Source organism: Monodelphis domestica, chromosome 1 (genome assembly GCF_027887165.1).
Source record: "Monodelphis domestica isolate mMonDom1 chromosome 1, mMonDom1.pri, whole genome shotgun sequence".
NCBI classification, from domain to species: Eukaryota; Metazoa; Chordata; class Mammalia; order Didelphimorphia; family Didelphidae; genus Monodelphis; species Monodelphis domestica.
In genome coordinates, this window is record NC_077227.1 from 475,557,447 (window position 1) to 475,629,535 (window position 72,089).

The following is a 72,089-nucleotide window of genomic DNA, read 5'->3' on the forward strand; positions in this document are numbered from 1 at the left end:
ATAAGAAATGATGAACAATGATTTCAGAAAAAGCTGAAAAGATTGACATGAAATGATCCACAGTGAAATAAGCAGAACTGGGAAAATATTGTACGTAGTAACAGAAATATTGTATGATGATCAATTGTAAAAGACTTAGCTATTCTCAGCAATGTAATGATCCAGGACGATTCTGATAGATTTATGACAAAGAATGCTATCCATCTTCAGAGAAAGAACTGTTGCAGTTGGATACAGATCAAAGCATTCTATTCTTCACACTAGTTTATTTATAGTTTTATTTTGGGGTTTGGATTTTAAATGGATATTCTCTTATAACAATGATGAGTATGAAAGCATGTTTTATATGATAGCACTAGCATAACTCATCAAATTGCTCATCATGTTCAAGGGGGGAGGGAAGGGAGGGAGAGAGACAGTTTGCATCTTATTATTTCTTAAAATATATGTTCAAAATTTTCATTATATTTAATAGGGAAAATGAAAAATCTTTGAAGAAAAAGGCAATAGAACACAGGGGAAAAAAGAATAGGTCATGCCAGACTAATCACATTTTCTTTTTCAACAGGATACCAAATATTACCAAAGCTTTAGATAAAATATTTTAGAGTATTAAACTCATGCTTTCTGTTCTAGTGACATTTCTAAGAAAGAGTAGCAAGGACAAGGCAAATGACCTGCTTAGGGTTACACAGCTAAAAATTGTCTGAGACCAGATTTGCAACTAGGTCCTCTCAACTCCAGATCTGGATTTCTATTCACTGAGCCACCCAACTGCCTTTTAATTTTAAAATTATTACCTCAACAATTATTAACAGACAAAAACATTTTTATATTCAAAAGATAGAAAAAGAAGACTGGATGCAAAACTATGAATCTACCATGTACAACTGGATTTGTTTTTGAGCACATATCAACTTTAACTTTGTAGCATCATTTCTTTCTTATATGTGTTTTCTCCTGATCTTTCTTATCTCTGTGTACATTTTTTTCATTGCTGATATTTTTTTCTTCTTCTTTTCCATCATTATCACTATCCTCCTTATGCTATTCTTGTAGGCTCCTTGATAATACAACTGGTGAGATGACAAGAGTCAGAAAGTAGTTATCAAGAACTTACTGGTATCAGGACAGGATGTCTCCTTTGGATTTTTCAGGGACCAGTACTTGGTTCTATGCTATTTACCATTTTTGACTACTTGAATAAAGGTATAATAACATAATGTGCATCTAATTTGTATGTGATGAAAAGGTGGAAGGACTACTTAGCACAGTCAATTGAGAGTCAACATCCAAGTTGCAAAGAAGCTAGAACACTGGGTTGAATCTAATAAGATGGATTTTTTAAAAGGTTATGTGTAAAAGTCATAAAGATTCAAAAGTCAAATTCACAAGTATATGAAAGAAGAAGCATATTTAGGCAGTAATTGGTCTAAGAAAAAAAAGATATGGTGCCTTTATTGGACCAGTATGTCAACAGTATTATATAACAGCTAAAAAGGCTAAAGTAATCATGAGTCACATTAAGAGAGATGAAAGTTTTAAGTTTATGAAGGTGAAAATCCCTCTTTACTTTTCCTTAGTCAGACCTCAGGAGTCTGTATCATGAGAATTGGTTGAAGGAACTGAGAACATTTAACCTAATAGACAATTCAGGTACAAATGATATTTGTCTTCAAGTATTTGAAGGAGTGTCATATGGAAAAGGAATTAGACTTGTTTCTGCTTGATCTTAGGGAAAAACCAGAGTCATCAATAGAAATTGCAAAGAGAAAATTCAGGCTTAATGTCAAGAGGGAAAAAAAAGCTTCCTATTAATTTTAATAGTTCAAATATGCAATCAATTGCTCCAAGAGATGACAGACCTCTTTAGAAACACTCAGAGACTAAGAAACCACTTATCATGTATGTTTTAATGAATATCCCTTTCAGATGTGGGTTGGATTAGATTGGTATTAAAGGCTCATTTAACTCTCAGATTCTATGATTCTGTGACTAAGGGAAGAAAACCAAGACACAGAGAGATGGTTTGTAGGGCATGGCTAAGAATAGAAAAATCTAATACAAAACTCTTCATGAAGTAATAGCTAACTCAAACTATTTTATAATCAGGCTTTCAGAACTTTGGTGATGAAGCAAGATATCTTTGGTGATTAAGGCAGAGCATACTTGTGGAATACTAAAGTAAAACACAAGTGTTGTGGGCAAGGTGTGAGGAATGTAAAACATTGTACAGAATATTTACCCAACAACTTCCACACTTCAGTGATCTTCCCCAATTGATTAGTAGAGTGTGTAAACAATTAAGTAGTCTTGGAAGCCCCAGCTTCCCATAATAAAATGTTTTTCTTCAAGATCTATGAAAGGAAACAGGGGAGACCAGGAAGGGGGGATATCAGACTTCCCTTTTCCATTCAAGACATGGGATTTCTCATCTATTTCTGCAATATTCTGTACACAAAAATCATTTAATAAATGTGTTGAATGAATAAATGAATATGAATGTACTCCACATTAATTTAAACATGGATCCCCTTGTTTTAATAATAATATTAAAAGGATTCCTACTCCTGTTTCCACTGTCTCCTGACCAAAGTGTAAAATCAATGAATGACATGAATTTCCTGCTCTGAACATCTTCTTGATTGTATAGTTAATATCATATTTTTGCCTTCTTGATGGTTGGCGAAGAGAGGAGAGAAGAATTCAGAACTCATTTCACTTGGTCATGATCCTAGTTCAAGCCTTCATCACCTCTTGCTAATACTATGTGAATAACTTTCTAATTGAACTCATCATCTCCAGGTTCTTCCTCTGTAAATCACACCATGCACCTACTAAGGTGATATTTCAAAATGCTGGCTTTAGCTTGGGTCCTCTTTTCTCTATATGCTCTTTCATTTGATGATCTTCTCACCTCACATGGGTTTAATTTGCTTGCCTATGAAAATGTCTCCCATATCTATATAGTCATCCCAAATCTTTATTCCAAGTCCTACTTGCTTCTTACCAACTACTTATTCAACATTTTCACTGGATGTCCGAGATATATATATATGTATCACATATAAAAGATATGTATCTTAAATTCAACATGTCCAAAAACAAACTAGTCATCTTCCTCACCAAAAAAAAATCTGATCATTTTTCTACATTCCTGATTTCTATTGAGAGAACTGTTGCAGGTGCCCACATTTATATTAAAGTTCTTCAAAAATCTAAACATCAAATTGAAGATCTTGAAAATGAAAGATAAGATTAATAAAATTGAAACTAAAAAGATCATTGAAGTAATGAATAATACAAGGAGCTAGTTTTATGAAACAAATGAAGAAAAAAAAGCTTTGATTAATTTGATTTAAAAAGAAGGAAGAAATTAATATTACAGTATAAAAATGCAAAGGGTGAATTCACCTCCAATAAAGAGGAAATAAAAGCAATTATGTTTAGTTATTTTATGCTATTACATACCAATATATTTGATAATGTAAGTGAAATCAATGAATATTTACAAAAAATTAATCCCCCAGATTAACAGAAGAATAAAATAAATAACCCAATCCTAGAAAATGAAATTGAAAAAGACATCAATGAATTTCCCAAAGAAAAAAGTCCCTAGGGCCAAATGAATTCACAAGTCAATTCTAACAAATATTTAAAGAAAAAAATAACCTCAATGCCATATAAAGTATTTGGGAAAAAAGACAAAGAAGGAAATCTATCAAATTCCTTTTCTGACATGAATATAATGTTGATACTTAAATCAGGAAGAGTAAAAACAAAGAAAGAAAACTAAAGACCAACTCATCTAATAAATATTGATGAGTAAATCTTTATTTTCTATCATGGAATTGATATGAAGTTCCAAGGGAAAAGAGCAAAGGCTAGGTAAATGGAGTTAAATGATTTGCATGAAATTACAAAAGTAAGAAGTGTCCAAGGCCAGATTTGAACTTTGGACCTCCCATCTCTGGGCCTTATTTTCTATACACTGAGCTACCTACTTGCCCCCGATATAAAAAAAAAATTAATACCAGCAAGGAAATTACAGTAATACATTACATGAATCATTCACTATGATCAGGTGGGATTTAGGAATATAGGGATCATTCAGTATTAGGAAAACTATCATCATAATTGACCATATCAAATATGAAACTGACAAATCATATACTTTTCCCAATAAATATTTTTAAATTTTTTGGTAAGACGTAACAAGTATTCCTATTTTATTTTTTTTAAACCCTTACCTTCTGTCTTGGAACCAATACTTGTATTGGTTCCAAGCCAGAAGAGTGGTAAGGACTAGGCAATGGGGGTCAAGTGATTTGCCAAGGGTCACACAGCTGAGAAGTGTCTGATACCAGATTTGAACCCAGGACTTCGTGTCTCTAGGCCTAGCTCTCAATTAACTGAGCTACCCAGCTGTCCCCAAGTATTCCTATTTTAAAATACCGGAGAGCATAGTAATAAATGAAGCCTTCCTTAAAATGATAAGAAGTATCTATTTAAACCATCAACAACCATTATCTATAATGGGAACAAGCTAGAAGTCTTGTCAGTTAAGATCAGGAGTGAGAAAGTATGCCCATCATCATCATTATTATTCAATAGTGTATTAGAAATACTAGCTATAGTAATAAGAGGAGAAAAAGAAATGGACAGAATTAGAATAGAGAGTGAAGAAGCAAAGTCATTCTTTTTTTTGCAGATGATATGAGATAATAACATAATACAGAGAATACTAGATAATCAACTAAAAAGATAAAAAAAACTAACAACTGTAGAAAAGTTGCAGAAAATAAAATGAACAAACATTAAGTGAACAGCATCTTTACATATTACCAACAAAGCCTAGTTACAAGAGATAGAAAAAGGAGATCCCATTTAAGTTAAATGTAGGTCATAGAGAACCTGGGAGCCAACCTACCAAGAAAACCCAGGAACTATATGAACACAATTATAAAACACTTGTCACACAAATAAAATCAGATCTAAACAAACGGAAAAAAAAAAAACATGCTCATGGATGAATTGATCCATTATAATAAAAATCATAATTCTACATAAATTGATCTATTTATTCAGTGTCATACCAAACTGCCCCAAAGTACTTTTTAGAGCTAGAAAAAAATAATAACAAAATTCATCTGAAAGAATGAAAGATCTAGAATATCAAAGGAATAAATGGGGGGGGGGAGTAAAAGAAGGTGGCCTACTAGTTCCAGCTCTCAAACAGTATTACAAAGTATAATCATCCAAATAATCTGGTACTGACTAAGCAATAGAATGATGAATCAGTGAAGCATATAAGGTACAAAATACCTAGTGATAAATGACCATAGTAATTTTATTTTTGATATATCAAAAGATTCAAGCTTTTGGGACAAGAACTCATTATTTGAACAAAACTATTGGGAAAAATTGGAAAATGGTATGGCAGAGATTGGAGAAAGAATAACATCTCACAACATGTACCAAGATAAGTTCAACATGGGTACATGGTTTAGACATAAAGGGTGATACAATAAGCTAACTTGAGGAGCATGGAATAGTTTACCTATTAGATCTATAGATGAGGAAAGAATTTATGACCTAACAAGAGACAGAGAGCATTTTAAGATATAAATGATAATTTTGATTATATTAAATTTAAATGGGATTATATAAGCAAAACCAATGCACTCAAGATTAGAAGAAATGCAAAAAGTTAGGGGAAAAGTTTTACAAGTATTTCTGAAAAAGGTCTTTTTTAGAAAACTGAATAAAATTTATAAAAATATGTCTTTCTACAATTGATAAATGGTAAAAAGATATGAACAGGCAGTTTTCAGATAAAGAAATAAAAGCTTTCAATAGTTATATAAAAATGTTTTAAATCACTCTTGATTATAAAAATGCAAATTAAAACAACCAGAATGACAGAAAAGGAAAATGATAAATGTTGGAAGACAAAATTGGGATACTCAGGCACTATTAGTGGAGGTGTGATCTGATCCAACCATTCTGAAGAACAATTTGGAACTATGCCCACATGGCTCTAAAACTATGTATTCTCTTTGATCCAGCAAAACCTACTATGTCTATATTCCATAGAGTTTTAAAAAAAAGAAGAAGGGAAGGACCTATTTACACAGAATTATTTATCATAGCTCTTTTTTGTGGTAGCAGAGAATTGGAAATAGAGGGATTGTCCATTAACTGGGGAGTAGTTGAATAAGTTGGGGTAAATGTTTTAATTGTACACCATTGTGTTATTAGTAATGAAGAGCAGGATGATGTTGGAAAAACCTGGGAAAGCATGCCTGAATCAATGCAAAGGGAACCAGAATGCTGTACTCAATTACAGCACTTTTTATGCTAGACAGCTGTGAATGACTTAGTTATTCTTAACAATTCAATGACCAAATACAATTCTGTGACCAAGAAGGATCAAGAATGAATTTTCTATAATAACATCTATGGATTGGGTCATAGATTGAGATCCATAATGTTAAAGTTGTTCATTGGTGAGGCCTGATGTTGAGAAGAGATAAAATGTGCCATCTGCTCACCAAATACAGTAATAGAGACAGAGACAGAGAGACAGAGACTGAGGCAGATACAGAGAGTCAAAGCAAGAGAAGAAAGAGTGAGAGAGAAACAGAGGCAGAGAGAGAGAAACAAAAAGAACAGAATGAATTTGAGGGAACAACAAAAGACAAAGGAAGAAGGAAATAATAGTTGTAGTCTCTCGGTAACCGAGGATGACGATTGTCTTTGTGTGCTTTCATCTATGATGTAGATAAGTGTGCACAAAGACACTTGTGCGTGAAGGAGATTTAAGTGGAAAAGTCGATGCACAGAGACAGTCCCACTCTCTCGGCATTGGAAGCCTGGATCCAGTGGCACAAAAAGTCGTTACACCTGGAGACTTCCTCAGCTGAATTGGATGGCCGTGTTGTCTTTTGTGCTCCAACATGCCCTAAGCACTCCACAGTACTTTGCTGCGTTGCCCTCTCAGCCATTGAACCTTCTTATTGGTTTCTTCTGTCTGTTCAGAAACAGAATATGACATTGTAAAGAAAAGATAAAGACACAATTATAGTCTTTTATTCCATAAAAGTTATTTCTTTAGTGGGGAATTGAAACTGATCTTCATGAAGTTGCATAGATTCATCAGACAGACAGAAGTCAAAAGCCAGGAGGAGGATTTTCATTCTTATAAAGGTTGTCTATGCCTTCTGAGAAAGGGTGTCTGGTAGGAATAAAAGCATTGATCAGCTCAAGGTCTTTTACATTATATCCTTAGAGAATGGGCTCATTTTGAGAATGTGACAATATATCGACCATTTCCACCCCAAAATATACACTGATGCAGAATTACACAGCTATTACTAAATTCTTCCAAGAAACATAACATTCCCCTTGGCACCGTGCACTTAAATAAAAAAATAATTTACTGATCATTACTGTTATTGTTGCCACAGAGGAAAGTGCATTCTCCTTAGCACATAGTGAAAACAGAATGAATTAAAAAAAAAAAAAAACTTTTACCTTCCATCTTAGGATAAATACTGAGTAATAGTTCTAAAGTACAGGAGTGATAAGGGCTTGGCAATCAGGGTTAAATGACCTGTCAGGCTAATATAGTTGGAATGTGCCTGAGGTGATATTTGAAACCAGGACCTCTCATCTCCAGGTCTGACTCTCTATACACTGAACCACTTAAATAGTCCCAGAAATATATATTTTAATAGTAGCTGGTCTTACCTCCTGACTGTATTTATAGAACAGACTCAATACTTTGCAGATGGTCTGAAAACAAGATTTTTATTTCAAAGTGATAGTATATGAAAAAAGAGAGGAGAAAACTAATTTATACATTTTCTTTTCCCATAGAGTGGCAATTAATGTGGATAGCAAAATATATGTTTCTTTAGAGAAAGCTCTGTCTAGGATGGCTGTACAATATTAAGAGAATTTAACTAAGAAATGTCTCATTAGCTATAACTGATGCTGCAGATGAGAAAAGTCAAGAGAGTACAATAACCTACAAAGGCAAGTGGGTAAAGCTAGAAGGCATTAAGATGAAAATATAGCCCACTAAAGTGTCACATATTTGCTCTCCCCATTTATAGAGGCTAAGTCAGAAGATTTTATGACTTTAGTTCTTTTATAAAATCAGTAAATAACCTTTTGTAAAAGCTAATTGGTATTAAAAAGTATATGTTTTTTGTTATTATTTACATTCTAACAAGAGAAATGTGTGTGTGGCAAGATGGAACAATGTATACTTTTATCCATAAAGTATCATCCTATTAGGAACAGAAATCATGATTGTTAAAATCTTTGGGGACATATTGCAGTTGTATTTTAATTTCGTCTTTATTTTCACTAGTAATGTCTACTAATGACTTTTTCGTTGATCCTTCTTTGCCTTAGGTATTAGAAATTATATATATTTTATATATATACATATATATTCATGAAGTTTTCTAAAGTTTCATTTCTCAGCTTTTGAGAATACTTTGCATGTCAAAGGTATATATTTCTGATAACTATTTGATAAAATTCACCTATAACTTCATATTGATCAGTGTCTCCTTCATGCTTCAATAACTAATGTTTTTTTCAATTTAATTTTCTGAGATTAAGTTGTTTAAAGAATCAATTTATATTCTCTCAATTTAGATGAAACATATTTTAGACAATCATTTAAATTCTCAGTAGTTCTAGCATGTAATATAAGTTCTGACATTTGATTTCTTCTATATATGTTGGGATTTTACCTTCTTTTTTTATACTTACAAACTGATTTTCCTTCCTCTGTGATCAATTTAGCAAAGGGTTTACCAGTTTTTAGTCATTTTGAAAAACTAGTTTTTAGTATGTTGATCAACTCTAGAGTATTTTTCTTTTATTTTTATTTCTCTAATTTGAATATTTCCTTTGTGCTTATTTGAGGTTTCTTTGTTTGTTATAGTATTGATAATTTAATTGAATATTCAATTCATTTATTTTTTCTTATTCTATTTTCTTATATATATTTTTGAAGATTCAATTTTTCTAAAACTGGTTTTAGCTATACCCCCAAAATATTGGTATACTGTCTCGTTATTTTATTTATTTCTCAGTTATTGTTTCTATGGTTTGTTATTTTGCCCACTTATTATTCAAGGTATAATTAGTAAATCGCCATTCATATCAATACCCAAATGTTAACTGTCATTTCTTGAGAAGGCTCCCATATCACCTCCTGTTTTTCTAAGATGGAATTTCAAGCTCCCTGCATGTTACTCCCAGCCACAAAATCAGACTTTGAGAAAGAATTTTGGATGCTAATCACATACCTGCCTTAATGGACTTCTCTCCAACTGTTAATATTCTCCATGGACTCATTCCTCCTTGATTTGCTTGTGGACACCCCCTTTTACTCTTAGCAACCCAAACTGGCTACTCTCTGATTCCTATTTTCCTCAATTCAACTACTTCAACATGTTCCTTTCAACATGCTCCTTCTCTACTTTTCCCTCTTTCATTCCTTCTCCATAATTTATATACCTTCTTTCTTTTCTCTACCCTTCCCTTACTCATTCCATCTTCTATCATTCACTGAACCCTGGTTTCCTCCTGATGGCCCTGATTCTCTGGTCACCTTTTCTAGTTCTGGATGAATTTTTATTAATACTTCCAAGGCACTTGTTATTGTGAAGAGTTCCAAATACCCTCCTAATTCCCCATTGCTCCTTCTCCATTCTCATTATAACACCATCACTCAGAAACTACTCTTTCTTTTTGGCTCATGGTAATCAAGTTCATCACTCAATCCAGATACTAGGGGACATGCTCTATGGATCCTCAATACAATATTTATTCCTGGTTTACAGCCTTTATCTCTACCTCAACCCCTGTCCTCATACTAGGGGACTTCATATTACATATTATAATATTATATATATTATATATATATTATATATAATATTATATATATTATAATATTACATACTATGATGTATGATCCTTCAAACATTAACTTTCTAATTTCTCAGTCCACCCAATTATACCAATCTACTCCTCTACTCCCCCTCAGCCACACAATGAGATAGTCATATCCCTGATCTTAATATCACCTATAAGCATTGTATTTCTGTGATTATTAATGTAATAGAATTTATTATATTATTGTAATTTTTTAATATTGGAGAACTAGGAAAAGTTTCTTGCAAGATAGTACCTTCTCAGATTATTTTCTAACTACTCTGTATGTATCATATATGTATCTAGTTATTTAGGAAATGTCTCCCTGTTATTGTCTCCACCATGAGAATTTATGTTCCTTTTGGTCAGACTGTTTTTTTCTTTCTGAAAATACTTGTAGCAGAGTGCCTGACACATAATTACTTAAGACTGATTTCTGACTGACTTTCTTCAATTAACTGAAGGGTAATATGAGAGAGAGACAGAGAAAGAGGAAGAAAGACAGAGGGAGAGGGAGAGGAAGAGAAGAGAGGGTATTATTCTTAAGGTAAAGTTAATATAGCTATTTCTTTTTTTTTTTTTTTTGAATGTGGTTTTCTTTCACAAAGTAAAGTTCAATTTGAATACTTCAAATGTATGTGCAGAAAGAACTGTTGGTGTTTGCCTTTGGGCATCTTCCATACTTTCTGGTTCTTCTCCTTTCTATCCCTTCTCGGACTCCCTGAGGCTAAGCAGCTGGATGACCTCATCCCTTTGGCATTCAAGGAAATGAGAACCTGGAAGGCCCTGGCCTGGTAAATTCTGGGACTACTGAACTGATTCTACTTGAGTCTCAAATACTTTCCTGCCAGGCCTTTCTGGCCTATAGGCATTCTTTCTGCCTTATCATTCCCCACTCCCAGGCATTCTTCTTCCGGCAACTGGACAATATCTTAACTTGTGAAAATGAAGAGGAAGAGGAGGATTCTGATAGCCACTGTTATGAGGGATTCCTATTGCCAGACCCTGAGTCACAAGCCTATGAGCTTATTTGTGCTTACTTGGGTGTTGAGTACCTGGTGCCAAGGTGAGGTTATAATCACTGAATGGAAGATGTAAGTTTGCCTTTTTACTTCCTAGATAATTCTACCTGTAGTACATAATTTCTTTTATTTTTTTTAAATAATTTGAGGTTTCAGACGGTGAGTCTACAGAAAAGAGTTAACCTATGTTAACTTGGAAAAAACACAGAACTATTAAATAGTCAGAAAAGCCACTCTTTAATTAAGGAAAGGGGTTTAGTGCTAAATTGGGCCTCCAGGCAGAATCCTGAGGCTTGAGACTGGTTGCTCTGGCCACTGACCCCTGGGAGAGCCAACCACATTAGACTGACAACTCAGAAGAGGGACAGAACTTGGGGGGTCTTTTATACCCTCTGGAAAACTTGGTAAGGCAAGCATACATAGCCAGACTGCAAGCCAGCTGCAAAGAGGTCTGCAGCCAGCCTCAGGGGTATCAGCAAGCTGGTCAACTATAATAATTACAAAGGAAAGGGTCAAACCAAGAGTTGGACTTCCTGAGAGGGATCTTTAATACAATGCAAGAAGTTCTAAAACAAATAAAGGCACTCAACATGTTGACTATGTCCACAGATCCCACCCACACTAGGGTCCCCAAACAGTTTAAGGTCTATAGTTCAGCCCAAAACAGGTGTGCCTGGCACTGGGTTTCTCAAAGGGCAGGGGGAGAATTGAGGTGTTCAGACTTCACATCGACACCAACCATTGTTCTGGTTCCCTCACTGGAAAGGATGTCCTCTGATAAACATGGATTCTATAGAAGTCTTGTCAGGGATTTGCTCACAGTGCATAGCTAGTCTCAGTTATATATGAACAACAATGGCTCAGAAGATGATAATTTTTAAAATGGCACATTTTTGTGTTAGTACTTAGCCAGTTGGACAGCTATGTGACACAGTGGATAAAGTGCCAGGTCTGGAATCCTGAGCCCAAATCTTACCTCAGACACTTACTGGCTGTGTGACCTGGGCAAGTCATTTATTTCTGTTTGCCTCAATTTCCTCATTCATAAAATGAGTTAGAGGAGGTGAAACCACACCACTATCTCTGGCACAAAAACTCAAAATGGAGTCACAAATATTCAGAAAGGACTGAAACAACTGAAAAATAACAACTTAACCAGACAGGTAGCACTTTTGTATATAAGCCACAAGGAAAACTCTATGCACAGAATAGGAAAGGCTTGAACCCAGAGGAAATTCTTATTCAATTATTTGTTACAGTTATAAAGGCTCTTAGAGAATAAGGGGTACCCATAAGAAAGGGACTATCAATTATGTACTAAGCACTATGCTAAGTGCTTTACAAATATTATCTCATTTGAACTGTAGAACAACCCACTTTGAATACCCTTAGCACAGCAACTGACACATGAAGTCAATACCACTATTATTTCCATTTTTATAATGGAGAAAATTAAGGCAAGTACAAGTTAAATGACTGGACTAAGGTGACACTGCTGATAAATGTCTAAGGCTCAATTTTAATTCAGTCTTTCTAACTCCTGCTTGGCTTTATGCTGTTTAACATTTTTATTAATGGCTTAGCTAAAGGAATAGATGGCAGTTCATTAAATTTGCAGGTGTCATAAAGGTGGGAATGGAGTATAACTAATACTCTAAAGGATTGAATTATAATACCTTCCTCAACTAACTCCTGATTTTCTGCACTTGAAAACCATATCTCTGCTATTGTCTTATTCTCAAATTTTTCTCAGCATCAAGGGACTCCTCACCCTCAAACACTCAAATATTTCTGAAGCCTTTTTGCCCCAGGATATCCTTCCACAAGACTGACTTTCTTCCCCCACTGGTGAGCTTCTCCTGGACCCTTCATTTGGTAAAAGAAACTAAGCTAGTTCCTCTTCATTCATCATCCTGTCACTGACTCTCCAGAATGCAAAACTCTTCTTCCTTAATATTCTCCACACATTTCAGCTCTGTTTAATGTATTATTTTTCCTTATTATAATAGACCTCCTTTGAAGATAGAAACTATCTTTCCTTTTGAATGTATTTGGAAGCCTAGAGTTTCAAACAGTGCCTAGCACATAGAATACATTTAATAAACTATTTTTTCTTTCCTTCCAAAGGAATTTTGTCATAATAAAACATTGAGCTGTACCTAATTTATTTAAATAGAAATGAAAATGTCTTACATTTGTGTTTGAAAGAAAATCAACTACACCAGTACAAGATGGGGAAGGCATTGTTAGCAGTTTGTTTGATAAAGATCTAAGGTTTGCTGAGAATTATGCCACATACCTGTAATCCCAGCTACACTGAGGCTATTGACCTCTTGCATTGGGAGTTTCAAGCTGCAGGGGGCTAAGCTGATTAGGTATCTTCACCAAGGAGCCAGGGATCATCAAACTGCCTAAGAAGAGGAAATCCAGCCCAGGACAGAGACAGAGTAGGTCACAACTTCCCTGCTGATGTGTAGGAGAATCAGGTCCAGAGGCTTCCATGAGAGAAGGAGACTGGATTTCTCTCAAAATTAAAAAATAATATATTTTAAAATCTAGGAGCTTTAACTGTGCCACATTCTCAATATGAGGTAGCAGTGTGCTGTGCTAACCACAAAAATTAATATGACCTTAGGCAATAGTTTACAGTGATAGGGTGAAGATAGTTCCCATGGAATTCTGCCCAGATCAGAGCACAACAGGAGCATCACATTTGAGGTTGGACAGCAAATTAAATAAGGTTCTGTCCAGGGAAGGAGTATTCAAAGAAGGGCAGCCAGTATGGTGAATGATGTTCAGTCCATGTTATATCAATGCCATTTGAAAGTACTGAGAATATTTAACTAGGAAAGAGAAGACTTGGGGAGAAATAAAAACTATGCTGAAGTAATTGAAAGATTGTCATGTGGACATACTTTGTTTGATTCCATAGGGCAGAATCAAGAGCAATGGGTACATGTTGCAAATTTAGGCTACATGACAGAAGTAAATTTCCTAATGACTTCCCAAAAGTGGAAAGGGCTTCCTGAGAAGTAAGTGGATTGCCCCTTCAGAGTTCATAAAGAAGATACTGAATGGTGGATTGTGAAGTAAATCATACTGGGAGTTTCATTTGGGGCATGGTATGGATTCCTTCATTTTTCCTTTTCTCAAATTCCATAGCTTTTCAAGCGAGGTCCATTGTTGTGGTGGTTGTTGTTCAGTCATTATAGTTGTGTCCAATTCTTTGTGGCCCTATTTGAGGTTTCTTTGGCAGAGATAATGGAATGGCTTACCATTTCCTTCTGTAGCTCATTTTACAGAAAAGGAGCAGAGGGTAAAGGGAACCCCTTCGTCCCAGTGTGGTGGACTTTCTGCTCCTCTGAGCCAGCCCATTAGCATGGCTGGAAGCTCCAAACAAAGGTCACAGATTAAAAACCCTAGGATCAAGACCAGAACCAAGGGTTGAGTGCTTTGATTGGTTCCTGAGATGTAATAGTCCAACGGCCAGGAAAAGGAAGAGACATGGAGAAAGAAATGAGACCATAGTAGAGATTGGGGGCTTCTCTGGGGGTCTTTCTACGATTCAGCATTGGTGGCTCAGGCAGAAGAAAGTTCAAGACCCTGGGAGGAAGGGGTTCCCTTTACACAAGCTGGAAACAGAGTTAAGTCACACATCTAATAAGGGTCTGAAGCTAGATTTAAACTCAAGGAAAAGAACTATCATGACCCCAGGCCAAACATTGTATCTATTAGAGCCCATCAGGCTTCTCCAGTCCTGCCATTATCACACAGTAAATTATGCCTCCACATTAAAAGAAACACAGTAATATTCATGTATCCTCTGTTGGTGTGACCTGAAGTTTCTCTTTTCCTAAAACCCTTCATGTCTTGCAATCAAGTCTCTTATGTTTCTAGGGTCTTAAACAAACCTGTGTCTCTCCTATGTGAGGGAAAAGAAGTCTATCATTTAGGATCTCTATTTAGTCTCCTTTTATAAGAGCCTTAATATCCTAAATTATGGCAAATTATGGAACAAATACAATTTTAATAAGTACTAAATAGATTATTTATCAGATCCAAAAGAATCGCAAAAGAAAACTTTTTGAAAATCACTGGAGAAATAGGTAAAATGGAAAATTAAAAGAGTATTCTACAGATGAAGAAAGCATAAATGGCTCTGCAAAAGGCCCCTAAAAATCAAGAACCATTATTCAATTTGAAGGAAAAGCAGAAAAGAAAGTAAAATTGATCAGCTTAAAAATAAGTCTGCAACAGAAAGTGAGAAAACAAAAAAATTAGAAACTATTAAAATCAATTATATACCAGCAAGACAAAAATATTAAGGAAATGGATAAATGCCTACAAAAATATGAAATGCACACATGAACAAAACAGAAATTTGAAGCTGTAAAGTGTAATTAATTCATTCTCAGAATGATTATTCAAGGAAGTCACAAATTTTCTTCTAATATGAAAAATTATCTGAACGGTGAATTCTAAGAAATATTTTAAAATAATCTATGCTTCATAACAGCTCAAAAATACAATTAAGCAACTGTAGTCTACCAAATTCCTTTTATGAGTTGAATTATCAAGGTATTTAAATACCAGACTAAGGTATTTGTGTTTTATTATATAAGAGATTATCATGTATGTTCTTTTCTGTATAAATGTTATATTCTTCCAGGGAAGGGGACCTGAAGGTTCCTCAGGGCACAGACCAGATGCCCAGGTGTTTCATAATGGGTGCTTAATAAAAATTTGATCATGAATGGGAACCCCCTGAATGTTTTACAGCAGGGGATTAATGTGCTCAGGCTTATACATCTGGAAAATGAATTTGACAGTGGTATGAAGGTATGATTAGAAAGAAATCATTTAAGAGACTGCTCACAGACCAGAATCCCAATAAAATCACACACCTAGATTGAAGAGAGCCCAAACCAGGCTGGTGGTCATAGGAGTAAAAAAGAAGAAAATGGATATGAGAGATGAATGGTTAAAGTTGATAGTATTTGGCAACTGACTGGACATTGGAGAATGAAAAAGACAAAAAATTTAAAAAGATAATTTTTACATTTCAAGCATCTGTCACCAGTAGGAAGTGGCACAAAGAGAAATATAAGGGCAGGTTTTTAAAAAGGATGATAATTTCTAAATTTTTTTAAATTTAAAAAACAATTGATTCACAAAAAGTTACCATTTTAATGTAAATAGATTTTTGTTAATAAAAGGCAAGTTAATTTACAAATAAAAGAGAAACATGATAAGTATATTTGGGGATATATAGAATGTGAAAGGCACTGGAGAAATTATTAAAATAGTAAATGAAGTAGGAAAATTACAGTTATAAAAGTCTTAAAAACAAAATAAAGATATCAGATTATATGGTATCAAAATTTCATTCCAGTTTTTGCAAACAATGATTCTATGAGTCTATATGCAGTTGAAATCACATATATTATCACCACAATTTGAAAGTTGAGGAACCTAAGTTCAAGAAAGTTTAGATGACTTGCTGACAATCACATGGCTATTTATTAAAGAATCAAGAGTAACCTGTTTAACCTAACTCCTAATCAATGTTCATACTGTGATTTAAAAATATTTAACTTAAAAAGTTATTATGTTTTTCTTTTTCCAGATTACTTACAGATATAATTTTTAATCATTGTTTTCTAACATTTGGCAATCTAGGTTCTCTCCATCCCTCTCTCTCTTCCCCTCTCCCTATGAAGGCAGTTATGATATAGGTTTTACATATGCTATCATGATCTTTTCAAGACAAAGAGGTGCAAGTTATAAAAGGCATATTGTCTATATCCATTGTGTTGCAAAAGATATATGTCATTTAAATAGGAAAAAACTCGATTCAAGTAAAGTGAAAAATGAAATGTTTCAATCAGCACTCAGACTCTATCATTTTCTTCTAGGGCAGTGGATAACTTTTTTCATTATGAATTTGGTGAAGTTATCTTTGATCCTTCTATTGCTGACAATAGTTAAATCAATCACAATTCAACATAGTGCATTATTGCTGTTGCCATGTACAATATTCTCACTATACTTTTTGTCATTGTCTTTCTAGTTGTATTTTTTATTATGATTCTTCATAAATTCCTCAGAAAGTATTTTCTGGCCAAGAAAATAATAAATGAGCCTCAATACCTATATTATATATGGTTGATATATGTAATATACATATATAATATATATGTATTTTTTTTTGTAATATCAAAAAAGGAGCTGTAATAAGGTTAAAACAAGATGTTTATAATTACAGAAATAATAGAAAACATTACACTAGTTCAGTAAGAAAATTCCTCTGTTACCTCTATTTGACATTTCTACTAGTCTACAATTTTTTTAACACTGACATTTAAATTTTTTTTTAATTTTAATTGTCATGAAAAACACATTTGCATATAGGCCATTGTTGTAAAAGCACTTTCATACACAACCAAAATGCCAAAAAAAACAAAGATACACTGGTGTGAAAAATGATTACAGCAGTTCTTTCTCTGGAGGTTGATAGCATTCCGAGTCATAAATTCTTCAGGATTATCCCAGATCAGTGCATTGCTGATAATAACAAAGTTTTCACAGATAATCATCTTCCAATATTGCTATTATTGTATTCAATGTTCTCCAAGTTCTGCTTATTTTGCTCTGCTTCAGTTCCTACAGATCTTTCCAGCTTTTTTTTTTCTGAAATCATCTTACTTATCATTTCTTATAGCACAGTAGTATTCCATTACCAACGTGTACCATAATTTGTTCAGCTATCCCCTCAATTTCCAATACTTTACCATCACAAAAAGAGCAGCTATAAATATTTTTGTACAAGTAGGCCCTTTCCCCACTTTTATTATCTCTTCGAGATACAGACCCAGTAGTTGTATTACCAGATCAAAGGGTATGCACAGTTTTATAGCCCTTTGAGTATAGTTCCAAATTGCCCTTCAAAATGATTGGATCAATTCACAATTCCACCCACAAAGTATTAGTCCCAATTTTGCCATATCCCCTCCAACATTTACCACTTTTCTTTAATGCCATATTGACCAGTCTGATAGGTATAAGGTAGTATCTTGGTGTTGTATTAATTGCATTTTTCTAATCAAGAGTTATTTAGAATATGTTTTCACCTGAAAGTTGCTTGTTCATATCCTGTGACCATTTGTCATTTGGGGAATGGTGTGTATACTTATAAATTTGAGTTAGTTCTTTATAAATTTGAGAAATTAGACTTTTATCAGAAATGTTTGCTAAGAATGTTTTCTCAATTTCTTATTTCTATTCTAATCTGGCTTATTTCAGTTTTGTTTGTACAAAAGCTTTTAAATTTAACATAATCAAAATTATTCATTTAAAATTGTATAATATTCTCTGTCTCTTGCTTGGTCATACATTCTTCATTTCTCCAAACATTTGCCAGGAAAACTGTTCTGTTCTCCCCTAATTTTGTTATGGCATCATTCTTTATATCTAAATCATATATCAATTTATACCTTATTTCAGTATAGGGTATGAGATATTGGTCTATACCTAGCTTCTGCCATATTGTTTTCTAATTTTTTCCAGCAGTTTTTGTTAGAGTAAGTTCTTATTCCAAAATCTGGTGCCTTTGGATTTATCAAACATTAAGTTGATAGGGTCATTTGTGTTTGGACTTTAGTTTTTCTGTTTAGGTCTGACATTTTCCTCAGGAAAGCTAGGAAATCTGTCTTATTGAGTGGCCATTTTTTTCCTCTGAAAGGATGTGTTCATTTGGTAGGATTCCTTTTCTGCCTATTTTCTCAAATAGTATATATAGTATTGGGATTAATTGTTCTTTAAATGTCTGATAGAATTCACTTGTGAATCCATCTGGCCCTGGGGATTTTTCCATAGGGAGTTCATTGATGGCATGTTCAATTTTTTTTCTGATATGGTATTATTTTAGGATTGAGGTTTACTACCCTGGATAATTTCAATTTAAATATTCATCCATTTTCACTTAGGCATTGGGCTAAGTACTTTAGATACAAAGAACAGCAAAAAATAGTCTGTTCCCTCAAAAAGTTCATATTTCTATGGGTAAAAGTGTTTCCGTAACTAGGTGGGGGGGGGGGGAGAGGAGAGAGAAAGAGAGACAATGACATAGAGAGAGACATAGAGAGAGGCAGAGACAGGAAGAGACAGAGAGAGAGGCAGAGAGAGACAGAGAGACACAGAGTCAGAGATTGGTGATAATAGATACAGAATAAATAGAAAGCAAACTCAGAAGGAAAGGCATTCTCTAGAAAGAAAGGGGATAGGAAGCAAGGCCTCTGACATAAGACAGAATTTGATCTGAATCAGGAAGGAAGTCAAATAAACAAAGAGGAAGAAGTGAGGAAATAAATATCTTCCAGGAATGGGAAAAGAGTCAGGGCAAAGAAAAAACTAAAAGAGTCTTCCAGCAAAGACAGTAATATGGACAGTCAAGTTCTGAGAGCTATCTCTGGAACAACAAAGAAGGCCATTAGATGAAACAGAAATTAAAAAAATAAAAAGTGAAGCAAGCACTAGTGAACTCCTCCATCTTTCAACCAGGACTGCACTAGAAGATGAGTACTAAGCCTAAAAATGATATTATTTCTCTGGGAGTACTCCACAATATATCAGATATATCACAGCCAATGTAGCCTCTTCTGGGGGGCTAAATTCAGGGTCTATGGAAATGGATAGGACCCACCCACAACTTTGGGTCCCAAATCAGGATTTCCAAAAGAATTATGGCTTAGGTCCTGGTAGCTTTTTAACTATGGACTACAACAGGGAAGAAGAGACAAAGACTTAGCCATCCCATGCAGATCTACATAACATGAACTGCAGTGGAGACAAGAATTAGCTCTGATGTTATAAAATTCCACTCTAGGAGTCTAGTGGGATTTAGGATATGGGTCCAGCCAACCATCCCATTCTATACTGTGGAAGGATGCAAAGCCCGACCTTGGCACTAAGTCCCCAAAAGAAGTCTAAAGTTCAATGATATACCAAGAAAAACGTTATTTTAAAAGACAGCAAAGCAAATCATAAAGATATCTGGATTTAAATCCTACCTCAAACTCTGTACAAAGGCAAGAGGATATCCTTGACATATAACTTGGCACCATCATATCCTCTGATAGGTACAGGGGCAAAATGGCATCTTTGTTACCCACTCCTCTGTCCTAGGTCACAAATCTAGGGTAGATTGAGAAGGGGACATGCACAAGGGAGTAGAGTTTCCCAATTGGTTTGCCCTTAGTGGCACACTGAAAAAGGAAACTAGCAGCAGCAATATACTAACAGTTTGTAAGGGAGATTATGAGAAGGCAGATCTTGGCTGATTAAAACAAATAAAATATTTTAAATAAAATAAATAAAATAATCTTGGCTAAGTCACTTTATGAACTACATAGCATAGATCATTGAATTTCTCTGTTATGTAGTTTCTACATTTTTATGTTGATATTTTGGCTGCTAAAAGAGGAGGAAAAAGAACATTTGTATAAGAAAATTGCTTTTTAAACTCATCATACAAAGCAGCTAAACAGATCCAGTGTTGAGAAGCTATACAGACTATTTTGAAGATTTTAGAAAAAAATATCATCTAGATAAATACAAAGAGAGTGCCTGTTTAAAGGCAGAAATCTGCCTTTGCTAAGTATAGTTGCAGGGCACTGTGGACCCTAAGCTCATTTGCATGCATCTGTTTTTAGAATGTATAAAGGTTATAAAAGAAAAAGCATAAAACATGTCTATCACTTCTAGAGATAGTTGACTATAGGAGCAGAATGAAAACTTACCAATATTTTGATGTACTTCTCTTAACTTTTAGCATAAAGGGTTTCTTTTTTGTTTGTAAAGAGTTTATTTGAAGTGATAGAATGGGGGTGGGAAGGAATGAGATGGGGAACAATCATCAATAAACCATAGCAAAATGTACAGAAGTAAAAACATTCAAAATGAGGAATAAATGGTAATGATGTTATGACTTGGTTAAAAATAAATATATATTTACTAAAAGTGCTATTTAAGGGCAATGGTTTCACATGTGGTCTTTTTTGTTCCTCTTTGTGTATTCACATGTTTTTGTTAGATAAAATATTATAACCAAAATAAATTTTAATTTATATTTATATATTTATATATATATATTTCTCTATATTAATTTATCTAATTAATAGTGACATGACATTTTTGACATAACAACAGATAGCCTTGATTACTTCTGAAAATTGTCTGTTCATATCCTTTAGCCATGTGTCAATTGGTAAATGAATTACATTCTTATAAATTGGACTCATTCCTCTATATATTTGAAAAAACATTATGTCTTTATTAGAGAAATCTGTAATTTTTACTGTTATGTTTACTGCATATTATTCTCCATCCTATTTTCCCCTTGTTTATTTTATTCTCAAAAGTGTTTTGCTTCTGATCACCACTTGCCCCAATTTGTCCTCCCTTCTATTACCCTTAACCCTTGTATTATCCTCTTTCCAACCTATTTTCCTGTAGGATAAAATAAATTTCTATACCCAACTGAATATGCATGTTCTTCTCTTTTTGAGCCATTTTCAATGAGAGTAATGTTTAAACAATCTCCTTCCCACTTCCTCCATCTCTCCCCTCCACTATAAAACTTCTTTTGCACTTCTTTTATATCAGGTAATTTACTCAAGTCTACCTCTCCCCTCTCCTTTCTTCCAGTGCATTCCTTTTTCTCACCCCTTAATTTTACTTTTTAGACATGATATCATCATATTCAACTCAGATCTTTGCTCGCTATGTATACTCCTTATGATTGCCTGAATTATGATAAATTTCTTAGGAGTAACCAATATATTCTTTCCATGTAAGATTAGAAACATGTATCCCATGTAGAGATAAAATTGACCTTATTGAACCCCTTGTGATTTCTCTTTCCAATTTACCTTTTTATACTTCTCTTGAATCTTATATCTGAGAGTTGGATTTTCTATTCAGCTCTAGTTTTTTCTTCAGGAATGCTTGAAAGTCCTCTTTTTCATTGAATGCCCATTTTATCCTGTATATGGATATCCTTTCCAGGATTCGAGGCATGGAAGCCCCATAATCTAGAAAATCCACATAAGTATTTTTAGTCCTCTATACTAAAGAAGTATAAATTCTTTCTTTTTTTATAGAGTGTTTACAGTACCTCATTGTAAAATCTGGGTTAAGTATTTGGTTATAGGCTATATAGTTTTTCAGTTTTTTACTGTGTCATCCACTGGCTTCCATGTGTCATCTCTGAGTTCTTCAACCCCCCCCCCCCCAATTCCCATTTAATTTCTTCTGATGGCCCACAATATATCAAAATCATGAAAAGAAAAATGTAGATATGGAAAGGATACCCCTATTTGGGTTTTCTCGGTAAATGATTCTTGGTTGTATTCCTAACTTCTTTGCCCTCTAGAATATCCTGTTCTAGGCCCTTTGATCCTTTAATGTAGAATCTGCTAGATCTTGTAGCCTGACTGTAGCTCCATGATATTTGAATTTTTTTTGGCTACTTGTGATATTTTCTCTTTGCCCTAGGAGTTCTCTCCTGGGAGTTTTCCTTTTGGATCTCTTTCAGAAGATGATCAATAGATTCTTTCCATTTCTATTTTTCCTTCTGGTTCTAGGATATCAGGGCAGTTTCCCTTGAAAGTTCATTGAATAATGGTGTCTAAGCTCTTTTTTTTATGACAACTTTGAGGTAGTCCAATAATTCTTAAATTATCTCTCTTGGATCTATTTTTCAGGTCATTTGTTTTTCCAATAAGATATTTCACATTTTCTTTTATTCTTATAATTTTTCAATTTGATTTGATTTCTTTTTGACATCTCATGAAAATCATAGATTCCACTTTCCCAATTCTAATTTTTAAGGAATTATTTTGTTCAGTGAGCTTTTGTATCTTCTTTTCATTTGGCCAACTCGAATTCTTAAGGAATGCTTATCTTTTGTCATGTGACCAATTCTGCTTTTTAAGAAGTTCATCTCTTCAGTGTATTTTGGTGCATCTTTTAACAATTGACCTATTCTGCTTTTTGGAGTATTATATTCTATTATTTTTGTGCTTCCTATACCAAACAGTTGTAGTAGATATTGCTACTAGGGGAATTATGGTAATAGGGAAATGTTAGAGCAGTAACACCAGGAAGTAAACTAGGGGAAAGACTGGATCTTGGGCCCCTCCCCCTACACTACTTCCTGTTCTCTTTCAACTGTCTTGAAATTGTTCTTCTCAGAAATGGTAAGCTTGAAGATTTCCCCTAACAACTAAATCCCACAATCAAATCTTTTAACTAAGAGGTCTTTTATTCTTTTGGGTAGAGGAGGTAAGGAGAGGGGAGGGTTTGAGAGGAAAAATAGATCTCCCTAAGTTTCTAAGTTATCTCTGTTGATTGAAGATTTCAAGATGTATTCAAATTCAGTAAACAAAGTTATCTTTCCCTAAAGGAAGATGTTGACAACAAGTGCTGACAGATTTCTTCTAGGGCTAAAACCCAAAAGCCTTCTCAGCACACAGTCTTATGGATAAGCAATGACTAGAGAGAGAGCTTGTCTTCTACCTCCTCATCCAACAGCTAGAGAAGGAAAATGAATTCAAACAGCTGAACTTTCCTAACTGCTCCCTTCAAGATTCCATTGGAACACAGTCTATCTCCTTGCCCCTCCTCTGATGATTGGCATTTCAAGAGTTCTGAGCTTCTTGCTTTTTATGCAAATCCAATTTGTATTGCCATATCTTCATTTACACAGTCAAATATTTTTGGTTTGTTTATTTTTAAGCTTATTTATTTAATTAAACAATTTAGAATATTTTCCAAAAGTTATATGATTCATGTTCTTTCCCTCCCCTGCTCTCACCCTCCTCCCATAACCAAGGAACAGTTCCATGGGGTTTTACATGTATTATTTGTCAACATGGAAATATAGAAACCCCAGCTTATTTAGTGTGACAGTAGAAACCCCAGGTTCTGACCTTGTCACAGGAGACGTTTCTCCCCAAGGGAAGGTCCCACTTCACCAGACAATAGACATTCACTTCAGGTGGGGAAGTAGACCCCATCAGAAGTCACTTAGCTCTTTTGTCTACAGAAGCCTTTCCCAGTATATCACACCCTCCTTCAGAGGATCAAACTTGGTACATTCAGCTTGCAAGACTGACACACTACCTACTGCATCAAAGCTGAAGTGGATGTCTATTTTCTGGTGAAGTGGGACCTTCCCTCAGGGAGAAACTTCTCCTGTGACAAGGTCAAAACCTGGGGTTTCTACCCTCAAACTAAATAAACTTGGGATTTCTATATTTCCATGTTGACATTGATTAAAACCTATTTCCATATTATTGATGTCTACAATACAGTGATCATTTAAAATCTACATCCCCATTCATATCCCCATTGAACCATGTGATCAAGTACTTGTTTTTCTTCTGTGTTTCTATTCCTATAGTTCTTCCTCTGTATATAGATAGTATTCTTCCTCCTAAGTCCCTCAAAATTATCCTGGATCATTGAATTGCTGCTACTAGAGAAGTCTATTATGTTTGATTGTGCCACAGTATATCTGTCTCTATGTACAATGCTCTCCTGATTCTGTTCCTTTTGCTCTGCATCAATTACTGGAGGTCTTTCTAGTTCATGTGGAATTCTTCCAGTTTGTTATTCCTTTTAGCACAATAGTATTCCATCACCAATAAATAGCACAACTTGGTCAGCTATTACCCAAAGGGCATCCCGTAATTTTCCAATTTTTGCTACCATAAAAAGCATGGCTATAAATATTTTTGTACACATATTTTTCCCTATAATCTCTTTGGGGGTACAAACCCAACAGTGGTATGGCTGGATGAAATGGCAGGAGTCTTTTAAATCCTTTGGGCATAATTCCAAATTACCTTCCAGAATAGTTGGATTAATTCATAACTCCACCAGCAATGCTTCAGTGTCCCAATTTTGCCACATCCCCTCCAACATTTATTACTTACCTTTGCTGTCATATTAGCCAATCTGCTAGGTGTGAGGTGGTACCTCAGAGTTGTTTTGATTTACATTTCTCTAATTATAAATGATATAGAACACTTTTTCATGTGTTTATTGACAGTTTTGATTTCTTTATCTGAAAACTGCCTATTCATGTCCCTTGCCCATGTCTCAATTGGGGGATGACTTGATTTTTTGTTAAAATTGATTTAGATCCTTTTAAATTTGAGTAATTAGACCTTCTGCCAGTGGTTTTTGTTATAAAGGTTTTTTTCCCAATTTGTTTCTTCCCTTCTAATTGTGATTGCATTGGGTTTGTTTGTATAAAATCTTTTAAATTTAATGTAATCAAATTTATTCATTTTATATTTAGTAATATTCTCTATCTCTTATTTGGTCTTAAAATCTTTCCTTTCCCATAGATCTCACAGGTATACTGTTCTATGTTCACCTAATTTACTCATAGTTTACTTCTTTATATTTAAGTCATTCAGTCATTTTGAATTTATCTTGCTGTAGGGTGTGAGATGTTGATCTAAACCTTGTCTCTCCCCTACTGTTTTCCAATTTTCACAGCAGTTTTTGTCAAACAGTGGATTTTTATCCCGAAAGCTGGGATCTTTCAGTTTATCATACACTATCTTGCTGAGGTCATTTACCTCAATTCTAGTCCATTGAGTCTCCCTTCTATATCTTAGCCAGTACCATATTGTTTTGATGACTACTGATTTATAGTCTAGTTTAAGAACCGGTACTGCTAGGCCCCCATCTTTCACATTTTTTTCCATTGGTTTCCTTGATATTCTTGATCTTTTATTCTTCCACATGAACTTTGTTATAATTTTTTTTCTAATTCAGTAGAAAAAAATTTTTGGTAGTTTGATAGGTATGGAACAGAATAAATAATTAATTTGGGTAGGATTGTCATTTTTATTATATTATCTCATCCTACCCATGAGCAATTAATGTTTTTCCAATTATTTAGATTTAGTTTTAATTGTGTGAAAGGTTTTTTGTAGTTGTGCCCATATAATTCCTATGTTTGTCTTGGTAGATAAATTCCTAAACATTTTATATTGTCTAGGGTAATTTTAAATGAAAATTTTCTAACTCTTGCTGCTAACTTGTGTTGGAAATATATAGAAATATCGATGATTTACATATGTGGATTTATTTTTGTATCCTTCAACTTTGCTAAAGTTGTTAATTCCACTAGATTTTTAGTTGATTCTCTAAGATTCTTTAAGTAGACGATCATATCATCTACAAAGAGTAGAGTTCATTCTTCTCATTGCCTACTTTAATCCCTTCAATTCCTTTTTCTTATCTAATTGCTACTGGTAGCATTTCTAGTACAATGTTAAATTTAATAAAGTTGATAATGGGCTTCCTTGCTTCACTCCTGATCTTATTGGGAAGGCTTCTAATTTATCTTCCTTGCAGATGATGCTTGCTGATGATTTTAAATATACAGCTTATTATTTTTAGGAAAGGCCTTATCTATTCCTATATTTTCTAGTGTTTTCAATAGGAATATGTTATATTTTGTCAAAGGTTTTTCTGTATCTATTGAGATAATCATGTGATTTCTGTTGGTTTGCTTCTTGATATGGTCAATTATCTGCATGGTTTTCCTAATATTAAATGATCCTTTAATTCCTGCTATAAATCCCACCTGATCATAGTGAATAACCCTCATGATCACTTGCTGGAGTCTTTTGACTAATAGTCTATTTAAGATTTTTGCATCTACGTTCATTAAGGAGATTGATCTGTAGTTTTCTTTCTCTGTTTTTAGTCTGCCTGACTTTGGGATCAGTACCATCTTTTGTGTCATAAAAAGAATTTGGTAAAACTCCTTCTTTGTTTATTAGGTCAAATAGTTTTTATTGTACTGGGATTAGTTGTTCTTTAAATGTTTGATAGAATTCACTTGTGAATCCATCTGGCCCTGGGATTTTTTCTTAGGGAGTTCTTTAATGGCTTGTTCAATTTCTTTTTCTGATATAGGATTGTTTAAGTATTCTATTTCCTCTTCTGTTAATCTAGGCAATTTATATTTTTGTAAATATTCATCCATTTCACCTAGATTGTCATATTAATTACACTAGGAATATTATTGATTAGTAATTGATTCTGATAAGTTGAATGGCAGGAGAAAGAAGGAACTCAAGCTAGTTCAGAATGCAAAGCAAGAGTTCTGTTGAAATTCCCAGGTGCGGGGTTTTTAACTGCCACTGAGAGGTCTGAGATTCTAGTCATTTTCTGACTAGCTTTCACTCTTTTGGATCTGAGCTTGGTCCAAGGAGCAGTGTCCTCCTGAGCTGCCTGGCTTTTCCCTATGGAAACCTTTTGGAAAAGAGAGAAGTTACTGTTTGACAGTAGCTGAAGAGTAAAATCCCGACAAAGAGATCTTATTCCTCTGATGTTTGTGAGAAAAGAGAGAGAGAGGTAAGTATTAGGCCTATTCAGATCATTCCTCCTTCAACCAAAGTCAACCTTGGCTGGAACTGGCAGTACAATCTTTACTGCAACACCTTGAGATAGTATTCTTAAATTATATATTATTTAATTAAAGATTTTGGACATAGGCTTAGTTTAGATACAAATTGAGAATTAGTTAGAATAAGTACAGAGCATAGGTTTGGGGAAACCCAAACAGAAGAAGTATTCATGAGGACCTAAAAAGTGGTAATTGGGATCTCCTTAGAACCACCCCTTAGTTTTTAGGCTCTCCTAATATATCCTTCAACTATAAACCTTATAAATGTAATAAATTGAGATTAAGTTTTTCATCTGTCCCCTAAGTTATTCATTGTTCTGCCCTACAACCTATTTCCAACACTGTCACATTGGTCCTTTTTCCTAGAGTATCTAACAACAACAAGAAAATACTGAGTGTAGAAACTATCTGAACAATTGCCATATAATTGGACAAAATAATTCTTAATAATTACCTTAATTTCATCTTCATTAGAGGTGATGTCCCCCCTTTAATCCTCAATAATGTTAATTTGGTTTTCTTCTTTTTTTAATTAGATTAATCAGTACTTTATCTATTTTGCTTTTTCAAAGTACCAGCTCCTAGTCTTATTTATTACTTCAATAGTTCTTTTGCTTTCAATTTTATTAATTTCTCCTCTGATTTTTATGGTTTCCAATTTAGTGTTTATTTGGGGATTTTTCACTATAATGATTAAAATTTTTTGGATACCGTCTACAAACTTTCACCTATCCATCATATTTTTCTTCTCCCCACCTCCCCCATGAGGTTCTTTATGAAATATGAAATTACCCCATTTTATTCCTTTTTTCATTTCTCGTAGCATTATCCTTTTTATATCCCTAGTTTATATATATATATATTTGGCATTTCATCCTATACAATTTGTCATTATTTCCTCTAAGTATGCTTCTTCTAGCTATCCTGTTAATAATAACAATTTTAAGAGTTACCAAATAACATCTTTTCTTATAGGAATACAAATCATTTGAATTTATTGGGTTCCTTTAAAAAATTTCCCCCCTTTCTTAATTACCTTTTGATGATTCTCTTGAGCTCTGTGTTTGGGCATCAAATTTTCTATTTATGCCCAGTCTTCTCTTTATGAATGTTTGGAAGTCCTCTATATTATTAAATGACCATAACATCTCTTGCAACAATATAGTCAGTTTTGCAGGGTAGTTGATTCTTGCTTGTAGACTCAGTTCCCTTATTTTCCAGAATATCATATTCCATGCCTTCAATTCCTTCAATGTGAATGCAGTCAGGTCCTTTGTTATCCTAACTGTGGTTCCATGATATCTGAATGACTTCTTAGCAGCTTGCAATATTTTTTCCTTGGTCTGGTAGTTCTTGAATTTGGCTATAATATTCCTGGGCATTGTGAATTGGGAATTAAATGCAGGAGGTGATCTGTGGATTCTTTCAATCTCCACTTTTCCCTCTTGTTTAATAAGGTATAGGTAGTTTTCTTGGATAATTTCCTGTGGAATGATATCCAGGCTTTTTCTTTTGTCATGATCTTTTGGTAGTCCAATAATTCTTAAATTGTCTCTCCTGGATCTATTTTCTAAGTCTGTAGTTTTGTCAATCAGGTATTTCATATTTTCCTCAATATTTTTCATTTTGTTTTGTTTTTATGAGATTCTTACTACTGTGGAAAGGAAACTAGAACAAGTTCTGGACTTTCTGCCACTGTGTTGGAACAGGCAACAATGGGAATATTAGAGAGAGAAGAAATTGTCAAAACTGACATTTGGTGGGGGAAGGGGAAACTGGGAGTGGCAGTGGGTCTTGTGACTAGGACTTCCTTCCTGGCATGGGAAGTGGGAGGAGCTTTGGCTTCCCAGACTGGATAGAGTGCCTTGATTTCTTCAGCTTCAAGAGATAGGCCCAATCAGCTCTGAAGTTCAGAACTTTTCTTGTTGCTTGCTATCTACTGCTAAGATTTTGAAATTAAGAAAACTAACACAGATATAGTGTAGACAGGAATAAGAGAAATCCTCCACCAGCCTGTGAGTCCTGGCCTCAGCTCCAAAGCTGAGAAAGGCTCCGACCTTAGTAAGGGGCATTCTCTTTTCCCTGATACCTCTCCAAACTGGACTCGTTATTAAAATTTCTCTTATTTGAATATCAGTCAGGTAAGTGGACTATCTTCCCTGGGGCATAGAGGGAGCTGAACCTCAGTTCAGTCATCTAATTACAAATGTTCCTTATTGGACCCCTGCTGGGTGACCAAATTCTGGGGAAAGGCTTGTCCCTCAGGAGGGTCTGTGTTTACCTGCTCTGGGGCAACTTCGGCAGCAATTCAGAGAGAAAAACATCCCTGAAGGCTGTAATATTTAAAATAGTTATGGTCATAAATTGTGGCAGTTAAAAGAGTTAATGCATTAAACTGTAAGAATTAAAATAGTGGAAGACTTAAATTGTAGTAGATATAAGAGTGGGTAAGTAAATTGTGACCCCAGAAAATATGTTTCACTACAGTGTCTTGGTTTTAAATCAAATATAAGGTGGTCACCAGGGAAATATTCCCAATTATGAATATACCCAAGTCAACTGGGTTTTATAGAGAATTTAATTAATAATACAATAAGGAATTAAAGAAAAGAGAGAAAGAGAGAAAAAGGAAATAAGTATTAAGGGCCTTAAGCCAACATGGCCTAGACGTGAGTCTTAAGAGAGAGGGATCAGTCAGTCAGTCTTTTATCACTCACCACAAGGCCTGTCTAAGCAAGGATTCTAGTGACAGAGTCTCTTCAGAGAGAGTTCCAGCCAGAGTCCTCCTCAAAGAGCTTTCCAGCCAGAGACTGTTTCAAAGGGCCTCTCTCAAGAGCCTCCAGGGGGACAGAGTCCCCTCAGAGGAGCTCCAGGGAGACCTCCTTAGAGATTGTCCTCCAAGAGCTTCCCTTCTCTAGAGCCTCTCTCAAGAGAGATTCTCCAAAAGGATTTTTTTCTCCTCAAGAGATTCTGCTTTTTCTTATATTGGGGTTTTTCTCCTATGTCACCTCCCCTAAGTCCTTACATCTACCAATCACTGTAGACATTTTCCAAAGGACAACCCATTCTAAAAACACTGCTAGATTGACTTAATCCCTTTAGTTAGTTTGAATCAGAAAAAACACTGCTGGGTCGACTAATCCCCTCAAGAGAAAACATCTAAGTAAGTTTTCACCTCTTTGCTCCTGGCAAGTTTACAAGTTGCCCAACCTTTATAGGTACCTAGCATCCCTTGGTATCAATTCTAAAAACAGGCATGGCTCAAAGAACTCCTTGCCTCATCATAAGCATGGGTCCAAGTACTTTCATTGTTTAGCAAGGAGTTTTCTCCCCTAAAGCAGTCTTAAGTATGGGTGGAGTAGAGGTCCTTCCATTTCTGATCCTGGCGAGTTCTCACAGTCAAAATGGGGAATGTTCCTAGTAGGGAATTGTTCCAATTGAGAATTCCCCGATGGGGAAATTTTTAACATTCACAAGTCTGAGAAAGTTCAAGATTTACAAGGCTATCATAAGTGACTCATTTCTTGGACACCCGATTTGGTTCAAAAATAGCCTCTTGGAAGGGGGCCTCTCTCTCCTTTTCCTCACTGGCAGCCATATTCCCTCTCTCCCTTCAACTCCACCATACCTCTGCTACAAACATTCCATATCCCTTGTTCTCATATCCACCCATTCTTTCCCAATAAATATTATACTACCTTGTGAAGTCATTTGCTTCTAGGTGTTGGATTCTAATTTTTAAAGACTGAATTTCATCCCTGGCTTTTTTGGTCATCCTTCTGGTTTAATTTTCTCTGTAGGTCATCTTTCGCCTTCTTTGCCTTGTTTTCAAGCTGGTCAATTCTGGCTTTCATGACACTTTTTTTTCTTGTTTTTGTTCATGTGCCTCTGTTTCCAGATGACTTATTTTGCTTTTTAAGTTCTTTTTCCAATTGTCTTTAGCCACTCTTAATTGTTTGTTTTAAATTGTGTTTTGAGTTCTTCCAAAGCCTGTATCCAATTCACTGGAATTTATGTGTTTTTGCCTGGTGTTCCTTGATCTTCCTCTGTTCCATTTGCTCTTTGTTCATTACCTGGTTAGAAGTTTCGATTATAATTTTTTTTTCTTTTTCCATTGTTTTATTCATATTTTCCCTTCATTTCCCCCTGTCATTGGCTGTAATCTTGCTCCTCTGTTTATTTGCTGGATTTGTGAGTTTGGGCTATTCAGTCCTAAATGGCCTTCTTCTCTGCTCTGCTGATTGACTAGATTAGGCTGATGGAGTATTAATGAGCACTCAGGTCAGATTTTCCCCAGTTAGCAGCAGAAGCTGAAATGTAAGTGAAGGTGTGGAGGCTAAATAGAGCTGTGCTTCTGTAATAAATAATAAATTTAATAAAACCTGTTATCAGGTTGTAGCCTTCTTTCTGGGAGCTTAGTCAGCAAGGCTCTCATCACAGTTAATGGGGGAGGGATGTTGGAGATTGAGCTTCCCTGCCCTCTGAAGGCTTCTTATCTGTCCTATTGATGAGATTAAGCTAGGGTGAAGTTTATCTGAGGAGCTGGATGTGCCCTGAGGCCAAACCCTTGAGTGGGGGGGGGGAAGATGAACCGTTTTGATTGCACTAGGTTGCTCTCTCTGTGCTTCTCCTCCAGTTGCCTCTCTGCCATCTGTGGTCAGCACTCTGAACCTGGCACAACTGTGACAGCAAGGCACGCCCTTCAGGCTAGAGTTCTCACCCCAAGATTCCAGTGATCATTGGAGACTTAGCAAAGTAGGTGGAGGAGGGTTTCTAGGAGCTTCCTTCTTCCTTTCCCTTAAACCTGAGAGTTCAAGAATTCAGGCTTTTTCTTTTTTTTGGCTTACCTTTTTAAGTTGAATTCAGCAGGAGAGTCCCCCAGCTCTGTCCTGTTGTTAGATTTTGTTTTCTGTCCCCATTAAGCACTTTGTTTTTGATTGGTGTGGAAGGGTTTTCAGAGATGTCTGGACTTTTGTTGTGTCTAAGCAGTCATCTTGACTCTGCCTCTCTCAAATCTTTTTTTCATGATTTTCCTCCAACACTTACTTCTTTTCCCAATTTTTCTTCTTTCTCTCTGATTTGAATTAACAATCCCTTTTGAGCTTCTCTGTGAATTCTTTTGGGCTTGAGACCAATTTAATTTTTTCTTTGAGGCTTTGAATACAATAATATTGATTTTTTGTCTTCTTCTGAGTTGTGTTTTGTTCTTCCTTATCACCAAAATTACTTTTTCTTTGTTGTTGTTTTCTCATTTTTTCCAACCCTTTTTCTTGACTTTTAATGAAGTATCTGTTAAAGTTGTCTCTGGTTCTGTGGTGAAAGAGGAGGTATCCCAGGCTTCATTCTTGAACAGCTGCTTTCACAGCCAGCTCTAGGGATTTCTAAGTTTTTATTTATAAAGTGGTATGATCTAAGAAATATTGTGTTTTCTACTCTTATGGCCTGTGCTCTGACCTGTGAATGACCACGAGCATTCTTTTCCACCCTGGAACTGAGACCAGGCTCTCCTGCTCCTGCATGATCCCTAGCACTAGTGTATTAGTGCTCCTCCTCATCCTGGTACTACAACTCAGGACTTTGACCTGAATTTGTGGACAAGTAACGCAATACAATATCACACCCAGACCTAGCAAAGGAGTGCCTATAGTTTCCTTTTGACAAGCTTTCAGATTGCCTTACCTTTTGTGAGCTAAGAGCTCCAGAAACCCTTTCTGCAGATTCAGCAGCCTGATCTGGCTTGCCAAAGTGGGGTCAACCTTGGCACATTTGGTCTGAGTTCTACTTCTACCCCGGTGTTCTGCCAACCTTCTAAGTTGTCTTGGGCTAAAAGGTTGTTTCGCCTTGATCCTTTATGGTTCCTACTGCTCCAGAATTCATGTTAAGCATTATGTCAAAATTGTTTAGAAGCTAATTTGTTGAGGTTCAGAGGTGAGAGAAACCTGTTCCTTCTCTGTTGTCTTCACTATTCCTCTTATTTCTTTATTTTTAAATAACTATTTTGTGCTTATTTAAGATTTCTTTATTTGTTTTTTTCTAGAAGTTAGAATTACATAATCAGTTTATTAATATCCCCTCTTTCCATTTCATTAATATGTTTTAAGAGAGTGAATTTTTCCAAAGACTGCTTTAGCCACATCCAAAAATATTGGTATACTATATCACTGTTATGCTATGATTAAAGTTCTTTGAAGACTGTATATTACTTTTTATAGTTATTTATTAGTACAGGTGAGAGAGTAAAGGTGAGTGAGAGAGAAAGAGAAAGAGAGATTGCATGATCATGTAACCATTCTAATTTCTAGATTCTATATTCTGCCTCAGACTTGTCCTAAGCAGCTTGTCAGAAAGCAAGTGTGAAATAAGCCAGTATGTACCAAGAGTTAAATGATGAAGAAAAGAGAGAGAGAGAGAGCAACAAGTGTCCAGCATAGTAACTTTTATTAAATGTCCATAGCAGAGTGCCTATCACATGAAGTTGGTGTTACTATTATCCCTATTTTTATAGTTGAAGAAATTAAGGTAAATGCATGTGGAGTGACCAGCAAAGGGTCACACTGATATTCAGTGTCTGAAGCTAGATTTGAGCTAAAAATCTTCCTAACTTCAGCTTAACTTTAAGCTATCTAACATTTTTATTAATGACTTAAAAGACAGGGAGTATCATTCCCTTTGCTTATATTTATAAGCCTAGGGCTCAATGTATTTCTCAGCACACAGACCACCCTTAATAAGTGCTTTCTTCAAGGGGCAGCTAGGTGGCTCAGTGAACTGAGAACCAGGCCCAGAGACAGGAGGTCCTGGTTTCAAATCTGACCTCAGACACTTCCTAGCTGTGTGACCCTGGGCAAGTCACTTAATTTCCATTGCCTAACCCTTGCCACTCTACTGCCTTGAAAGTAATACACAGTGTTGATTCCAAGATGTAAGGTAAGGGTTGGTTTTAAAGTAAAAATTTAAAAATAAAAAGTGCTTGTTTCTTTCCTTCCAAAAAGATTTTTTGACATGCTAGAGCTTTGAGATATAACTAATTGAATTAAATAAATGGGAATTTCTGTGTTTGAAAGAAAATCAATTTCACAAGTACCAGTTGGAAGAGGCTTTGTTAGCAGTTTGATAGAGATCTAGGGTTTGCCGAGAATGATACTGCATACCTATAATCCCAGCTACCCAGCTACCAGGGAGCCTAAGGCTATTGGACCTCTTGATTTTGGAGTTTCAAGCTGCAGGGGACTAAACTGATTAGATATCTGTGGCTAAGGAGCCAGAGATCACCAGGGTGCCTAAGAAGAAGAAAATCAGCTCACGTCAGAAATGGAGGTCACAACTCCCCTGCTGATGAATCTGATCCATGACTAATCTTTGTACTTCAAGCTTCAGTGAAAGGGAGAGAACCAGTTTTTCTAAAAATAAAGGGTTTTTTTTCCCCTTAATCTAGCAATTTTAATTGTATTGCATGCTCAATATGAGGTAGCAGTGTACTGTACCAATCCAAAAAGCTATTATGACCTTGGACAAATGCTTATAGGAATAGAGGGAAAATAGTTCTCATGGAATTCTGCCCAGGTCAGACTAAAACGTAGATATCACATTCGAGGTGGGAAGGCAATTAAATAAGGGTAGACAGTGTGGTATATGATTGAGGAGTCCACATTATATTTGTGTCATTTAAAGGTCTGGTAAAGATTCAAGGGAGACATGAAAGCTATACTTAAGTATTGAAAAGACTGTGATATGGAAAGTAGATCTGTTTGATTCCACAGGACAGACATAAGGGCAATGGCTATATGATGTAAATTTAGTTTAGATTTCAGGGAGAAAAAAAGAAAACACTTCCTAATGGGTTTTCAAAAAGTGGGAAGGACTTTTCCTAAGGTTGAAGAGGATTCTCTATTATTATAGGTCATATAGGAGAGGCTAGATGACCCCTTGTCAAGTACATCAAAGCAGGGGTTTCATTTTGGTATAGTATGAGTTGCCTCATTTTTCAAAATCACAAATTCTGATTTTGTGAACTTCAAGCTATGATACTAACATTGTTGTTGTTGTTCTTTCATTTAGTCAAGTGTGACACTTTTTTTGACCCTAAAGGAGTTTTCTTGGGAAAGATTCCGAACTTTCCTTCTCCAGATTAGTTTATGAATGAGGAACTGAGGTAGACAGGATTAAATGAACTGCCCAGGATCACACAGCTAGTATCTGGAACCAGATTTAGACTCAGGAAGATAAGACTTTCAGACTTCAGGCCCAGCACTCTACTCACTGAGCCACCTAACATCATCACACAATAAAAGGATACCTATTCACTGCAATATCCAGGTATCACCTGTTAATAATTGCTGAAGTTACTCGTTTACAACAACCCTTCAGTCCTGAAGCTTTGTCTCTATATTGTGAAGTCTTAAGCAGACTCTCTTATATGAATGTAAATAGATTCATGATTAAGCTTACTGATTTCAGCATTTCTAGTGAGTCTTCTGAGAAAGACTGTAAGTCCCATTTGAAGTAAGTGTAGCAAAATATGACACAAATGAAATTTTATTGATTACTAAATGGATAATTTATCAACTTCAAAAGAAGCACAAGAAAAGAATTTTTGAAAATCATTAGAGAAATAGATTACGTTGAAAATCAAAATACTATTGAACTGATAAAGAAAGCACATCAGGGATTTTAAAAGGCCCACAAAATGAATAAACAATTTTTAATTTGAAGAGAAAGCAGAAAGGAAAGTATAATTGACTAATTTTTAAAAACGTGGAAAATTCAAAAGAGATTGCAAAACAAAAAACCCAAAATTATTAGAAGTAACCACATCTAATTATATATCAGGAAGCCAAGAATTTAAAGAAAATGGATAAATGCCTACAAAAATATGAAATACACAAATGAACAAAATTGAACACTGAAATGATAAAATGGAAATAATCCACTTACAGAAAGAGAACTTAAGGAAGACACAAATGAACTTGTAAAGGGAAAAAGCTCCTGAAAGGGGAATTCTATCAAATATTTAAAGAGTAATCACTAAGCTACATAAACAGAACTTGAAAACACAGGTAAACAGCAATCTCCTTTTATGAAATGAATTGTCAAAGTACTAAATGCCAGACTAAGGTATTTGTTTTTTATTTAAAAAGCAATTACTAGGTATATACTTCTGTGTATAAATTTTATATTCCTCAAGAGAAATGCAAGCCCAAAGGGCTTACATTTCCCTACATTTAGCACAGAGCCTTGTTCAATAACTGATGCTTCACAGGTGTTTGCTCAACAGATTAAACAAGGAACCACTGAAAGTTTTTTAATAGATTAACTTGCTCAGAACCCAGGCATCAGGAAAATGAATTTGAATGGGATATCAAGGTAAGAGATAAAACCAGAAATGGAACCTTAAACCATTGATATTTACACTATTCTGTACCACACTTCCTTATCAAGCAAATAACTTTCCATAACATGAAACTGGAGTTCATAGGGAACTTATGGATCATCCAGTTCAACCCTCTTGTTTTACAGATAAGAAATTGAAGTCCAGAATAGTAAAACAACCTGCCCAAATTACAAAGTCAATTGATACCAGCTAGAATTAGAGTTTATGTCTTTAGGCCCCAAATTCTGTATTCATTCTACATTACCATATTTACTTTAGAAAGGTTTAAATTATTAATTTGTAGGCTTGGGTTATTTTTGCCTACAGGGCATACAGATGTTTCAAATCCATCACTTACAATGCTTACCAGTTGCCAGAAGAATTTTTCATTTATCCTGTTTGGTGAAACCCTGAGAACAAGTTACCTAGATCTCCCAGACCTTAAATAGAACTTTAGGTTTTCACTTCTGTGAATTTTAGATTTACTCCACCCTGCTTAGTTTTAGAATTCTAGCAACCAGGAATGTATACACCCCCACTTAAGGATTTAGTGTGGGGGAGAAAGGTCTATGATGGTCCTGTGCTAGCAAGTGACAAATCAGAAACAACTGACTAACCCCCTGGGCTGTCCAAAGCCAAGTTTAAGCCACCATTGGTACATGTGAGATGCAGGAAGTGATGTAAAGAACTGCCTTTACATTTCACATCACTTCCTGTGAGAGACTGTCTTGGTAGTGGTAGTTGATTTGGAGGGGCTCCAGTGTGGGACCTCAGACTGCTTCCCTTAGATAACCACATGGTGAGTGTTAAGACTGACTCCCTTTTTCCTTAGCTCTTTCTGGAGGCACTAGCCTCCAAGGAGGCCCCTCATCTTGGAGTAGGCCTCATGGCTGGAAGCTGAGCTGGATTTAATCTTCTGGGGAGGCCCTTTGGCTGAGACCTCTGAACTCTTCCTGGCTCAGACCAGGCCAGAGCAGCTCTTCTTCCCTTTCTCTTTCACTCCCTTAATTTCTTCCTTCTGTTGTAAATAAACCACCATAAAATTCCATTCTGACTTGAGTATTTCATTGGGATTTAGAATTTAAATCCCTGGTGACCAATTAAAAATATATTCAGTCTCAACCCTAAAATTTACCCTTAACACTTCTCCCTCTAGTAAACCTGGGAGAAGGAAAGCTACTTGAAGATAAAAATGGAAAAAAGCTTCCATATCAGGGCTATGTAAACTTCAGGGTTTGAATGAGTAGTGGAACATTTTCAAAATGTAAAAAAGAATATTTCTCCTCCAAGAGTACAGAAAAGATTCCAGAATCTTAACATTTTAGAATTAGAAAGGATTTCAGTGGCATTCTATTTCAACCTAAATCACAAAGTGATACCTATTAGAAAATATCCAGCAGGAAGCCAACAAATCTTTGCTTAAAACTTTCAGATGAAAGAGACTCCAATGATGGATGGTCATCAAGTAATTTCTGATGCCATAAACACCTTTGATTACTGGAATTTTTCATTGAAAAACATTTTCCTCCAACTTTTTGTAAGAGTTTCACCTCCCCTAGTCTCATGTTAGAGACAAAGTTAAATACTACAATGTATTTACTCACATAATATATTAGGGACATCTCTAGGAAGAGGAATATTAAATGTAAGTTAATCTAGGAGGTTTGGAAGAAGAGATGGAGACGTGGAGGGTTTCTTTATTTTCTTTAAAAAAATACCTTATCTTCCATCTCTAGAATCAATACTGTGTATTGGTTCCAAGGAAGAAGAGCAGTAAGGGCTAGGCAATGGGGCTTAAGTGACTTTCACAGGTTCACACAGCTAGGAAGTATCCTAGGTCAAATTTGAACCCAGGACTTCCCATCTCTGAGCCTAGCTCTTAGTCCATTGAGCCACCTTGCTGCCTTTTCTTTGTTTTATTTATTCTTTATTCATCCAAGAAAAATGATTCCCAATTAGGAGTAGAGGGTAGGAAAGGGAGAACTAAAAAGGACAAAATAGAAGATAGAAGATTAAATTAATTAAATTGTATTCATTATGACTAGAGTATCAGCTTTCATTTGTATTGAAAAAAAGAACTTTGAACTGAAGGCAAAATTAGGGGAGTTATTTTATGAAGGAAGAGACTTTTGATGATATTCAATGGACAAAAACTGTGGTCTCAAATATTATTATATAATAATAAGATACCTATGAATATCTTTCTTTGACCCAGAAAATGACAAATTAATGAACTGTTTGAAATTCTGTAATACTCTATCAATGCCCCATGGATGGTTTGTTATCTTGAAAGGAAGATGATGCTAGAACATCTAGTTATAGATTTATAAGAATTAGAGCTACAAGAGAGATTAGAAATTATCTAGTTTAAGGCCCAACTTTCTCTTTCTCCATCATTTTATAGATCAGTGAAGTTATTTTACTTTAGAGAGAAAATATTTGTCCAAGGTTGACCAAGTAATAATAGATTAAATATTTAAACTTTGCCCAAGGTTGGCCAAGTAATTACAGATCAAATGTGTAAACTTTTCTGTTCTACCTCTAAATACAAGCATTAATGGAGTGTAGGACTAGAGTGTCCTTTGCTATGAATAGAAAAATTTTTTTCTCTTCCCAATCAAGTGAGCAAATAAAGAGGGAGGGAGAGAACTCAGAATTCAATTTTTAAAGTTAAATATAGTTTTTAAAATTAATATGAAAATAAATAATAATTTGTCAAAAGGTTAAAAAGAAAGAAATAATTTCTCAGCCAAATGTTTGGGCAATGACTAAACAAATTGTGGCATAAAGGGGAACCCACACTATTTAAAGATGAAATGAACACGAGAAATCAGCTACTTCAACTCTCTCATTTGCAGACAAAGATACTAAAACCCAAAGAGATACTGTTAAAAAATGTCAAGAAAACTTTGACTGCTTTATATCTGCTTTATATCTGTAACAAGACTGATAATGCTTTTATGGCCTCAATTTCCTTATCTGTCTTATTTATATAATATTTAAGAATACTTCTAGATGCAAATCCTATGAAACTTAGATAATAGTGGCTTCAGAGGTAAAAGTGTAACAATATCTCCCTAATTAATATTAATACAAAGAGCTATATATGCTGTACTTGATGTATGTAACTAAAGAAATATCTTCATTCTCTTGGACAGTTAAAAAATGTATTTCATTTGTTCCCTCTGGATTTATCTCCTCTGGTTTGTCAGATGCTATTGCAATTCAATGCCATGTTCCTTTTGATCTAGAGAGAATCATGAAGTCCATTGTTGAGATATTAAAAAGTTTCTCAGGTCTTTGAATACCTGAAACCTATTCTCATATGGTATATATAGGGTCTGAATTTTGCTTATGATAATCAGGACAACTTTTTTTTTAAAGAAAATGAACAAAAGGACTGTAGCAATGCATATGGTAAAAAATGTTAGGATTTCATGGAAGAAAAACATTCTGTTTGGCTGGGCAGGAATTCAAGGAGCCAAGTCTGTGGTCAATAATGACCAAGATTCAGTTTTCTATAATAACAACTATAGATTAGGGTACAAGATTTATGGCCACATTGTCAGAATTGTCCTTTGATGAAGCCTGATGTCATTGAGAAACCAAATATGTCATCTGACCCCCCAACTTTGGTGATAAGGGAGAGAGAAACAGACAAAAACAAAGGGAGACAGAGACAGGTTCAGAGTGAAAGAGAAGAAAATGAATTTGAGGAAATAGAAGAGAGGAACACAAAGGAAATAGAAATTAAAGAAAGAATAAAGCTACAACTATTAGTCTTTTATATAATATAAGTACATTTTTAGCTTTGAAGCCAAGCTTTGGATCATCAATATATTTGTCTGAGGCCACTGGCCAACAGTAAGAGTTCCATTCTTATAAGAATAATCTGTTTCTTCTTTGACAGGGAATAGAAATCTAAGTTGATAAGAATGGAGGCATTGAACAGGTCAAGGTCTTTTATATTACATACTCAGAGAGTTAGCTCATTTAAAGAATACAGCAATATGTCTACCACTATCACCCCCAATATACACACTGATTCAGCATTACACAGCTATTATTAATATATTTGGACAAGAGACACAGCATTTCCATTTGCACTTTGGGCTCAAATAAATATTTATAAAATTATCATCATTACTGTTGTAACAGAAGTCACCACATTCTCATTGGTACAAATATAGCAAAAGTATTTAAAAGAAAGAAACACTGGTCTTGTCTGCTGTCTATATTTGTAGAACATAGAAAAATTATATCTTTTTGCTCTCCACATTAATTGCCACTTTAAGGAAAATGAAAATGAAGACATTATTTTTTTCTTTTTTTCATATTCTATCACTTTGAACTTAAAATTTTTCTCTCAGACCATATACACAGCGTGGATAATCTATTCTACAAATACAAATAATGTGGGGAACAAAATGTGTTTCTTTAGGAAAGTCTCTGTCTAGGATGGCTATTCAATATTAAGGGAATTTAGCCAAGTTTCTCCTTAGCTACTTTTGATGCCAAAGATGAAAGAGAGTAAACTCAAGAGACTGGAAGTACTAGAGGGCATTAGGATGAAACTATGGTCCTCTAAAATGCCACACATTTGCTAACCCGATTTACAAAATGTAAATCAAAAGATTTTCAATTCTACTTCTTTCTATATCTTCTTGGTACCTTTGTAAAAGCTAATTGATACTAATTACTTTTCATTGATTACACAGAGATGACAAATTGCCAAAATGATATTCGGAGAGACAACTAGCGATGGATATTGTGAGAAAACAGAGAGAACCTCAAAAGAAGGCCTTAGATCAATAACCAAGCTTTGGAGTTCCAACTCACCAGTTTTAATGGGAATTGGGATAATGAGCATAGAAACTACATGAGCTATGATATCTTAAATTGTGAAGGGAAATCCTAAATGTTGAAATCATGCATATTGATTTTACTAACTAATTTTTTTCTTTAATCATCCTTTAAATTTTTTATAAGTAATTTTAAAAATTTTGAGTTCTAAATTCTCTCCCTCTGACCCATCGGTTACTCTTCCCTAAGATAGAAAGTAATATTATAAAGGTTATATATGTGCAGTCATGCAAAATATATCTCCACATTAGTTATGTTGTAAAATAAAAGACAAAAAAAGAATCAAATATAGTATGCTTTAATTGGCACTGAGACTCAGACAGTTCTTTCTTTGGAGGTGGATATTATTTTTCATCATGTCCTTCATAATTTTGTCTTGTATTTTTGTATTGCTAAGAATAGCTAAGTTATTCACAGTTGATCATTCTACAAAATTATTATTACTGTACATTGTGTCCTCCTGGCTTGGCTCGCTTCACTCTACTGCATCAATTCTTGTAACTCTTTCCAAGTTTTTATGTAAGCATCCTGTTTGTCATTTTTTATAGCACACTAGTATCATGATTTATATACCACAACTTACTCAGCCATTCCTCAATTGATGGGCATCCCCTCAATTTCTTGAGGGAAATGAAGTGTTACTAAATAAAACAGAAGCCAAGTTTTTCACATGGAGAGAGGAGGGATGAGGCACTGACATGGAGGAAAGTAAGCCTAACACTCATCTATTTCTTGGAAAATGTAAAATATTGCCCAAAGTAGAAAGGGAAAGGAAGATTAGCTATGGATTCAGATAATACAAAACATAGTTGAGGCTTTGCTTAAAAAAGGAGATAGATGCTATGAGAAGAGAGTATCTGCATGTTTTCTAGCATTAAACTTCAGATGCTATTAGCTATGGAATCATCCAATGAAATTCAGTGGTATAATTGAAGAGTAGTAGTAGTTGATGAATCCCCAGCCATGTGGACTGAAGCAATTGTGCTCCTGATTCTTTAGATTAACCAAATGAGATAAGGTATTAATGGACATATTTAAATGAGATATAAATAATTTCTAGGAATAATTACTAATAATTATAATGTCTACAATCATCCATGTATCTTATTTGCAGAAAGAAAGAGGGAAGTGTCTATAGTAGCTAATGCCTGCTTGCTTGTTAATAACAAAGAATGTCCTCAGATTGATGACAATTGTCTCTTCTTTCTGAACTCTTCCAAGGGACATATGGAATAACTTGATAGTATTTGTACAATTGAAGGACACATCTTTTCCTTTCTTCTAATGATTGATAAACTAATCATCTTTAGGAAATACCTTTTGTCTAAGAAAAGGCAGTGTGAGATGTTCCAAAACAAAACAAGAAGATTATATTATTCTGGTTCCAAAGAAAAGAAGAGAATGAAGCTAATGGTCCAGAGAGTGCACTATATATAGTGCACTATATATGCTAGGGTCCCCTTATTTTAAACTATTGAGTGGCCCAGTGTGATGTGATTATCTCTACTAACAAGAAAAGTTGTATTGTCCAGGAACCTCAATTTTGTAAATAATGTCTATTTCTACACAGTCTCCATTTTTCTTGAAAAACCAAACTCATTAGTGTCTGAAAGCTAGAAATCCTAAGTGATTCTGAATAGGACAGTTTTGGTGATTTAACTAGGTTTTAGGACAGGAAGTACCTTTTCTGAGAAAGTGTTGTGTCATTTCTTAAGATTACCAAGTCCTTCCTCCTTAGTCAGTTGTTCCAGATAAGCACATATTGTCCAAACTACTCAAGCATATAATGATAGGGTAAAATCTATTGTTGTTTTAGGGTCCAGTTCTATTGATAAATGTGCTAGGTGACCTTAGACAATGAAATTCCTTGGTGCTATGAGGTAAAATGAAAGAGGTGATAGATAAATTGAAAAAGTCACAAGTACATTGTGGGGATAATGATTCTCATTATTAATTTTCTCAGTGACTTAACTGGGCAAACAGGAGAAATGAAAATGGTCAAGTCCAGAGGTGTCATTCCTCTATATTTGCTTTACCTGTGAAAATAAATTACCTTCAGCATGGCTTTTCTTAAGGGGTCAATGTGAGAAATGAAACACTGAAATTTACCTCCCTCTTTATAACCTCCTGGTCAGTGGCTTGCAATTTAAAGGAATTCCATATTGATGTAAGCTGGAAAAAAGAATTTGGGCTAAATCTTGATCCATTGGTTAGAATACTAAAGAACCAAAGGGCAAAGTTCCAGGTATTGGCCTAAGACTGGCCCTTTCAATGACCACACAAAGTAAAATGTCACTTCCTGTGTTATATTTTATCAAAGTCACTTCTCCAACCACTGTACCAGGAAGTACCAACATTATATTTCCTTTTATGGAATACCAGGAATTTGAAATAGCTTAAGGCATTAGGTTCCTGGAATGGGTAACATTTACTACTGTGACTATTCTGGGGTACCATATTGAAACTCTGAGGGCATGATAAGGATTCTTTTTTTTTTTTTAAACCCTTACCTTCCATCTTGGAGTCAATACTGTGTATTGGCTCCAAGGCAGAAGAGTGGTAAGGGCTAGGCAATGGGGGTCAAGTGACTTGCCCAGGGTCACACAGATGGGAAGTATCTGAGGCCAGATTTGAACCTAGGACCTCCCGTCTCTAGGGCTAGCTCTCAATCCACTGAGCTACCCAGCTGCCCCCATGATAAGGATTCTTAAGGAGCATAAAATATGCACTAAACATAAGGTTTCCCTGCTTTACAATTAGCTAAGAATCAACTTTGATGGGCAATTTATTTTGCTTCATTTTCTGAAGAGACATTTCAAGTTTATCCCTGATTAGGAACTTCATCTAACAAGAGAATTGGAGCAGATCAGTACAAACTGTACACATTTCTCTAAGACAGAAGTTAATGAACCCCACCAGGGATACATGGATAGATTCCATGGATCCTATAAGAACAGATGGTCAAAAAACCCCACATCTTTACATTCAATAAGATTTAACTAAAATTAGCATTTCTTTCCATTATATATATAGGCAACATAATTATTCTGAAAAAAATATATAGCTTCAGTTGGATTGTTAAGGAGATCTAAAACACACCAAAAAATTTTAACTCCCTACTCCAGATAGTACTTAAAAAACACAATACTGATACTGAATCAGAAACAAAAAAGAACATATATTGAGGATGAGAATATTACAACCCTCATTTCCTTTTTCAATATTCATCTCTGACAAGCCTAGACTTAGTAATGGGTGAATTCTTTTGCCAATACTGAGAAATATTAACTTGCACAGGTGACCATTTCCGCTACCCCACTCCTAATATTCAGAGACATAAGACCAGCCAAATCTATTGGGAAGATAAGGAAAAAAAGAGGGAAAGTTAGTCTCCCTTAATCTTCATCAATCAGCAAGTTATCTATTACCACCTTGTTTTTTAGTTGTTTTAGCCATGTCTAACTCTTTGTGACCCCATTTTGGATTTTCTTGGCAAATATTCTAGAGTGTTTTAATACCTACAGATTGTATCATGGAGCAGCTATGTGGTATAGTGAATAGAATTCCAGGCCATGGAGTCAAGAAACATCTTGTGTTCAAATCTGTCCTCAGACACTAACTAGCTGTGTGACCATGGGAAAGTCACTTAATCCTTTTTGTCTCGGTACTTCATCTATAAAATGAACTAGAGAAGGAAATGTCAGGCCATTTTAGTGTCTTTGTCAAGAAAACCCCCAAATGGGATCATGAAGGCTTGGACATAACTGAAATTGAATAGCAAGAAATATAGACTAGACTTTATTCTAGGTCCTGAAGATACAAATAAAAAACATGTGTTCACAAGGATAACTTTAGAGTGGTCAATTATTCTGAATTTCCATGTATTCCCACATTGATAATGAAGTATTAGGAGTTTGAAAACATTGATAGTTTTCAAATTTATTGCCATGGTATCATCCTTTCCCAGAGAATCCTGCTATAACTGAGGCTTTCTCTTTGAGTTTGAGTAGGGCCCCCATATTCTCCAAATAACAAAACATAGCCTAAGAAGAAGCTTACTTCTTTTCCAATTAGTCCTGACTCCCCAGCCCTCTTCCTGTCATAATACTTACCATTCTATTTCGAAAATTCTTCTACACAGAAATACTATTTTGCACAGGTAGAGGAAAGACCAAATTTAACCCAATATTTAGGAGTAGCAAAAATTTAATCCTTCCAGAAAACCTAATCCTATTTTTCTCAACTTCTTCCACCGGTGTCCAAATGTTTGGAGAAATGAATATTAATATTATATATCCTCTTTGGCACCCACATTCTACCGGTATCCAAATGTTTGAATAAGAGGAATACTAATGTGACATGTCCCCTTAGGCACCCACATTCCACCAGTATCCAAATCTTTGGAGAAAAGGAGTATTAATGTGACATATCCTCTTTGGCACTCAACACTGGCCTTCTGCCAAGCCTAAAAGGAAAGGTCAGCTAGAAAAGAGTTTCTTGAAGGTTAGGGAGTTGGGTTAATTCAGAAAACAAAAATATATACAGAGATCTAAGGATGTACAGGTAGTAACATGAGGATAAAAAGATCCGAAAGAATTTGTTACATACCCTATTACATTTTATATGTTATAGGATACATGCTCATTTAGTGCAAATTTACATTTATCCAAATCTTCCATGTCATTCATAAAGTTTCCATAGGATATTTAGTCAATGCAAAGTCTTCTTCAGGAATTTTTAGTATTTCACAGATACCAGAAGGATGATCTTATTGTCCATTTACAAAATTGTCCACTCTATCTAAAGGAAAAATTATTTTGTTGTAGCTCTTTATTTTTAAATTCTGTATATATTTGTATGTTTTAAGTGTGTTTCTTTTAAATTGAATATTGTTAGACTATGGTTTCCAATACACCCTGCTATATTTTTCCATTTTATGGATGATTTACTTCAATTTACACTGATAGTCATACTCAATAATTGTATGTTTTCCTCCAACTTATTTTCTTATATTTTTTCTTCTCTTTATCTAGAGTTCCTAAAGCAGTTGGATATTGGGCAAAATCTCCACATCCTTACTCTGTTTTGTTTTGTTTTTTTTACATCGGAGGGTATCAGTACATAATTTAATCTCCATTGTAATACCTTTCTGACTCTGCTCAGGACTGAAAAGAAAAGAGGTTTAGGTTAGTAATAACAATTATAAGGCTCTCAGCATAACTCAGGAGATAGATGTTAAGAGTTTCAATAACAGTAGTGATTGTGTGAGTGGAGAGAAAGGAACAGATGGGAAAGATACAGAAGTAGAGATGCCAGGAATTGACAGCTGATTGGATTTATTGAGAGACAGAGTAAAGATCTGAGGACTGAAGATAATTTGTATATATGCTAGCCCCAAGATGGCATGAAGAAGAGTTAGTCTGTTCCCCACCAAAATCTTATAAAAATGAGACTCAAATTGCTAATCCCTCACATCCTTCCATTTCTATCTGGGTCCATGCTACTGATTGCACCCAAACCTAATCCATTGTTAAAGGACTTACTCTGTGACTTTCCCTTCTCTGTTATTTTCCCTACAGTGCTCTAAATATGCACAGCAATTCATCTGACTTCTTTCTTTGTATGACTCCTCCAAAATATGAGTCATTATTATTATGTTGTAGCTTAATTACACATATCCTGTATCTTTCCAGCTATTTTAGGACCTCCTATTACTTGGATTCTTCTGTGATATCTTTGTACATTAAAATTATTTAGAATCACCAGATATAATTATGCTATAAGAAAAGATGAAAAAAAAAGAAAAAAAAAAGAAAAGATGAGGAGTATGGTTTCAGAAAAGCCTGTAAAGACTTACATGAACTGATACAAAGTTAACTGAGCAGAACCAAAAGAACCATGGACATAGTAAGCATTATTGTAACTAAAATCAATTGTGATGGACTTAGCTCCTATTGTCCATAAAGTGATTTAGTGCAATTCCAAAGGAGTTATGATGAAAAATTCTATCTACCTCCAGGTAGAAAACTAATAAGCTCTACAGCCAAACTGAAGCATATTTTTGTCACTTTATTTTTCTTGCTTTTTTGTAACATGGCTAACATGTAAATAGATTTTTCATGACTTCACATATAAAATTAGTATTATATTGCATGCCTTATTAATAGGTAAAAAGGGTGGTTTAAAGAAGGAAAGAATATGGGACTGAACATTTAAAATAAAAAATATATTAATTAGCAAAAAATAAAAAAAATTAAAGAAAAGCAAAAAAAATTTCCTCAATTTCAGTATAATTTTTAAAAACCCTTACTTTCCAACTTAGTAACAATTTTAAGACAGCAGGGCAAGCATTATATACATGAGGTTAAGTGACTTGCCCAGGGACACATAGCTAAGTGTCTGAGAACAGATTTGAACCCAATTCCTCCTAAATCTAGGCCTGGCTCTCTATCCACTGTGCCATCTAGCTCCCTCACTTCCAACATAATTAAGAAATATCCCAAATAACTTCTCTAGTTTCTGGAGTATACAATTCCATTGAATTGAGTACCACAAACTGGAATATAATTAAAAAAGGAAGATTTTTTTTTGTTTCATTTTCCATATTGGCCTTCTAAAAATAATGAAAATTTGTATACCATCTTTTGGTGCAAATTTTGATTCATCCATACCCTTTCATTTATTCTGGTTCTTATCCACATTATTCTATAAATACTCTACAGTTGATCTAGGCAATGCTAAGTCTTCTGGGACTCAATATTTCATGACAATCAGAATAATATTCAGGTTGTCCATGTTTCATTCTTTGTTTTCACTAAATATAAAAACTTATTCAGCTTCTTTCTTTTTGTGGCACTTCTTTTGTACAAGTTATCATTGGTAATGAGCTGTATCTTGCTTACACCTACCATAAAGCTATCCATGGAATTTTGGTATCCTATTATTTGGACTCTTCTGAGATAGTTCTGTAATTCAAAGCCATATAGAATCACCAAGTGACTTAGTTTTATAGCAGGAAGGAACTTGGGATCCTTGAAAAGGATTAAAAGTTCACTATTGGGATGATTATAGAAAGACAGGCTTTTGAATACACTGATGGTATGGCTATGAATTGGTCCAAATATTTTGTTAAGCAACTTGGAATTATGGTAGGCATATGCCTCAAGTAGCTAAAATATAAGAAAATAAGTTGGAGGAAAACATACAATTATTGAGTATGACTATGTAAAGATTAAAATTTAGGGGAGACTGAGGCAGGTAGAAATTAGTTTCTCTCTGCAAGGAGTATTATATTTTTTAGAGGTTTATTAAGGATTAAGGATTAAAGAATATACAAGTAAGAAACATGTGCCTAGGCCAGAGGCCTAGACAAAATAACCTCACATCATGGAAGAGATGCCTCTGCTCCAAAACGGAAGTCCAAAAGAGACCCCAAAACCTTTGCCAACAGCTTAAATCCTTCCTCAATCTCGGCCCACCTCAGAATTCCTGTGATATTACAAAGCATTTTGGGGAAGTGGAGCAAAGGCTTGTGGGGATTGTAGTCCTGTATTCGAGTCTATTTTTTACATTTCACCGTTTGATCCTCTGGGAAGAAGTCCTTCCCCAAAGGATCATAAAAACATAATCAATTTAAAGATTACAATAATTTGAGGATAAGAGAAAAAAACAAAACAAAACCAATAATTACTGGACACATTGACAGAAAGCCAATTAGGGGGCAGTCCCATTTGGCATAAAAGTATACATACAAATAAATGTTCAATCAACCATACCCAAAGTTCAATTTTGTGCAACTTGTAGTCTGGAGGCTTCTTCATGGTGGCTTCTCTAACAGTTCAGTTCTGAATTCAGAGAGGTAGCATCTTCTTTACCTAAAATTCTTCTCAAAAGGAATTTAAACTTTGCAATTTAAATAATGATATTTCTTACATTCCCCCTGTTAAGAGGGTGATTGAAAAGGATCACTTAGTTATGCATGGCTGAGGTATGAGGTATATGAATCAATTGGCAAGAGATATTAAAAAGATATCAGAAAAATCCAAATAAAAAGAAAAATTTCTGGATGAAAATATAGACTATCAAAGTCTTATGTGTAAAAATTCCAAGTGAAAAGAAAAATAAATCTATAACAGCTCCTTGAATCAGGGCCCAATTAAAATGATCTAAGCAATGATGCATTTACCCAGTCAACAGGCAGGACTACAGAAACTTGCCACACTATGAGAGGCAGAAAAGAAAGGGACCAGATTATAGAAGTCAAGTAGGAGCCAAGTTTGGGGATACTCCTCTGTGAGTATCTTCAGAGTAAGTGTGGACACAAGGAAAGCCTATGTCTAGCAATGATAAACACAGTAACCTTGAGTCTTCACACTAGGTTCAAGACCTTTGTATTGGCCTAGAAGTGCATCAATCCATCCTGGATTGGCTTTTCTTTGGCTCTGTGCAATGGTTCTGTTGTGTATATCTTGTCCTGAAATCAGACAGAATCATTAAGCAAAGTCCCATAATTTATTTAAAGAATTAGTGGCATCGTTTTTATAGTCACAAGCTTTTTGGGCATGCTCTGACAAATGTATTTCAAACTTATAGTACTGAAAAGTCAAAGGGTTAAAGAAAATCTTAATGCTGGTGACATGTGCTTCAAATATAAAAAGGAGAGAAAAATAAAAAAACCCTGAAAAAGTATATTGCACATGCAAGAAAATATAATAATAAAGAGCTTTAAAAAATTAAAAAATATAGCTTATAATCATTGACACTCTGTGTAAGCTAAGAAAATATAAAATACAAGGCTTTCTCACCAAAAATGAGATCCATTTCCTCTTAATATCTGGCCATGATCACTATGAGTAGAAGGCAAATGAATTGAACAAGGTATAAATATGTAGTTATCAAAATCCCCAAAATTATCAATAGCCCAATTAATTACAATAGCAAACAAACACACTATCATATTTCACATAAGTTGTTCTATGACATTTTTAAAAAACCTATGAATTGATGGATATTTGTAACACTTTTTTACAAACGTAGCAATCTTTCAACCTTGGTAATAAACATATTTTTAAACAAAGTAAAGCTCATCTTGGGTTAAGAACATAATCAAGAAATCCATATATCATTCTGATGCAAGTAAAATAGTGAGCTAAAGAGTGTAAATAAAGGGGTGCTCCTTTTTCTTGGAGGCTTTTTAGGGGTACAAATGCCCTGAGATTAACTGCCCAGCTTCCATTCACATATTTAGAAATGTGGGAAGGTTGGGGGTTATAAAATGTATTTCACTTCAGCTACTATTGGCCTTACCTTGTGGTAGGGGCAGGCAAAAATAACCAGAGATTGTCAAAAAAAATTACAAAAATCATATTTAAAAAACCCTTAAAATCATTTGAGATATTTAGCACATTAAATTTTCCAAAGTTGTTAATATAATTGTAACCAGTTCTGAAGTCCATCCATCCTCTGTGACAATTTACAAAGGCAAAAATAGAAAGGCTGTTTTTTTGTTTTTTTTTATATGGGCTTAATTACAATAATATTTGTTCAATAGTTATAGGGGGAAAGCAACCAAATTTTAAAACTCAGTACATTCAAAATAAATTCAATCAACCTTCAGTATAAGAGAATAATATTCAATCCAGTAATATATGAATTTAACATCACAAAGTTAAACCTTAAACAAAAAATGCAATAGAATACAGAGATTTTTATAAACCATTGGAGTCTGAAATGCCTTAAAATTTCCAGTCTTTAAGTTCCTTGGGTTCTGATCCATTTAAATGTCTATTGTCTGAAGGCAGAGTGGTAAAGGCTAGGCAATGGGGTTCAAGGGACCTGTCCAGGACCCCACAGCTGGGAAGTATCTGAGGCCAGATTTTAACCCAGGACCTCATGTCTGTAGGCCTGGCTATCAGTTCGCTGAGCCACCCATTTGCCTCCCCAAAGTTGAATCTTTGGGCTGAATCTTTCTTCTGGCACACAGGTGAAATCAATGAAATTACCAGAACAGTCAAAAGGTATCCTTTTAAACAGCCCATTGCTATTAAGTTTCTGTTTGAAAAATCTGTTTCTTCTCCTCTCCCTTTTCCCTCTCCCCTGCTCTGATACCTCCTCCTGCCCCAGTCCACGTGGAGCCCAGGCCACCCATGTGGAGTCAATACCCCCGTCCACTCAGAGGCTTAGCCTAAGGGAAAATTACCAGTTCTCCTTTCCCTCTCGTCTCTCCCCTCTGCCCACGTGGCCAATACTGTTACCAGCTGGTCACAATGAGTCCTGAGCGATCTGCTCCAAGGATCTGGGTGATGAACTGGCTGGGGTCACGCTCATGGGTCTGGGGCTGGGGTGATGAGCCATCTGGGTTGGAGGCCAGATGGGTGAGAGACAGACTGCCGGGGTGGGTAGGGCTGGGAGCCGGAGTGCAGACAGGTAGGGCCAGGAGCTTGGGCACCAGGTGACAGGCTAGGAGCAGAAGCAGGAGCCAGAGAGGGCCACAGGCAGGAGCTGATCAAGATGGTTTTCTAAAGAGTGTCTTGGAGAAATGTGGCTTTAAAAAAATCATTATCTAGGCTAAAAAATTTAAGAAGGTCTCATCTAATCTAGTGGTCGCCAAAAACTGTAACAGTTAAAATTTAGGGGAGACTGAGGCAGGTAGAAATTAGTTTCTCTCTGCAAGGAGTATTATATTTTTTAGAGGTTTATTAAGGATTAAGGATTAAAGAATATACAAGTAAGAAACATGTGCCTAGGCCAGAGGCCTAGACAAAATAGCCTCACATCATGGAAGAGATGCCTCTGCTCCAAAACGGAAGTCCAAAAGAGACCCCAAAACCTTTGCCAACAGCTTAAATCCTTCCTCAATCTCGGCCCACCTCAGAATTCCCGTGAGATTACAAAGCATTTTGGGGAAATGGAGCAAAGGGTTGTGGAGATTGTAGTCCTGTATTCGAGTCTATTCTTTACAACTCTCAGTGTAAATTGAAGTAACTCATCCATAAAATGGAAAAATATAGCAGGGTGTATTGGAAACCATAGTCTAACAATATTCAATTTAAAAGAAACACACTTAAAACATAAAAATATATACAGAATTTAAAAATAAGGAGCTACAACAAAATAATTTTTCCTTTAGATAGAGTGAAAAAGGCACAGGAATCAATCATGATCTCAGGCAAGACAATAGGGAAAAAATAACCAGAAAAAAAGACTAGATTACGAAACTACATTTTTCTGACAGGAACTATAGGCAATGAATTGGTATTAATATTAAATATGTATGACCAAAAGAGAATAGCTTCTAAATCCTTAAAATGAAAAACTAAATTAATTAAGGAGAGAAACAGACTGTAAAAACATGGCAATGGGGATAGGGTTCTGTTTACCTATCTCAAACCTAGGTGAATATAATTTTAAAAAAGGAAAAAGAAAAGAAGATCCTTTAGTAGAATATAAGAAAAGTTAGATCTAATAGTTTACAGGAGACTAGTTAATGAGACTAGAAAAGAATGTACATATTTATCAGGTATGCAAGGGGCCTTCACAAAAATGGATCATAAGTTTTTGCAAATCAATCTCACAAACAACTGCAGAAAAGGAAAAATAATAAGTGAATATTTCATATATCATGAACCCATTAAATTACATTTAAAATGGCCTTTGAAATAAAATAAAACTTTAATTAGAAATTAAATTATATAACTCAAAGAATAAATCATAAAAGCAATAAATAACTTTATTAAAGATAATGACAATAAGACAATGTACCAAAATTTCTTAGATGCAACTAAATCAATATTCAAGATATAACAAAACATTTGTATGTCAAAACATTTTCATCAACAAAAAAGAGATAGAGGAAATCAACAAATTGGGTATGCAACTAAAATAACTTAGAAAATAAACAAGTAAAAACTCCTAATTAAACACCAATATAAAAAATCTGATAAGTCAAATATGAGGTTAATGAAATTAAAAACAAAACTTCCCACAGCTAATGAATAAATAAAACTAAGAGTCATTTTGGAGGGAATCAATAAAATACACAAACCAATTGCTAACATGATTTTCTGAGGAAAAAAAAAGCAAAAGCAAATCACCATGATCAATAACAAAAAATGAATTGACAACTAGTGAAGACGAAATTAAAAATGAAGAACTATTTTATCCAGATACATGCCAATAAAGTGATAGTCTAAATGAAATAGATGAAATTTGCAAAAGAATAAATTACCCAGATTATTAGAACAGGAAACAGAAGACTTAAGTAGCCCCATATCAAGAAAATAAATTTGATAAGCCTTCATAAATGAATTCCTTCAGGGAAAAAAGGACCAGATGTATATAAAAGCAACTTTATTAAGCATTTAAAGAAGAATTAATTTAAGTACTATGTAGAAATATAAAATAGGATTTTTTTTAGGAATAGGAAAAGAAGGGGTCCTATCAAATTATTTCTGGGAGAAAATGTGTTTTTATACCTAAACTAGGGAGGGTCAAAAGTGAGGAAGAGACTATAAACCAAACCCTCTAATAAATATTGATGCAAAATTTTAAAGTAAAACATTAACAAGGAAACTATAGCAACACATCACAAAGAGTATGCATTATAAACATTCTAAAGTTATAAGGGGAATGCAGAGCTGGTTCAATAATAGAAAAACGATTAATATAATTGAAAATATTAATAACAAAAATCACAAAAATATATGTCAATAGATTAGAAAAAATATTTTGACAAAAAATTCCCATTCTTATTAAAAATATTAGAAAGCATAGGAATGAATGGAGTTTTACTTAACACCCTATGTAGTGTCTATTTAAAACCAATAACTATTCTTATCTTTAATGGAGATAAATCATAAGCTAATAAGATCAAGTATTAAAGCAAGGAAGTTCATTATCACCATTACTATTCTATAGAGTGCTAGAAATGCTAGTTATACTAAGAAGATAAGAACAAGAAATTGAAGGAATAGGCAAAGAAGAAACAATATTATCACTTTTCTTAGATGATACAGTTTAATTTTATAAGTGCCCAAGAGAGTCAGAAACTAACTGAAACAATTAACTTCAGTAAAGAGGCAGAATATAAAAATGTTTTAAATATTTAAATCAATAGCATCTATGTATCCATCTATCTATCTATCTATCTATCTATCTATCTATCTATCTATCTATCTGTATAACTAACAAAACCAAAGAGGAAGAAATGGAGAAATGTCATTCAAAATAACTTGAGATAGAATAAACTACTTGACAATCTATCTGCCAATAAATACATAGGAAGTAAATGAACAAAACTACTACAAAATGTTATTCACACAAATAAAAGCATATCTAATGACTAAAGAAAGATTAATTACACATTGTTAGGCCACACCAACACATTGTAAAGCTCCCTAAATTAATTTACTTGTTTGCTGGCATATCAAGGATTACTTTTAAGAGCTAGATAGATGGGGTAAACATTCAATACCAAATAAGAGAAAGAGGGAATAACAGAAGTCAAAATAGATATAAAAATATGTACTAAAACAAAAAGCAATGCAGCTAAAATTAGAAGAGAATCAGGTAAATAGAGGGAATAGTTGCAGTAAAATACTTTCAAAGCATTCATTTCTAAGATTTATAGGGAAATTACTCAAACTTATAAGAGCAAGAGCAAATCTTCAATTATTAAATGGTCAAAGGGTAAGAATGGCCATTTTTAAAGGAAGACACACAAGCTATCAGCATCATATAAAAATGATCATAATTTTGAATAATTAGGAAAATGCAAATTAAAGTAAATCTGAGAATAACCTCACACCAAACTGCCAAAGTTGACAAAAATGAAAAATTTCACATTCTAGAGAATCTGTGGGAAAACAAGTACATTAATGGACTATAGACATAGCTATAAAGTGTGGTAAGCCATTCTAGAAAGCAATTTGGAATTATGTTTTAAAAAAAACTATTAAACAAAGAAAAATACTCCTTTACCCAGAGTAACTAGAGACCAAATTGCGAAAATTCCCTGGATTATGGTAAAAGCAAAGAGGTTCCAAAAAATTTCTACATCTGATTCATTAATTATACTAAAGCTTTTGACTCTGCAGATCACAACAAAATATGGCAAATCATTATAGAAATAGGAGCAATAGATCATAATGCTTGTGTCCTGAGGGACCTGTATGCAGGTCAAGAAGCAAGAGTTACAACCAAGCATGGAGCAAACATTTTATTTAATATTGGGAAAGGAGCATAACACAGCTGTTTATTTTGACCTTATTTATTTAACTTATATGCAGAATACATCATGTAAAATGCCAGATTGCATAAATCAAACGCTGAGATTGACTGCCAAGAGAAATGCCAACAAGTTCAAATATGAAGATGATACCACTGATGGCAGAAGAAGAATTAAGAAGGCTCTTGATGAGGATTACAAAAGGGGAAAGCTAGCTTGAAGCTTAACATGAAAGAACTAAGATCTTGGCAACTGGTCCCATCACTTCCTGGCAAACAGAAGGAGAAGAAATGGAAGCAGTGTTGGATCACTGCAAATAGTGACTGTAGTCATGAAATTAAAAGATTCTTGCTCTTTGGGGTTTTGCTATGTGTGGTTCTATTTTTTATTTTATTTTTTTATGAACAATTACATGTTTTGTCAAATGCCCACACAAGTTTTCCCAAGTTGTATAATCAAACTTAACTCCTTCCCTCCCTTCCTTTTCCCCTCCCAAGACCAGCAGGCACTTTGATTGGGATTATACATGTATTATCATATATAACATATTTCCATATTGTTCATTTTCATGAGTAATCTTTAAAACCAAAACCCCAAAACATAAACCCAAATCATATGCTTTCATCTCCATTCCGACTCCAGCAATTCTTTCTCTGGAGGTAGATAGCATTCTTTGTCATCAGTCCCTCAGAGTTGTTCTGGATCATTGTATTCTCAACAATAGCTAAGTCTATCACAGTTGATCATTCCACAATATTGCTGTTATTGTGTACAATGTTTTCCTGATTCTGCTTATTTCACTCTGAATCAGTTCATGTAGGTCTTTCCAGTTATTTCTGAAATCATCCTGTTCATCCTTCCTTACAGCATCATCACTATTGTATATCACAATTTGTTCAATCATTCCTCAATTGATGACATCCTCTTAATTTCAAGTTCTTTGCCATCACAAAAATCACTTATAAATATATTATTACAAGTATGTCCTTGCCCCTTCTTTTGTCTTATTGGATCAAAGGGTATGTGTTGTTTTATAGATGCTTGCTCTTTGGAAGGAAAGTTATGGCAAATCTGGATGGTATAATAAAAAGCAGACATCAACTGGCCAGCAAAGGCACATATAATTAAAATTATGGTTTTCCCAGGAGCAATGTATAGCTATGAGAGTTGGACTATAAAGAAAGCTGAGCACTTTTGAATCAATGCTTTTGAATTGTGATGCTAGACAAGACTTTTTAAGAGTCCCTTGAACAACAGCAACAAAATAAAATCAAATCAGTCAATACTTAAAGAATTTAATTCAGAATGTTCAATAGAGGGTCAAATACTGAAGCCAGCATTTAAAAATTTTGGTCACGTAGGGAGAAGACAGGACTCCTTTGAAAAGACCCAGATGTTGGGAAAGATTAAAGGCAAAAGGAAAAGGGATGGCAGAGGTTGAGATGGATTAAAAGTGTTATGAAAACAATGAACATAAAATTGGACAGACTTTTAGAGATTGATACAGATAGAAGGGTTTGACATTCTATGTTCCATGGGGTCAAAAAAAAAAAGACAAACACAACTGAATAAAAATAACCCTCTGACCCATATATAGTCTACTATGTCTATGCCCCAAAGAGATCAAAGAAATAGAAAAAGCTCTAAAATATACTAAAATATTTATAGCAGTTCTTTTTGGGATGGTAAAGAAAAGGAAACTAAGGGGATGCCCATCTATTTAGGAATAGCTGCACAAGTTATGACATATGAATGCCATGGAATACTATTACATTGCAGGAAATTTTAGACAATTCATAGGAACCTGGGAAGACTTTCTTGAAATGATCCAGAGTGTAATAAGCAGAACCAAAATAATGTATTCAATAATGATAATATTATGAAGACAATTTTGAAAGACTTGGGAACTCTGATCAACAAAATTACCAACCACAATTCCAGAAGATTCATGACCAAACATGGTACCTACTTCCTAATGAAGAGATAAAAGACAGTGCAAATTGAGATATATGTTTCATATGTTCAATGTGGAAATGGAGGTTCTTCCTTAACCATACATGTTTATGATGGAGATTTTGATTTAGATCATTTAAAAAATATAATCATTGACAACTTGGATTTCTTCCTTTGAAAATAATCTCTGCATATCCTTTAACAATTTTGGCTAGTGGTTCTTGTTCTTAAATATTTGAACCAGTTTCTTAAATATAGTAGGTTGGAAAAGCAAGGAAATTTAGTGCACATGTTTTCCCCAAATATCTATTTCCTTTCTAACTTTAGCTGCATTCGTGGTGTTTGTGCAAAAGAAATTAATTTTATTATTTTAAAATTCCATATTTTTGTGCTATTCTCCCCCCCCTTCATTAATCGCAGTCTTTTCCTATCCATAGATAAAAGAATAATCTAGTTCTTGCTCTTTTGTTTGCAATGTAATATTTTATATCTAAATCAAGAATTTATTTGGAGCTTCCCTTGGCATAGCATATGAGATATTGGCCTATATCTATTAACTATTTTCCCAATAGATTTTGTTGAATCATAAGTCTTTCTCTTGATAGCTAGTATTTTGGGATTTATTGAATGCTAAGCTCTTATGCTTGTTTTATAGAAATGAGAGCAAAGGTATTTGGGTTGAGAGTTATTCATGTATTCTCTATAACTTTTTATAATCAGTACTTCACATCAATAATATCACATATTCATTGGCATATTAAAGTATTAGGGAGGCTTGCTATGCCTGATGGTGGCTGATTTGTTTGGCTCTGCTGGATTTTGTGCCCTCTAGTACCAAGGCATACTTGCTCAACACAAGAAGGAAGATTCATTAATGTCAGCCTAGACGATAGGAAATAGCAGAGATTTTCTAAGTTAATTTGCTCAAATGCCTACCAATTTAGGCCAATTCAATTTATAAATTATTCTAACTGAACCTTCTTGAGATGCTTCTCCAGGGCTATCCAATTTCTGGATTAAGAGAATGAACAGGAACCTTATTTTCCTAGCACCTTAGAGAAGATTTCAAACACCATCATTGACATGATAGGAAAATGCAGTCATTGCTTGGAAGTCTTTACTCTCTCCCTTTTTCCAAGGAAGAGAAGGACAAGAAATTTCCTGGAAATATAAGGAAGCTTCAGACTTTTCTGACAACCTCAAAATTCTCAGAGGAAACCAACAAAAATGATATAGAACCTGCTATCAGACACTTCCTTTTAGAAGGTCAAACTAGGCGATTAAAATATATAAAATACCTAGGAAAACATTCCCCAAGCTATTTTCTTTGGATCCTTCTTTGATAGTTGAGACAAAAAAAAAAAAAAGAATAAGGAACCTATCATTGTTCTATCAGGCCTATATCATGTCCCAAATCATTAATCAGGGGAAAGGACAAGGAAGTAGTGTTTCCATGAAAACCTTTTATAAAATGTCCTGCTGTACCAATAACTTACATAACCTGGATCAACTTAACCTGAACTTTTTACTCTTATATAGGTTCATGGCAAAGCTAGCTGTGTTGAATAAAAGGGATTCTTTTATTCAATTAATTTTCCTATGCCCTTTTTCTTTTGGTTTATTCTATTTTGTGTGTGTGTGTGTATGTGTGTATGTGTGCAGTTCTTTTCCACAAATGTTTGTGTCTCTTACTCTTAGGTCAATTCTGTCTCCAAAGATGTTACTTTCTTTCATATTTTTTGTTGCCTCTTTTACCAAGTTGTTAATATTTTTATAGTTTTCTTGTATCCTTCTCATTTCCTTTCTCAAAATTTCCTCTACCACTATTATCTCTTTCTTTGACTCTTCCAGGAATTCATGTTGAGCTTCATTCCAAATAGCATTTTTCTTTGAGTCTGTGTTTGTCATTCATACTATAGTCTTCTTCTAAGTTTATGTTTTGGTCTTCCCTGCCACAGCAGTAGTTTTTAATGATCAATTTTGTCTTTTGTTTTTGCTCATTTCCCCAGTCTGTTTCTTGATTTTGAACTTTATGTTAAAATCAGATTCTTCTCACCTTGGAGAATTCTTTATAAACAGCATTTTTCTAATAAAGACCTCATTTATCAAATATATAGAGAACTGAATTGAATTTATAAGAACATGAGTCATTCTCAAATTTAAAAAGGGTCAAAAAATTTGAACAGGAAGGTTTCAGATGAAGAAATAGAAACTACCCATTGTCATATAAAAAATGATCTAAATCACTATTGATTAGAGAATGCTAATTAAATAGCTCGGTGGTCCCACCTCACAGTTATCAGATTGGAACCTATGCTCAAAATGCTATAAAACTTTATTTAACTTTTGACCCAACAATGCCACTGCTAGATCTTTATTACAATAAAAGTAAAGATAAAGGGAAAGGATCTAAGTTTATTTATACAAAAATATTTATAAAAGTTCTTTCTATGGTAACAAAGAATGGGAAATCGAGGGAATATCCATCAGTTGTGGAATGGTTGAACAAGCTGTGGTATATGATTGTTTTAGAATATAATCTTGCTGTAAGAAATGCCAAACAAGAAGAAAAACCTGGAAATACTCACAAAAACTGATGAAAAATTAAGTAAGGAGAACCAGGAGAACATTGTACCCAGTAACAGCAGTACTGTACTGTAATTAACTGTGAATGACTTAGTTATTCTCAGCAATATAATGATCCAAGATAATTCTGAAAGATGTATGATGAAAAATGCTAGCTGCCTCCAGAGAGAGAACTAGAGTCTGAATTTAAATTGAAACATACTTTTTTTACCTTATTTTTCTTGCTTTTGACTTTGTTTTTGAAAGAATTTGGAACTCAGAACAAAATTTTAATGAAATTTTAAAAATTGCTTTATATGTAAATTAGAAAAAATAATAAAATTTCACACACATACATACACAAAATACCAATAGAATTGGCCAAATGTAAAAAGAGGTACAAAATCTTACTGAAGAAAATTTCTTAAAAATTAGGATGGGAACAGTGGAAGCCACATGAAGAAACAAAAAGCAAAATTAAAAGATTAAAACCACATACAAACGTGCAAATCAAACTATGGCAACTCATGCAGTTGTCAGTAGCAAAAGTGTTATCTTTTCACCATAGGTCATCCTATCAAATGTCAGGTGAGTTCATTCAATTTTGATTATAAATAAATCTATGTCGTCCTAAATCTCCTTTTCTCCTTCTTTTGTACTGCCTTCTAGGCCACTGTAGTGCCCCATCCACAACCTTGACACATACTTTGCCCCAGGTGAAAAAGTTAGTTCTGATTATTTGCTCTAAGTAGTATGTAGACATGAAGTGGGCTGGCATTACACCAAAGCAACTAGAACTCTCTGCCTCTGACAGAAGCAGCTGGTGAGCACACATTAACCATGCGGCCGCCACCTTTGAAGATGAGCGACGTCGATGTCTTGCCGCTGCACTTGAACGCCGACTCCAGGCCACAGTCGCACCTCCCGTAACAACTGGCGTCCCAGGCCCCATGTGCCACAAACTCTGCGCCTCAGCTTTTGGACTCCAAAGCCACATGAGGGTACACCGTAGATGAAACTGCACAAAGACAATCATCATTCTCGGACACCAAGAGATTACTACCACTACTACTACTATCAGGTCCTGAGTGATCCTGATTGTAACCCTGGAGTGTTTGAGTGGTTTCTTTCCAGCTACTTGAACTGTGTATGGGGTGCTCAGGGAGGAGTAGTATCTCCGGTATGGAGGGCTTGTCGTGCCCTCCCAGGGCAGCTCTCCAGCCTCTGACCCCCACCTGACACCCAGCTCTCACTTGTGGCTCCCAGTAGCTGCTAGTATGCGGCAGCGGCCACACCCCGGGCAACGGCTTCAACAGGCCGGCTAAACGTTGTGAGGGTAGCCATCCTCTGGTGAACCAGGGCTTTGCTCGCCCAGCATGTGAAGACTGCTTCGGCCGAACAGGCAGAAGAAACCAACAAGAAGGTTCAACGGCTGAGAGGGCGACACAGCAAAGCACTGTGGAGTGCTCAGGGCGTATTGATGGACAAACAACAACACAGCCATCCAATGTAGCTGAGGAAGTCTCCAGGTATAACAACTTTTAGTGCCAATGGACCCAGGCTTCCAACGCTGAGAGAGTGGGACTGTCTCTGTGCACCGACTTTTCCACTTAAATCTCCTTCACGCACAAGTGTCTTTGTGCACTCATCTATACACCATAGATGAAAACGCACAAAGACAATCGTCATCCTCAGTTACCAAGAGACTACCACTAGTATGTAGACAAAAATGTATCCCTCATGTTAACACAGAAGGTTTGCATCCAGTATTATCTACAGTAGACACTGTATTTATTTAATTTAATTTCATTTTAAAAGTATTGATTACATATATGTACATAGTCAAGAAATATGAATTAAGCACCTATCATGTGCCAGGCACTGTGTTAGACACAGAGATCACAAAAGCAAAATGAAAAATAGGACCTATTTTCAAGAAGTTTACATCCATGAGTTCAGCCATGAAAAACCCATCCCTCAAATACTGAAGAGTCCTGATTGAGTTTAAAAAAGATTATTGATTAAAAGGGAAAGTTTAGATACCCTTGCTAGACAATTCCAAAATGTATACCCCATGGCCTGAGGAAGTTGAAACAATTTATCTTGAAAACCACTATGAGTGGTTTAGGGAGGAGTTGGTGGTGAAGAATGGCAGTCTTTTCCAGGGACAAGATGGAACATAGAAGCAGGATGTTTCATTAGTTACTTAACGCTGGACAAGCCACTAACCTGTCTGACCTTCAGTTTCCTCATATGTTAAAAGAAACTAAGCTGAGTGAGGGGAAAGGATAACCTACATATTCTACTAATCTTATCTAAAGTCAAATTATTTTTTTCTTGGTGATCTCACTAATTTTATGTTATCCATACCATTGTTTCCCCAACAAGAGCACATATCGAAGAAACCATAGCTACTCCAATATTTGGATAATATTCTTAATATTTCTCTTCCTCTTTCCACTTGGCTCTATTTGTTCTAAGAAACTAAAGATAGAGATCAAAAGAAGACATTCTTTGAATTTTCCCTTAGAAAGAAAACCCATAATCCCACATAATGAAACCACCCTGTGTTCTATGTTTCCTCCAAAAAGTTGAGGATAGCAGCTGGCAGCTTCCATTATTGGGTGAGTGTTACCAAGTGTTTACTAAGGGTTACTGGCAGCCATCAGAGAGCTGCTGATGCAATGCAGTTCTGGAATGGTAAGTCTTAAATTATTATATTAGTCTAAGTCCTATGTGGCCCAAGGCAAAAACAATGAAATTTTGAAGTCTATACCTTAATGCCAGGCAAAGCTTGCCAGAAACCACTTTGAACTTGTTTGTACAAAATGAAAAATCTGGGCTATAGAAGCCAGAGTCAAATATATTGAGAGGAGATAATGTTGAGTACATTGTGAAGAGTCCTATGAGATGTATCTGAAGTCAAAGGTTTCTGTTCCCCAAAATCCAGAAGAATTTCCTGCACAGATCTGAGGTTTTTTCGATCTCCCTTTTATATAATCATGACAAACCTATGGGGTGAAATAGAAAACAACACTTTCCTGCTTGAAAAACATACTTTTAGGATAAATTTTCCCACTTTATTTGAGAAGACGTAATAAAACTATTGAAGAGTCAGAGAAAAAGTTAGGTAGAATAATTCAGAAAATGGAGAGAGCACAAGGACTAATCACTCAGAGACTTTTTAATCTATCAATCCATTAACAAACATTTATTATACACTTACTACATACTTGGCACTAGACTAAACTCTGACCATGCAAAGAAAGGCAAAAGCTAATTTCTGACCTCAATATGCAAACATTTATTGTACAAATAAAATATATACAGTTTAAATGGGAAGTAATCATATAGTGAAGGCACGTGGAGGATTCAGGTGAGGAGTAGGATGGTCAGAGATCATTACATTTCAGAAGGGGTGATTTGAGATAGCTCAAATCCTGCAAGAAGTCCTGCAGGAAGCCAGGAGGCAGAGGTGAGGAGGGAGAAGATTCTAAACACAGAGCAATCAGTGAAAAGACATGGGTTGGGAAATGCAAAAAAGCAAGAAGGCAAATCACTGAATGGAAGAATTCATGATGGGAAATAAATTATAAGAAGACTGAAAAGATAGGAAAGGGCCTAGTTGTGAAGGGCTTTAAAATCCAACCATGGATTTTATATTTAATCCTGATGATAACAGAGAGTTATTAAAATTCATTAAGTAAGAAGGTGACATGGTCAGATATGTGATTTAGGAAGATCAGTTTGCCAATTGAATAGAAGATGAATTGCACAGGTTCAGGCTGAGAGGCAATTAAACCAAAGCCTGTGATTTCATGAAGGAAAAAATACAACTTTTTTTTTTCATTAAACCCCAGACACTAAAACTAAGAAGGCCCATGGAGCTTGAAAAAACATACTTTTAGGATAAATGTTAGACCATTATATTTCATGTCAGAGTAAATATTGGGTTCTGTTATGGGAACCATTTTAAGAATAATAATATTAAAACTGAAGATATGAAGAGAAAATTGCTGAAGTTGGTGAAAGGCTTTAAGTCATACATATGAAGACTAGTTGAAGGAACTGGTAATATTTAGCCTGGAGGACTCAACTGGAGGACTCAGTTGCATATGATGCCTGTGTGCAAGGAGTTCAAGAGGAGGGATTAGACATTCCTCTTATAGAGGAGGAATTAGACATTCTACAGGACCCAGTAGGTCAGTACGAAGACACAGGGTAGAAGTGATTGAGAGGTAAATTTAGGGCTGAAGTCAGGAAAAGTAACTAATAATTAGGGGGGGAAAAGTGTCATCTCAGACCTAGAGTATCACTCCGCATCTTTCTCCCTTCCCCCAGTAGGGAGTCAACAGAATGATTTATCCCTACCTGGTTACCTATGAACATAGGCCAGTTACCAAAGAACCAAACTCTGGGTCTAGGGTTTGTTTTTGGAAGCACCAGTTCCGAAAGCCCTGTGTGCTCTCATAATTGCCCCCTGACCACTTCATCAGAGAATAAGAGTTGGGGAGGAAACAGAGTATAGTACATGGGAAGGAGTATCTTGACCCTGTCTAGAGAGGAGAATATTCCCCATAATCCTCAGGGATTCCCTGCACAGATCTGAGGGGTTTCAACTTCCCTTTTATATAATCAGTACAGGCCTCTCTGGTGAAAGAGGGAAAAAAACACTTTTCAGGGAAGATCAGGACACAGCACACTGAGGTAGAACTTGGATTTTCAGGAAATTCTTGTGAATGCTGGAATTAGTTCTATCTAGATTAGAGGCTTTAACTTGACAAAGAATCTTATGCCAGTCATATAAAATTTTTAGGGGCAAATAAAATGTTAAGAAGGCACAGTCATGGGAGAAACCACAGACTGAATAAGGTTCAAGAAAGTTGAATTGAGCTCAATGGACTTCAGTGTAGATCCTATGTCCAACCCATGGGATTCTCTCCATGTCATCTCCTCCTTTGATATTCTTGTCCATATCCTCTATTTTGGTCTTTTAATATCTAAATAATATAATTACATCATCTATGTTTCCTTTCTGGATGCATAAACAGCCCACCTCTTCAATAATTGGTTGTTGAATTAAGCTAAGCAGAACGAAATTAAGTGGAAATAAAATAAAAAAGATTGAAGCTATATCTGGGATGGAAAAGATTTCTGAAAATGAGAAGGGGGAGCAAATACCCCAGAGCAGTCATCTCCAAGATGTGCTTGTTTGTGTATCATTATCATTAAAAAAATTAATCATGCATCTTTCCAAAATGACTTGCTTATTTATAAATAATGTAAAATAATACATATGTACTGTCATACTAATGGTATATGTTATGAAACATATAAAATAGAAATATAAGAAGAAGAGAAAAATTTAGAATAATATTTGAAAATAGAATCAATTAGTAGCCACTGGAGTTTATTGAGTAAGAAGGTTATATATTCAGACCCAAATTTTAGATAACCAATTTTGTCAGCTGAGTAGAACTTAAGTTGAAAAGAAGAGGTTTTGAGCAGAGAGATCAACTAGAAAGCTATTAAAACAACCCATGAGAGAGGTGTTGAGATCCAGGACCAGGGTGTTGGTTGTTTGAGTGGAGAGAAAGGGAACAAATCAAAATGACAAGAATTGGCAACTGATTGGATAGGCAAGGAGAAAGAGAGTGAATGGTCAAAAACGGCACTAAGTTTATCCAACCAGGTGACTAAAAATAAGGTAGTACCTTCAACAGAAACAGGGAAGTTAGGAAGAGGTGTTGATTTTAGTGGAAAGATAATGTAATGAGATCAGTATTCTATCTCAACCCTGTCATGCCTTCCCATCCAGCATTATTCACTCTGTTTCCTCCAAAACAGGAAAAGTCTGAAATGGGTTCTTACCAGCCCTGTCCCCAGGAATACAAAGCACACTCCCCTCTCCAAGGGATACTCACTACAGCTACTAGATGATAGGAATCAGAGAGTAGGAATGCTGGAATAGTATTATTGGAAAAGAGTATTGTGGTGGAATTGTTAACAAGTCTAAGATACAACCCATCTTCCCACTCCCTGAATGATCGCATACCCTTTTTGGAACTAGGCTAACGACCCTTTGGCTCAGCTCATGGGGCTCCAGGGAACATGTAGGCTTTTTGCCTATTGGCCTATAAAGCAGTGCCCCTGGACCTGTGGAGAGAACGATAAAATAATTTAGGCCATCACTTTAATATTCCCCCGCACCAGCTGTAGGAAAGTCTGCAGCTAAGAGATCCCAGCTCTAGGAATCTCAGAGTTAATGCCCCTTATCATAAACTACAAATGTGACTCCATCTCTGAGAATGCCAAAAACATATACAGACAAAAGAATCATCTCCTTGTTCTTTTCTTTCCTAGCCGGGAGGCTGTAATTACTTTGCCCTGGCTCAATGCTAAGGTTAACTCCCATTCTCAGGAAGTCACTTTATTTCTTCTGGCCTTTGGAGAAGAGCAAACCAGATTAGTGAAAAATAAGCACAATGATTGCATCAGACTAAATCTATATCTCCCATACAATCTCGCAGAGGCTAGAGAGAAGGTGAAAAATGGGGAGAGCATGAAAGCAAATCAAGCAATGACTCAGGTGTTGTGGTCGCACGCAGGGGCACCAAAAGAGACTCTCAGTTCTTATTCTGACCTTCCCCTTTTTCCTTACCTCAAGTTAACACTATCTAAGATATTCCCATAACTCAGAAAGCAAGGCGGGAATATTATCTACAGAGAATTCTTTTTGATATTGTCATTTACTAAATGTCGGAATGTCACAGAATCACAGAATTATAAGGTATCTCTACAGAAAGTCTTAGACCTCTATTACAGTCTATCCCCTTTATTTTTTTGCATTGGAGTAAAATGAAATCCCCAATGGGGAAGTGACCTGCCTTATGCTACATAGACTTGTACTATTTAATTCAATTTAATGAATATTTGTTAAAGTCCTGGTATAAAATGTACAATTGGAAAGGGTGATAGACTGATTACATAAGGAAACTGAGGAATGATAAATGGACAGTCCAATTGCTATACTGACCCAATGTAAAATCATGCAAAGGAAGATTTCCAAAGATGTGGAGACCCTATATAACAGTAAATTATCAACTTTTTGGGGATATCATGAATTCCTTGGCAATCTGGGGAAGACTATGGACTCCTTTCTCAGAATAACATCTTTAAATCTTTAAAATAAAATACATAAGACTAAAAAGTAAACTATACACTAAACTATTTATTATTTTTTTAATTTTTTTAAATGAGTTGATAGATTCAAGGTTAAGAACCTCTGTTGTATGGAGAATTTGTGGATCTTTGGAGAACATAATTAAAATTCTCTCAGAATGAGAAGAGACATACTGATTTTAATCTAGACTTTGGGTGCCCTTGGGAATCATTTTTTTAGCCTGGACCTGTAATTACAATGATATGGGGAACTGCCAGTGAAATAAACTCTCTCAGTCCATATAGGTTGGTAGCTACTCTGTACTGGACAAAATAAAAGCATTGAAACAGATATGCGAAAAGCATCATGCTAGTTGATCTGATCCAAAGATATAGTACATATTCTACTCATTTTGTTAGGCACAATGTTAGGAAATGGAGAAACAAATTCAAAAATGAAAGCCCCTACACACAAAGAGCATTTATTCTGTTGAAAGGGGACATTCACATACATTTATAAAGTAATTTCCATTTACTTTTTAGATTTAGATTATCTAGCCTAAGTGAGGGTATCAAAAGAGTGTTTAGTTTGGTACTGGTAGTCTCTGTGGAAGGGATAATACATTTTCCCTTATGATACATTGGAGAGTGTGGCAAAAACAAAAAAGAGCAAGCAAGTGTTATTAAAGTAGGAGAAATCACTGCTACCTAGGAGAAACAATGGGAGCAGCTTTCTGTTCAGAGAAGGAGTTCATGACATCTGAGTAAGTTAAGATCTTGAAGGAAAGGACTTAAAAAAAAATAAAGTTCATTCTAAACATGGAAGACAAAATAGGCAAGGATAGGGAGACAGAAAGTAGGATGAGAGAAAATTATGAAAAATGCCAGAATGGTAGTCTAGAACCTTATTGTAGAAGGTACTGAATTCTAGGTTTAAGGATTTATATTCTATTTGGTAGGCAAGTGAGGAGCCAATCAAGGACTGAATATAGCATGGTCGATTGCTCAAACAGTGCCACAGATGATATATTGTAGGAGAAGGCAGGAAGAGAATAAAGGAAAGAAAACATTAAAAACTTAGTCTAGAAAACCTAGGTTCAAATGCCTTCTCTGACATCCTGACTATTTAACTCTGGGCAAGTCATTTGACCTCTAAGTGCCACAGACAGTTTTGAATCCAGAAAAAATGTTAAATTGTATTGGTACAAGGAGTTCCTTCACTTTGGCATTGCCTGTGCCTATGCCATCTACAAGCATAGGGTGGAAAGTGAAAATAGAAAGGAGTGAGTGCAATTCTGACATATAAGAGTTAGATCAAAAGGGGCTATTTGGTTATGGATAACAGAGACAATACTATAATGTAAATGCAAAAGGAGTTGTGCCTCAGTATACTTATATGTAAAATGGGGAAAGTAATGTCTGAACTAACTACCCATTATATATATTATAATTATAATATTATTTGATATATTCTAAATATATATATATTATATATACATATGCATGTATGTGTATGTGTATAGACATACAATACAACTTACTAGTTTGTGACTGGAAAAATCACAACACTATTTGCCTCAGTAATCTTCATCTGTAGAAGGAGTTTGAGAAAGAAATGGCAAGCTACTGCAGTATCTTTGCCAAAGAAACCCCAGATGTGATCAAAAAGTGTCAGAAAAAACTGAAAAAAATGTGCATGTATATGTAATTGATTTATGTATATACAAATATATACACATATATATTACAATTTTTTGCTGCCCCTTTTTCTTTTTTAATATTTATTTTTTTCAAAACTTTTGCTTCAAAATTCTCTCCCCTAGAGTTTTTTTAATCTCAAAGGAGATGAAATTTGTAGATTCTATATAAATGTCAGTTAGTTGTGTTTTTCTCATCTTTCTAGACACTTTTGTGTCCTCTCAGCCATAGTTGAACTATTCATCTACTAGGCTGACATGTCATTAATTTAAAAGATATTTTTATTTTACCTTTCTTTACTTAACCACCATGAATTCTGTTGCTTAGGTTGCCTGACCCTGTTCAATAATGAGAGGCAGGTGCTGGTATGCTCTTGCATACCCTAGTGGTTATGTGGTCCATGCAACACCAAAGGAGATGAAGGGGTAAGTAACATCATGATCTCCATTGCTCTCAGATTCTAGGTAGTTCTCTTCTAACTCCATTAATTTTATGGATAACAGAACTCACAGTAGGATGCTATACATCGATTAATTTAATAAGACTCTTGAGGTCCAAGGTGTCTCCACCCAGTGGGAGAGATGCCTTCCTTGTACTGTTAATTTTCAAGAGACTTCAGCCTCAGAAGTTCAGCTGAATGTACATAATACTTTACTCATAACTAAATAAGTGAAAGAAATAAAAAACCTACATGTAAGTAACTACTACACAAGCTGGTAACTTACAGCTTCAAAGTCCAAAAAGCATTAATACAAAGGCAAACCTAACACCCAGGAGTTCAAGAGTCACAACATGGGTGCTTAGATTCAAACCTTATTCTCCTACTACAGCAGATTCAAGAAGAGCCACTACTTTCAATAGTCACCACAATAGCTGAAACAGGTACTTTGGAGCACTAAGAGCTTGGTCAGATATCAAAGGAGTCAAGGTCAACCACTGAATCCCAAGCTTTCACCAGTCATCCTGACTTTTGACTTACCACTGCACTCTGATGACTGGAAGAAAGAGTGAGGCTGGTGACTTTGTACAACTCTGTTTCGTTGAAGTCCAATTTGCTCATGAGTGAACATCACTCCATGATGTCATTGGTCCTCTTCAAAAACGAAGGACAAACAGTACTGCAGGAAGAGAATAGTGTTTTCAGACAGCACCTCTTCTAACTCCTCTCTAGCCTAGCCTTTCAGGCCTCTGCTCCTCCTCGCCCTTTGTGCAGACTATTTGAATTCTCTAGATGCTACTACTTTTGCAAATGTTGGTTTTCTATAGTAGACGTTTCTAAGCATTTAAGTCTCCATAGCATATGACCAGCCCAGATTTTTCAGTTGCATTTAGACACTAGAAAGGAAAATACACATATACCTGTGTGATTACACCATGTCTCCTCTAAAGTCTTATACCTTTTTCTCAACTCTGCACACTAGCAACATTTTAATTCCATTCTGTTCTTTGGCTTATGACTGCCCTACTTCTTAAGCTCTTTTCATATTATCCATGCCACTGAAGCTAAGTGGGCATACATGCTACCAAACACATCATGAATAGGACTGAATCAGAGAGATGGCTCATCAGCTAGAGCTCAGTAAAAAAATACATACCTCTTACAAGCTAAAAAGATCTATTATCCTCTATGTCCCTTCTTCTGTTTTGGCTTGTCAAGTAGCAGAAATTGGAAGAGATTTCTTGATTTTAGCAATGAGATTCACAATTCATGGGGTTTTTTTTCTGCTAAATATTTACCTATTTTCAGAGGAGAAATAAAATGGTCCCAATTCCTTTCTCTTCCTTATTTAGCTGGGTCTTGGCTAAAATAAAATATGCATCTGGTGAGTCCCTATTTTTTTTTTATTGTTCAGTTATTCAGTTATATCCTACTTTTTGTGGCCCAATAGCCAATAGCTACCTATAGGGTTTTCTTAGCGAGGATACTAGACTAGTTTTCCATTTCATCTCCCAATGGATCCAGTGGATTCCCTTGTCAGGTAATGAGAGGCCAAGAGACTTGCCCCCCCCCAAAGTTGTAGACTAAGGCAATAGACTAGGAAGATACAGATTCTAAGACTAATGTGAAGGAAGGAATTTTGAGTTTTCTTCCATTTTATGATGACCAAGTCAGTTCTGACAATGCTCTGGCATCATGACAGTGATTACCAGCTCTTGATGAAAGGTCTTGGGTTAGAATATAGACTCCTCCAACTTAATAGCTACATACAGTGCAAGAGAATTAGTAAGAAGAATACCAGAACAAGACAAGTTTTATTATCACTTACAAGGGAAAAAAGGAGAACCCCTGTCACCTTAGGCCAACCAAAGGCAGCATGATCATGGAGAGGCTTCCAGTTGTAGAACTGTAAGTAATCGTTTTTCCATTCTGATCAAATCCTAGAGCCCCTCCAAGGTTAAACTTAAAGACAGTTTTAAATAAAAAGCAGACAAATATCAATAAGAAATTGCCTTGATATCTTTAGGAGAATAGCCAGGACAAATCATTGAAATAAAATGTTTTCTAAATTACTTAATAATAAGTAAAGAATGAGGGTTGGAGATAGAGAAGTTTTAGCTTTACACCAGTTACCAAGAGTCTGGGTAGGTAAAGGAGGCATACGGATAATGCCCAATTTCTGGATTTAGCCTTAACATATGGGCAAAAAGGGATTAGTTGGGTGGTGCAAAGGTTATAGTGCTAGTCCTGAAATCAAGAAGACAGATCTTCCTGAGTTCAAATCCAACCTCAGCTATGTCACCTTGCACAAATCACTTAAGCCTGTTTACCTCAGTGTC

General features: G+C 35.1%; 1 long non-coding RNA gene across 1 annotated transcript; it reads left to right on the forward strand.

Annotated features, from left to right (window-relative positions):
- Positions 1-23,157: 23,157 nt before the first annotated feature.
- On the forward strand, positions 23,158-56,299 carry LOC130456472 (uncharacterized). Its single transcript, XR_008915374.1, has 2 exons — positions 23,158-23,239; positions 55,996-56,299. It is a non-coding gene; the product is annotated as an uncharacterized LOC130456472 (long non-coding RNA).
- The last annotated feature ends 15,790 nt before the right edge of the window (positions 56,300-72,089 follow it).